At 36.2% G+C, this 72,089-nt stretch overlaps 3 protein-coding genes across 6 annotated transcripts; 1 reads left to right on the top strand and 2 right to left on the bottom strand.

Moving 5' to 3' along the window:
- Positions 1-11,698: 11,698 nt before the first annotated feature.
- On the bottom strand, positions 11,699-12,687 carry LOC130470038 (uncharacterized). Its single transcript, XM_056839596.1, has 2 exons — positions 12,578-12,687; positions 11,699-12,200 (listed from the first exon to the last, which is right to left on the bottom strand). Exons 1-2 carry the CDS (start codon positions 12,685-12,687, stop codon positions 11,699-11,701), a joined length of 612 nt encoding a protein of 203 aa, XP_056695574.1.
- A 3,393-nt stretch (positions 12,688-16,080) lies between these two features.
- On the bottom strand, positions 16,081-22,833 carry LOC110786276 (UDP-rhamnose/UDP-galactose transporter 4). Of its 4 annotated transcripts, none has more exons than XM_021990818.2 (6): positions 22,525-22,833; positions 21,345-21,592; positions 18,363-18,547; positions 18,071-18,271; positions 17,319-17,480; positions 16,081-16,741 (listed from the first exon to the last, which is right to left on the bottom strand). In XM_021990818.2, the coding sequence occupies exons 2-6, from the start codon at positions 21,466-21,468 to the stop codon at positions 16,406-16,408; spliced, it is 1,008 nt and encodes a 335-aa protein (XP_021846510.1). In that variant the 5' UTR covers positions 21,469-21,592; positions 22,525-22,833; the 3' UTR covers positions 16,081-16,405. The 4 variants fall into 4 exon arrangements, with proteins under 4 accessions (XP_021846510.1, XP_021846509.1, XP_021846508.1 ...); XM_021990817.2 differs by having other exon boundaries at positions 21,345-21,585; XM_021990816.2 differs by lacking the exon at positions 22,525-22,833 and adding an exon at positions 21,782-21,930 and having other exon boundaries at positions 21,345-21,585.
- A 13,539-nt stretch (positions 22,834-36,372) lies between these two features.
- Positions 36,373-37,518, top strand: LOC110786263 (uncharacterized). The gene has a single exon (XM_021990796.1). It carries the CDS (start codon positions 36,373-36,375, stop codon positions 37,516-37,518), a length of 1,146 nt encoding a protein of 381 aa, XP_021846488.1.
- The last annotated feature ends 34,571 nt before the right edge of the window (positions 37,519-72,089 follow it).

Genomic DNA, 72,089 nt, shown 5'->3' with positions numbered 1-72,089 from the left:
GTCGGACTTCTTGATGAATTGACTAAGTTTAGGCACTTGACATGTTCTAAATGGGACGTGTCAAGTTCCCATAACTTACATTGCAAAAATTTGAATATACAAGTATACGAAATACGAGAGAAATACAAGCTCAAAAGCAAACAAAAAAGCGACCACCTACGCATAGGTTATTTGCAATTTAAACTAATATTAACCTGTTATGGTGTAGTTTTATTTTTAAAAAAATATTAACCGGTTATGATGTAATTATACTTTTTAAGGGACATGAAAATACTCTCACGATGCACGAAAGATGGGTGGGAGTAATGGGATACCCAAATATGTTTCTCAGAGATGTATGTAAATAAGGCTTAACCATAGTACAAGTATTATGGTTTGATGTTTACCCTCACTGGTAATCCTCGCGCTCCCAAATTAACTCAATAATCTTTTACTTTTCCTTTAAGGTCTAAGCACATTTGAAATGTCATAACACTTTAATATTATCTTCTATGATTTCACATTTCACAGAATTATTGATTGAAATAGCTAACCCATACAAAATAACGAAAAATATAATAAAATGATAACCAATTTCGATAACGACACAAAAAATGTGTTTGTAAAAAACTTGGTTAGTCTTCTGGTCATATATTTGATGAAATCATAAAAGAATAACTTTTAAACTATAGAAACCGTGCGTTAATCACAAGTATAAAATTAGTTATATCTAAAAATGGGGGCATTCATGTAATTTACTACTTGCCACTTACACTGCAAAAATTTGGGTGAATAACAAAGGTCGACACTAAAACAGAAAAGAGGAAATATAATACATAAATACCCATGGTTCGGGAGAGAAAAAATATGTGTATATAACATTGTGTTTGAAACTATGTTAGTGTGGAAATGTGAGGAAAAGTAAAACTATGAAAATCTATAGAAAGGTAAATCTGAAGAATATGTGAAAATCTCTAAATTTTTAATATGTTTGGCTAATTATTATGGAAAATGGAATATTACATATTTTTCACTTGTTTAATTTTGTTTTCTGTCCCAACACTTTTGAGGAAAAAGTGCAGAAAATAAAATAAGCAAAATATAACTAGTTGATTTTCGCATATTTCCACACATTTTCATTTTCCTTTTTTCCATTTAAATTACCAAACAAGCTAAAATTAAAGATTTCTCCTATTTTCACAAGTTTACACAATTTATACAATATATTAAAATGCGTATCTACAAACGTCTACATGTCATGTGGGTCTCTCCCTCAATCAGTAAGCTCATCCTATCAATCCACTTTCATTTAAAAAATGAGAAACATGGTTTGCATAAGATTCAAACCTACAACCCCCAATTTCAACACTAGAGCATTATCCAATTGAGCTAAACCTTTTACATGTTATCTTTGCAATATTAATATTAACATAATATAATATAGAATAATTGTCTTGTGAAAAACAAATTAACATAATTTCATTAAAGAATTTAGTAATTGGTTGTTGTTCACGTAAGAACCCGATCCCAAATACTAATCTATAGCTATTACTAAAGTAATAACCGATGAGGTCATTACTGACCACATGGCGGTCTCACAAGAAAAAATTTCCCTCCAAATTCTAAAGTTGATGTCATTAATCTATGCTTTTGCATTAAATTAATTATTAAGATGGTTAGAATTTTATTTAAACGCTTTCCAAATTCCAAAATAAATCTGGCACCACCACTCTTCATCTCGCTTTCTTACTTATTGTTGGAAATTAGAATTAGCATTATTGTCCTACGATCTTCTACCTTCTATTTTTCTTGATACTTTATCAAAATATATAAGTTGCATTAATCTATTCTCTGTTAAAGATACACTTTTTTTATTATGTAACTGTGTTATTCGTAATTTTCATTGCATCAGTCTATTCTTTGCTCAAGAACGGATTATACTACCAGTACATACATAAACTGAGAAATAAGTTTCAACATATCGTGCATTGCACGGATACTAACCTAGTTTTTCTCATTAAACTAGCTAGAGTTTCCAACCCACTGTTAAATTTGAGTTGTCACGCGGAAACTTGATGAAAAATGTGGATGACAAATCCTACAAAAAGTTTCACCACCAAACAATTCTAAGTGAAAAAAAAAAGTGAAAAGGAAGAGGGTTCGGAGGAAAAGATGGGTAAGAAAAAAAAGGGAGATAGGCTCTAAAAAGTAAAATCCACACCACACGTTCACTAACATAAACAAACAATTATTAGAGAGAGATATTGGATTTACGGGAGAAGATTAAAGGGAGAAAGTGCGAACTGTGGGACTAAATAGTTTTAGATTAAAATGTTACTATTAGCACGGAAAACTAAATTTATAATCTTGATAAATCAATACTTTGTACATGAATACTCCGTATAATGTTTAAATAAATATAAAAATTGAATTAAAAAACTAAGTAACAATAATAAGGAACATTCTTAGAAAATCACGATGATTTTTGCAAATAAAATCTTCGAAAATGATTATGTGGTTGATTTTAATTTGCGGATGCCCTATTGTAATAATAAAAGTATTTTTCTTATCTCATTCAAGTTATTCTTCTCATCTAATTTAAAGGATTGTCGTGTAAAACATTTCTTCATTTTCTTCTTGTAAAACACGTAGAATAAAAGTAAATTAATTCGTATGATGCTTACGTAAATATTTTTTTGATATGCTTCATAATTTGTAGTCTTTATAAACTTGAGTTTTATAATCCTCCAAACTTATTAAATCTAAAAATTATAATTTTTACCTAAGCTCCTTATACTACGTATATTTTATTCCATATTATGGGAATGGTTTACCCTAAATTTAATTGTTAAAACTTAAAATTCAATCTATATTATGTTTCTTTAATCGTGTTATTTTGATGGACATTGTCATTTGTTGGAGATTGAACCGGAGATTTTAGAAGATAAATTTATAGTATAATTTTAAGATTCTAACTAAACCAATTTTCTCATTTAAAATCTCTATTTATTAGGATTTTAGTATGTCCAATGGAGATTGAAATTGTATTATTTAATTTCTTCCCTACTTGTACAAGCGCATGATTATCAAAAGAAGCTTCTCAAATGGGGGATCATTTGCGGGAATTCCCGTTGAATCCAAATTAGTTTTGTTTTGTTTAGTTTTCTTTTCATATGTTCAGCTGATGTCAATAAATAAAACGGATTTTTCATGAAATGCCCCTGAGGTTTGCGTTAATGCACCAAATACCCCTAAACTTTCCAGAATGCACCAAATACCCTTGAGGTTTTAAAAAATAACACAAAGTACCCTTAATGAGCATTTTCCGTCAATTCATTTAAGTCTCCGTTAACATTAAATTTTTAAAAAATTTCTGTTTTTCTTTCTCTTTTCTCTTTCATGTTCCTTTGTTCTTTCTCCTTCTCCTTCCCAAAATCTCAGGGAGTCTGCAAATCAAATTTTTTTTCCTTATTTTTTTTTTCTTTTTTTTTTCCTTTTCCTTTATTCTGCTTCCTTCCCCTTCTTTCCATGGATCCTTAAATTCGAACAAAAAATTAAAAAAAATGGGTTTTCTCTCTCCTCCTCCATGGTTGCGAATTAAGGGTTTTTTGGTTGCGAATTTTCTGCTAATTATGAGTGTTTTTTTTGTTGTGAATCATCTGCAAATTAAGGGGTGTTTCTCTTCGATTTTTGTAGATAATATTTCTCAATTTTGGGTGATTTTTTGGGTCGATATTTTGGGTTGATTTTTTGGGTTTGGAAGAAAATAAGAGGAAGAGTTCATTGTGAGCAGCCATGGTAGTCTCCCCCAATCACATTGCAGGCTCCACCACCGTCGTCGCCCGTGTAGGTTGGAGATGGGGTATGTTTTGTTGAAGATTTCGTGAATAATTTTTCCGGGTGCTTATATATAATGGCTGATTTTGTTTGGTTTTGATGGTTGGGTTTTGTGATGATGATGGTGATGGTGAAGAACAGGAGAGAGAAATTGGGCGAGAGTGAGAAAGAAAAAGGGGCGGGTTTTGCGAATTGGAGGAGAGACGGTTAATTAGGGATAGGATGGTGATGGTCATTGCTTCCATGGTGGTTTGAGATGAGAAAGAAGATGATGATGATGAAGATGTCGTATCAAAATTACAAAGGTGAAGATGAAGACAAATGAAGAAGCAAGCAAGCAGAATAGCAGATTCACATTTTGGGGTCAATTTTTTTTGTTTTTTTAATAGCTAATTAGATTATTTTAGGGGCTTATTTTTTTTAGATAATAGTTAATTAGTTTTTTAGGGGTTTAATTATTTTAATTAAGTATTAATATTAGGATTAGTAGAGAAAATGGTGAGTAAGGGCAAACAAGTAAATTCATACTAACGGGGACTTAACGGAATTGACGGAAAATGCTCATTAAGGGCATTTTGTGTTATTTTTTAAAACCTCAAGGGTATTTGGTGCATTCTGGAAAGTTTAGGGGTATTTGGTGCATTAAGGCAAACCTCAGGGGCATTTCATGAAAAATCCGTAAATAAAATTATATAAAAACGATGTACCGTACGTACTAGGAGTAATAAAGTAAAGGTAATAAGATTAAAATTGTCACTTCCTAACACTTATAAAGCTTCATACTTTGATTACTATTCACCCAATAGTGCATTTACGTGCATGCCTCTCATTTCCTTCTTTGTTTTATTTTGTCTTATTCTTAACAATAGAGCATTTACGGTTTCACCCTTCCATTGCTATACAAAATGTATTGTTTTCTTTGGGTATAATTTCCTATATATTGTACCTTCGAACTATCAATTAAAACGCATATGATTTCTATTTCCTGTTACATGTAAATCCAACATCTAACTTTAACATATCATTTCTAGCATTTACCATAAATTGAAAGTTCCTAGCTTTTAAGTAACATTTTTACAAAAATAATTTTGTACACCTTGAGGGATTGTGCGCAGCGCACGATCCAACAACTAGTTACTAACAAGTATATCAACAAATAGTTGGGTAAATAGCTTGAGTCATTTTCAAAATTGCAAATAGTTTGGTGGTTATGTTGGTGGAAAAGCATGGGTGTGGGCCGTGGGTAAAGAGGGCCCTCATTTGGTCATCTTTGTATTTAGCAAAGTCAAGTACAAGTACTATTTTTATTTTAGAGAACTAGAAAGAGATTGTCATTGGGCCGTGACCCGTGGGTTAAATAGGGTCCTCTGTCCTTTTCTATTTGTCTCGTTTGTCATTTTGATCCGTCCCTAAAAGATTACCTCCTTTGTATTTAATTAAAAGATATATTTTGGTCGGTACATAATTTTAGAAGAGTTAGTTGAATTTATTAACATGAGATAAAAGTGGGATACTGAATAAATTATTTATTGTAGTAAAAGATGATATAAGTAAGTATGGAGACCACGAAAAGGGGAGAAATCTATTACTCCCTCTATTCCTTTATGTTCTTCCCATTTGAAAATTGGTGTGGGAATTAAGAAAATGGAATCTTGTAATGATTGGGTGTAAGAATAATGATTGAATGTAAGAGAAAGTAATGAAGTAGTAAAGGAAAGTAATAAAGAAATGAAGGAGAGAGAAAATATTTTTAATAAAGTAATAAAAAATCATAAAAGTGGGGTTGGGTGGGTGAATAGGGAAATGTGAATGAATTAAATCAGGAATGGTGGGGAAATTTATGGTAAAAAGTAATGTCCAAAAATAGAAATGGGAAGAACATATAGGAACGCCCGAAATAGAAACGGGAAGAACATTTAGGAACGGATGGAGTACTATATACTAAAAGAGACACCAGGAATGACACGTGTCATTTCCTGGTGCGATTTTTTCCCGCCAAAATGTTTTTTTTTACTTAAAAATAAATAATTACATTACGTTTTTTTTAGGAAACTAAGATAAAAATATATTTTAATTACCATAGATGTGTACTACTGCCTAATATATTATTGGAGGAAAGCTAAATCAATATTATTTTTTCCTTTATGATATAATTTTATTTATGTATTATTATAAATTTTTAATCTGATAAGAAATATAAAAAATATTGATAAATGAACTTCTAATGTTAGTCTACTATTAATAATATAATACATGGTAACTGGTAAGTAAAAATGTTAATTAAAATAATAATACATGGTAAGTAGACTAACATATAAGTTTATTTATCAAGATGTTACTCAATTCAAAATATGTTGTATTTGACTAACTCGGTTATGCTCGGGTCTTTTCGAAAATTAGTCTTGAGTCATTCGGGTTTTGTTAATGTTGTTAGATCGCTCTACATATAAGTAAACGACTATAATTTTGAACTTTGTATAGTAATATGCAAATTTAGTTCATTTGAATATTTTTTTTACACAACTTTGAATTTATACTTTTTCATATATCTTTTTTACTTTCATGTTTTACTAATATCACAAGTCTTTTAGTTAATAGTAGCCGTGCGTTGCACGGGCCCTAAACTAGTATTAATATAATTGATAGTGGGGATAATGACATACCCAAAAAAAAAAAGTGTATCTTTCAATTAAATACAACCAATTATAGAAAGTGTATCTTTTAATTAAATACGGAGGGAGTACTTTATTATTAAAAATGCCCATAGGACCACAACTTTACTTTCACATAAATTATATTTGGTGTCTAGCATATTTGTCTCTTTCAATTCCACATATACAACTCTTAATAAAACATATTTAGAGGATGAGGAAAAAAACATATTTAGAGGATGAGGAAAACAATTAGGGACCAAAAATAACTAACCAAAAATTAAAACGTCAATGATGCCACACGATCACATTACACGTTTGACTTATTTGACCCTATCATTCTTTTTAATTGGGAAAATTTGATATTGATAGTCCCAATTATGGTCACTTCACTTTAAAATATCTCAATTTTTTATTATTTTAGATCGGTTTCAACTTTGAGGTGTGTTTTCCCAAAATGATCTTTCAGCTTAATTAAACTGTTAATTAAGTTGATTTAAACATATCATTCAATTCCCTTAACTTCATTTATTAAAAAAATACTCCATCCGTCCCTTAATACTCGCCCCGATTTGACCGGCACGGAATTTTAGGCAATTTAATTGACTTATTAATTTATCAGGTGTTAGTTGATATTTAAGTATTTTTTTAATATAGTTAGTGAGAAATGTGTCAAATAAAGGTGTGGAGTGGGGTTGAGTTAAATTTTTTACGAGTAATGTTATTTTAAGGAAGTATAAATAAATGTGGGTCTATGGTAATTGAGAGAAATGATATAATATTAGGAAACGTATGCCATTTATAGAAAAGCGACGAGCATTAAAGGATGACTTTATAAGGAAAGCAGGGCTAGTATTAAGGGACAGATGGGGTGTAATTATTGTATGAGAGTTATAAGTCTTAATTAAGTTATATAGCACTTAATTTTGACTAAGGGACCATTTATGGAAAGAACTCGCAATAGTTGGGACCGATTTGAGATAATCAAAAATTGGGATCTCTTAAAGTAAATCGGCCATAGTTGAGACCGATAATATCGATGTTTCTTTTGAATTATTTTACGTCTGCCTTTTAGCTTTGCACATATTTTGGGCTTTAACAGTGTTCTATTTCTTAAAATTTTATTTACCTAAACTTATTTGAATATATTTTAGTTAAAAATTCAATATTGATAGCCCTTATCAATTTGAACATATATAAATTTGTTTGCGCTAAAATAATAAGTGAAAAAAAGGTGGTGGTTGTCGGTTGATGTGGATGAATAATTATACATAGTCGAGATTGAAAGTCAATATTAGATTTCGAGTTCGAAAAGTTACACAGTGACAGAAACTTGACGAACAAAGAGGTGTCAATTTGAACAAACGGATCGGGTTCAGGTCGGGTTTATCGGTTCGGGTTGAAACGGGTTATTTGGCTATCTGATCTCAGGTTGAAAAAATAACGGTTCAGTTCGGATTCGAGTTGATTGACACGGGTTCATATCGGGTCGGGTTCATGTCGGGTCGGGTTAATATCGGATCGGGTTCATATCGGGTTGGGTTATAATCGGGTCGGGTCAGATTGGATCGAGAAGTAAACGAGTTTAGTCGGGTTGTATCGGGTCGGATTCATGTCGGATCGGATTTATAACGGGTCGGTTATATTCAGGTCGGGTCAGATCACACATCGGGTTGTAAATTGGTTTACTCGGGTTGTAACAGGTTCATATCATATCGGGCCGGGTTCATATCGGGTTAAATCAATTCGAATACAAATTATAAACAATAACGGTTTATTACTAAAATCCCAATTTTCAATACGTTTATATTAAATTATTATTGTCTTAAACGAGGAGACGGGGGCCCTAACTAAATTTTAAAAGTGTTAAAAGTTTAAGACCAGTAGAGTTTGTGAGTATATACTATATAGTATATGACTTAGTTTTATCATAGATAACGATGAACTAATGACTAATAGAATTTATCACTTCGTATTCATGAAACATTTGTTGATGAATTAATAACTAATAACGTAGTAATTAATAATCGATAACGATGAACTAATACATAATGAATTTGTAAATACAAGTTTATCATATATTCATATTGATTTAAACAACATCGAGATTAACTTTTTCAACAACGAAACGAGACAAACAAGTTCAATTTTTAATGAATTAAATCGATTCAGTTAAAACAACTTAGTTTTTCGATTAGTTCGTTGGTTATAACTTATAATAAGATTGTAACATATTGAATTAGATCCATTTGGTTTAGTAATTTTATCGATTAATCAGTTGAATATGAGTCAATAAAATAGTTTAAGACTAATAAAATAACACATATTCATAAGTTTATAACATTGTCAATAAGTGATGAATTTATGACCATTACTAGTTTAAACTAAAACCCTACAAAACTATAACTATATAAGGATATAAATTTATAACGACTTAATTGTGTAATTAGATGAGTATATAACTTTGTGAGATTGTTAGTTTTATAACTATCTAATTCTATATAACTTTATGAGATTATAGATCGGTTTACAATTGTCTAATTCTACAAGACGTACAATAACTATATAGTAATATAGCTCTACTGGAAAGGCGTCTGATAAAGAACAATATGTTAAATAAGTTTAGATGATAACATGTTTGATTACTTACTCGGATGATAATCAACTGTTCGAATACTTGGTTGAACAACGCACATTGAATTATATCTTTGGTTATAAACGGGTTAGATTAAACGGGTTGTAAACTGTTCGGGTTGAAATAGTCCGGATAATAAACATTAATTGTGATGAAACATTTCGGGTTGTAAACGGTCCGGGTTGAAGCAGTTCCGGTTGTAAACAGTTCGGGTTGTAAACGGTCCGGATTAAACGGGTTTTTCCCGGGTTGAAAATGTTCGGATTGAAACAAATAGGGTCATTAACGGTTTTCGTATCCATTCAGTTTGGGGTAAAACCGGTTCGGGTTGCCGCATGGCCGTTTGTTATTGGGTTTCGGGTCAATATTTTTGAGGCGGTTCGGGTTCAAGTTAAATATTATCGGGTCGGATCGGGTTCTGGGTTCCAGGTCACGGATTATTAACTATTTGGATTCTTAACGATCGGACTAACCCAACGAATTCAACGACTCGAATTGAGAGCTGACAACTCTGTTAATAGATAAAGAATCATGCGGGAAAAAACGTACAAAGGTAAATACACCGTTGTGCATATTGTAGAGACATTATGTGATCTTGAAGACCAGGATATTGGAGTATCCTCTTTCATATCTTGTTTTTTGTTTGGTGAATTTGTGATAAGGAATAAAAGGCCTATGCTAATATAGATGGGGTGGTTGTACACCAAGACATCCAGTTGTTCTGTTATTACTCCGTACTTATTGAATATTACTCCCTCCGTTTCTTTTTGTTTGCCCTATTTGTTGAGTATTTCAGAACATCTCTAAAAGATTACCTAATTACCATAAAAATTTATGAGACCACAATTTTACTCTCACATAAAATATATTTTGACCCACCATTTTTGTCATTTCTCAATTCTACACAACCAATTCTTAATAAAGCACTATTAAATTATGAGGCAAACAATTAAGAATAGAAGGAGTATTATCTTTGTTTAGTGGCGTATCTTCTCTAGGGTACCAAGTATCTTTCATCATAATATTATGCCACACAGACTACGAAATACTGTATATAGACACGAGAACTAACAACTTGGACAAAATGCAACGTATTTTCGATCAAGCTGTATAATACTATAATTAATCTATGAGTAGTTGAGTTTCACATATTAGATCAAATAATACAGGGTTCACTAATGTGTTTGGGATTATTCTTGCGTAGACCTGGTCCACAATAATATTAGTGTGAACCCAAAATCAATAGTTTTCTTTAGCATCCTTATTTACACTCATGTGACCTTTATTGTTCATATAGTAACTATAATAAATTAAACATCAAAATTCTTAGACATAATAACTATTTTTTGAAGCATAATAAGCTAGTAACCCTATGGTTTTAAAAGCGAATTGTGACTTAAAATCACATTATTCAAGCACGACATGTATCAACGACATTAATTTGATATTTTTTTCATAATAATCTTAATAAAATGCCAAAATAAATTAGGAACAAGTTGTTGACTTTATTTTAAAACATGGTCCACAATAAATTTAGTGTGTACCAAGTCCATATATGAATTTTCGAAGTCATAAAATCTACCGTAATCAACTTGAAAATAGTATTTTCCCCGTTCCATAATGTTCCTCATGTTTACTAATTTATGTGGTCAACGTTTAAAAATTTTGACCGTATTTGATACTGTTAATAATAGAACAAATATTCACTTGTAGGATCTCATTAGATTCATTTCAATGTAAAAAAATTTAAATATTAATTTTTATAATTTTTACTAATACGAAATAAAAATTATTAGTGGTCAAAGTAGTGCATTGAAGACCGCTTATAATGAAAAAACTAGTGTGTGGCCCGGGAAGATGCCCCGGTTGCTACTTTGAATAATTAAATTTGGAGATTCTTCTCAATTCAGCTCAATATTTGACCAAATTACGTGTAGTCCATAGAAGTGAAAAGAGTCATTAAGTCAACAACTACACATGAACATTGCGTCATTTATCATGCCAATTAATTTTTCAATTAGATCATCTTACGATTCGTTTAATTTATTTTCTAATGGAACTAAGTGTTTCAAATTAATAAAAATAAAATTAGATATATATTGGGCATTTTTATAGTTGATGCTTAATGAGACTTATGATATGATATCATGTTTAATTTATGGTATTCCTAATGCTTTAATTGCTATTTTTATTCTGATATAGTCTATAAGAAATACTCCCTCCGTCCCAGATTAGTTGTTACACTTTCCTTTTTCGTTCGTCCTAAATTAGTTTTTTTTTTTTTTTTGGACAGCTGAAATAACAACAAAGCAGATTAGTGCCCCTTTCTCTCCTAGGTTGCGAGATTGTGGGCTTTAGTTACCTGCTGACGGTTGACTTTAATACAAACAAAATAATCTAATTTAGCCACTATTCCTAGAATATCTTCTACCATGCTTTGAATATGGAGATCAGCTTTTCGAGGGATGGAAAGCGCTTCAACCACTTCCTTACAATCAGTCTTGATGATCACATTGCTTGTAACTATTGCTGCTTGTTGGATAGCCCACATAACCGCGAAACATTCTGCTTGTAGGGGGTTCTTTGCGAAGATCCGTTATGCTCCCTTGACCCTAGGCGTGTGGTTCGTTTCTTCTTCCCAACCAATTGCTGCAGTCCAGTGTTTCTGCTTGACCTTTTTCTTTGCTTTCCAAGAGGCATCCACGACAACGGATATGAACCCTCCTCCTCTACAATGCCCGTGTGTGAACACTGTAATCTTGGTGTTGGTTTTCTTGGGTAATAAGGCACCTTGGAGAAGTCTCCTTGAAGCTTGCAGCTCCTGCGCCTTTTCCCATCGCTGGACAGGTGACTGTGCTCCATGGAGAATCCCCTCCATATTAACACTCATGCCCCTGAACAAGATTTCGTTTCTATGCAGCCATAACGACCACAAAATTGAACAAAACGTAACTAATCTTCCTGCATCTCCATCATCCTGCTGAAAAAACAAACTCATAAAATTTATGACCCAATGCTCAATGTTAACGTTACCCGTACTATTGGAGACGATGCCAAGAGGGCTGCTCCTCCATATCTTCTGTGACAGCTCACAAGATCTGAAAAGATGGTCTTGTGATTCAAACTCGGTCTTGCAGAACGGGCATAGAAAGGATGAGGCAACACCACGTTTTAGGAATGACCCTACAACTATTATATTGTCTCTCTTCCTCTCTCATTCAATTAAAAAAATACACCACCAATTCCTATCACATCTACTTTTTGAATAAACTAACAATTAATAATCAAACAACCACTTATCACTTAAAACTTTGTGCAAAGGCAAGTGTAACAACTAATCTGAGACAGCGGGAATAAAAGGTAACATAAAGATTTAGATGTTTTATACTTCATGTTAACATGTATTTATAAATTAATGTGCATGGATAAACAACAATTAGTGGTACGTTGGTTAAAATCGTAATATTCTCCAAACCTGAAGTCTCTTGTGTACAAACCTTGTTGCATTGATTTTTGGTTTTCAATAACATCACATAGCCTTGGTGAGTGGATGACATGGCGTAACGGAAGAGCTCTACGTGGCATATAATTTTTTTTTGCATGCCTTTTAACATATTAGTATAGATGAGGAACATTTTTTTTGTGCGAATAAGCCACAAGGGCGGGGAGATGAGAATCGATCACAGAATCACCTGAAATCGGGATGGAAACTCTAACCAACTGAGATATCCATCACTCTCATAGATGAGGAACATTATGCCATTATGAAATGGAGGGAGTATGAGTCAACTTAGTATTGACATTAATCTATTCAACATTAACCATAAAAGCAACCAAATATGCCAAGAGACCTGAGAAATGAGAATAAGAGCATCAATAAGGAGAGACTCTTATTTTGATACCAACTCTTAGTCTCTCTCCTATGCCACATAAGCTCCAACTCCAAATAAGAGCCCCCTCCCAAAAATTGTTTTAGAGCATCAATAAGGGGAGACTCTTATTTTGGTGACTCTTAGTCTCTCTCCTATGTCCACATAAGCTTCAACTCCAAATAAGAGCCCCTCCCAAAAATTGTGGAAATGGACCAACTCTTAACACTAGCTCTTATACTCTCTTGCCCTCTTTTTTTATTTTATTTTTATACAAAAACAATGATGTGGCACTAGCTCTTATTTATAAGAGCTAGCTCTTATTTCAGAAATTTCTCTTACAATCTCCAAATAAGAGACTCCCATTACACACCTAAGAGCTAGCTCTTATTTTTTCTCTCTCCTTAAGAGTCATCTAAGAGACTCCCCTTATTCATGCTCTAAATACACTAACTCTTAACAATAGCTCTTATGAATAAGGGGAGTCTCTTAGATGACTCTTAAGGAGAGAGAAAAAATAAGAGTTAACTCTTAGGTGTGTAATGGGAGTCTCTTATTTGGAGATTGTAAGAGAAATTTCTGAATAAGAGCTAGTGCCACATCATTGTTTTTGTATAAAAGTAAAATAAAAAAGAGGGCAAGAGAGTATAAGAGCATCAATTGTGGCTTACTCTTAGCCCACTCTTAAAGAGAGAGAAAATTTAAGAGTTACCTCTTAAAAAATAAGAGCTAACTCTTAACTACCTCTTATTTAGAGGTTGATTGTGACTTCCTCTAAATAAGAGGTAGCTCTTAAAAATAAGAGTGGGGGTGAGGTGGAAGAATTTGATGTATTTTAGTTGCTTTTTATATTAAAAATAAAATTAAAAATATTAAAAAACTATATAAGAGGTAGTGTTTAAGAGATAGTCTATTTCTTGGTGTTTTTGGTAGCTAATTCTTGTTAAGAGGGGGTGATGAGGTGTATAAGGAGAGAGACTAAGAGGGGGCAAATTAAGAGTGAGCCTACAATTGATGCTCTAAGAGCTAGTGTTAAGAGTTGATCCATTTTCACAATTTTTGGGAGGGGCTCTTATTTGGAGTTGAAGCTTATGTGGACATAGGAGAGAGACTAAGAGTCACCAAAATAAGAGCCTCCCCTTATTGATGCTCTTAGAGCATGAATAAGGGGAGTCTCTTAGATGACTCTTAAGGAGGGAGAAAAAAAATAAGAGCTAGCTCTTAGAAGTGTAATGAGAGTCTCTTATTTGGAGATTGTAAGAGAAATTTTTGAAATAAGAGCTAGCTCTTATAAATAAGAGCTAGTGCCACATCATTATTTTTGTATAAAAATAAAATAAAATAAGAGGGCAAGAGAGTATAAGAGCTAGTGTTAAGAGTTTGTCCATTTCCACAATTTTTGGGAGGGGCTCTTATTTGGAGTTGAAGCTTATGTGAAAATAGGAGAGAGATTAAGAGTCACCAAAATAAGAGTCTCCCCTTATTCTCTCTTATCCTCTTTTTTTATTTTATTTTCATGCAACAAATGTTGACATGGCACTAACTCTTATTTGTTGGAGCTAGCTCTTATTTCAGAATTTTCTCTTACAAACTCTAATTAAGAGTCTCTTTTCTCACCTAAGAACTAGCTCTTAATTTTTCTCTCTCCTTAAAAGCTACCTAAGAGACTCCCCCTTATTCATGCTCTTATAACAAAAACATTCACCAAGTGAGTCAAAGGAAAATAAATTTAGATTTATAAAAACAAAGCAATAATACTACTTTCTCCGCTCTTATTCATCTTTCTATTTTTATTGTACGTAATTTAACCATCAATATTTAATTTGTACTAGTTGAAAAAAATAGATATTCTTAAATCACTCATTGAGACGAATCAAATAACACCTCACGGAGTCACATCCTCACATAGTCACATGACTTTATTTTTCTTATATATTCCTTTCGTTCCACAATGATGTTTCAATTTTTACTTTTTACGTTTGTCAATGCACATTTTGTATCAATAAGTCCCTAATTATAAATTAGCAAAAATTGTAAAATTTTGATATTATTAACGCGTTCATTAACACGAATCAAACAAGACTCCAGATGAACATATTTTTTTTCGTATATATTGAAAATAATTTAGAATATTCTCTTCGATTGTGAATAATGTCAAAATTCTAAATTAGAACATCGTTATGAAACAGAGAGAGTATCGGATATTTTGAAAATAAATTGCTTCAGATTTTCTCAAAGATTCCAAACATTGACGAACGGTGATAAATGGATGTTATGATTAATTTATTACCACAAAATGACTAAAGAGGGAGTACTCCATATCTTTGAGGAAGAATTAAATATGCACGTTGAACAGGTAAATGGACCACTATTAAATATTTAAATTTCTGTTATTGTAAACGACATTTTTTTTGATCCACATTACATACTCTCTCATTTACTGCTATGAAAATGGCCGGTCCATCTAGTACTACCAGTGTTTTCATGCCCTACCACCTTTATTATTTGACAATACCCCCATTTACATGTACATACTACTAGTTTTGTCATTAATGCCAATTCCCCCTCAAATCTCTCTCGTTCCTAAAATAATGCCTCGTAGGGTTTTCCTTTATTAATACGTTTTTTTTTTTTGATAATACTTTATTAATACGTGGTATATAGATATAAAATGTGTACATGAATTGTTAAAATAATTGTTTGAAGAAAAAAAGAGATAAAGCCGAAAAAATTACTAAATAAATTATGAGACAAACAAATAGAGAAATCCCAAAAGAAATATAGGTTGATCTTCTAGGAACGGGGTGAGTAGACCAGGCCCAACTTTTTTACACTTACACCTTATCGGCTTATCAACTTTTTTACAATGTAGATTTTCACTTCTCAGAAAATGGTCCATTCCTCGTTTTTTTTTTATTTATTTTTATTTTTATGTCAGCTAAGCAAGAAAATACGCGGCCTTTGCTCTATGAAGACATCCTGGTCCAATTGATTTAAAGCCCAACAATGTTGTGACAGTCTGCCACATAACAGTAGATTTAAATTTAACCATGACTCATGACTGGTATAAATCATGATTCACATAGAACAGAAGCCACAAGACAAGAAGTACTTTACTAGAATTCAATAGAAACACTGATTAGTTTTGATGCTAATCTGTTCTGTTCAACAAATTTAATTTCAATAGACCAAAACAATAATGGTATTACTCCGTATTAATGCTATGCGTGAATTATATCTGATCTCAACTCTATAGTACTCCGTACTCCGTAGTCTATATAATATCAACGACAAATTAAAATTATGAGCTATAACAAGAAAAAAAAAACTATCAAACAGATGGGATGTTCTTCAAGATTTGCTCCTCAAGTCATCACCCATTTTTCTGTAGTGTGCAACAATTATTTGTTGATTTCCGAGTTCCTGGTAAAGTTTTATACCTTCCCGTTAGGCTCGTTGGATTCGGACCCCAGTAATTTGTCAAGATCTTGCGACTCAACATCAGAGACCGGAGGAGACCAGCGTTCCTTTCCTCCGGGTTTGGATGAAGCATTGCCGTACCACATCATTCCCAAGATTGCAATAATCATGCCCAAAACAACGTGCCAGTTGAGACCCTCTTTCCCGAAGAAAGTGAATCCCATTACCAACACAAATATAGTCTTCATGTGACCGAGCACTTGGAAGGTCACGGCTGAGAATCTACCAATGCAGATGAACTGGCTGAGGTTTGTGCCGATTGCAATGGTGCAGGAGAGTACTATAAAGAACTGCAGAAACAAACAATCAACTTAGTTGGGAGAGGATTATAGAGAATTGTCAGTAACAGATGAACAACAGCTCCAAAAATGCACAACTTGTATGCGATTTCGAACATTTGAGAATTTGATTATCATATCTACATCCTGAAAGCTAAATCATATGTTTTCAACAAATCGTTGGAAAATTATACTACCTCCGTTCCAAATTACTTTTCTTGTTTTCCTAATCAGGCGTTACCCAATACTTTTTCTATTTCTATTTTTGGACATACATTTTTCTCACTTGTTGCACTGTATTAGTAATAACAAGGAAGAAACTTTTTATGACTAGCTAATTAACACTAAAAGTAGATAGACTGATAAAGGATACGACGTGAGACTAACAGACATATCCTATCTCATATGATTGTCCAAACTAAACAAATGTACCCACAGTTTCTACGAGAAATGAGACATAACTTAAGTTATTGAAATAACAAGTATTATGTCAACTAAATCAAAATTCTGGTATTTTAAAGAGCCATAATAGGGGTAAAATATATTGCAAAAAGGCCATGAATACGCAATGTAATACTTAGTTACTTACCACAGATACTGAACTGAAGGGATACGCATCAACTCTTTGGCCAGTCAACCAATGGTCGAGAAACGGCCCTACAACCAGTAGTGACAAAGCCTGCACTGGAGCAGTACGGCCCAATAAATTGAAAGAGCCGATTGAATACTTGCGTTGTAGATGATGAACATACTGCAGAAGATCATAAAAAAGAACATAAGAACATGCTACACAAACAACTGAAACAAGAAATAGGTGTCATAGTTCTTAGTGCAACAGCAGTTCAACAAGAGAACTCAAAGAGAAGAAATAAATTTGTAGTTAAACCAAACAAGGATTAAAGAGAAGATATGATCTCAAACGCTGAAATGGAGACTTTACTAGAAATACAGACTAGACTATACTTCTCACTCAAGTACCTCAAGACATACTTTCTATACATGTAAATACATCAAGGAATACAGAGACAACTAACAATAATAAACATAACGCAATCTTAAGGAAAAATGACGATTCAGCTCAGCATCATTGTTAGATTTAAAACTTTCGAGAAAATAGATCAAGCTTTTAAGAACAATAAACATTAAAACTAACCAGACCAGGATATGTTTAAAATCAATTATCAAAACTTTTAAATAAAACATCTGGAATCTCATAGCCGAAAACTAGCATGGTAGTGAAATCCAAAAAAAAGTCAACAAGATAAATAAATCAAACAAAAGTCGACTACAACAGAGACATGCAGCAAAAACCAGAATAAATCAGCAGTTTCTAGAACTTACATATTGCTGTAGAGCAGTACTCCAAACAGCCACCAAAGCGGCAACGAAACCCTTGGTATTGACACTAACATCTGTGACAGTGCAAACTCCAACCCCCAACAGGACTAATATAATGCTAAGCTTGGTGTCCCTAGAGTACCGCATCTTGTCCAATGCCACTTCAAGAAAACAGGACACCGGGATCATACTCAGCTTTGCAATCTGAGAGACAGAAGAGGCGAACACATTACTACAGAGTGCTAAATTTGACACATCATTTTGCTGATTCAGTTTGATGGAAGATTTGACGAACCTGATAAAATCCCACAGAATTCCACATCAGACTCACGTTCATTCCAACAATGGAAAAGTTTGCAAAAAGAACAAACTTCAGAATGTCTGAAAACGGCAGTTGTGTGGGCTGGATATAACCCAGCCAACGGAACGTAGAAGTCATGAGAGTGGTTGTCAAAAAATGTAGACCGGTCAATGTTGTAGCTGCAGTACACAGAAATGTCCACCAGATGAGCATATTAGAGAAAAGAAACACAAACGGCATTCAAATTACATTATAAAATTTGCAAGCAGATATACTAGTGTTGTGATATTTTATCTCTTTACTGAACTAGGAAAAACTGTTCTTCCACACGGATTTTCTCCACATTTCCCCTCCCATGTGAATCAATCTTCTAAGTATGACACACTGGGATATATGGGGTAGCAAACTGACATTACTATTGTTTTTGAGATCAGACAGGTCCTCTTGGACTTCCGCTCCTAGGGAAAATGTGTCAGTAGAAATCTAAGACACGGAGTGTTCAAGTGAAGTTTCATCCTTCATAACAGTCTGCAATAGTTGAAGCGGCTCACCTACGTTATAGTAGGTGTTCTCTTCTTCACTTGATTACCATGTGACAAATAAATCACAAGTGAATTCCCAGTAATAAACACATCTAAGTAGCGGGGTTTAAATTATCCGAAGTACTGAGTGGCAAGTTGAAGCTACCAAGTGAGGCAGTGATAGCATCACACAATCATATATATATGCATCAACACGGCAGCAAAGTTACATGGTGTATCTATTTTCCTAATCCATACCCTGCAGTTTTGAGGACAATACTGTTTAAGCCAAATTTATAATGTCAATTCAAAGTTGGTCACTCATAATATCTAAAAGGTCAGCTACTAGTCAAGGAGCACTAAACCATTTAAGTCCAAGAAACTATAAATACTGCTGGGAAGACCCCGAGAGATTGGGTTTCTTCCTTCTGCCCCATTCTCCCATTTCCATCTCCTTTCTTTACTCACTCTCCTCGTCCCTTCCTTATTCTGTAGCTTAATTGAATTCCCTTTCTTCCCATCGCTGCAAGTTAACCATATAACCTCCCCTCTTCTTTCCCAATTCCTATCCCCGAAATCAGGAAGAAAAATATTCGGCCAACTACTTCTTTTCTCTATCTGATAAGTCCCCGAATCCCACATTAAAAAAAATCCCATTAACCGTCAGAATGTTGCTAATGCCAACACGCAAAGCGAGCTGCTACCAATTTGATAATCTCAATTCTCCACCTCATCTCAGCCTTCTCGCAAACATGTGAAGGGTTTTCACAAAGTAAAACATCATGCTGCATTAAATCACTGGCTAACCCGCTTTGTCGACAAAACTGCAGCTTTAAACAGCTTTAGCATGGACTACCAGCATGCCAAAGCAGAGCCTTGATCAGGTTACTTCAAGTGCTGGCTACCTTATGCAGCAGCAAAGTTCAAGACTTTTCGCCTATGCCAATAGAAGACCAGGTCACATGAATCCCTAATGCCGAATTACTCAACGTCCTACAGGCACCATTCTCAATTGTTAAACCTACGGTAAGATCAGTCTACGGAGTAACTTTCTGACTCGTGATTCTTCTTTAGTAATTCAGAGTTCTCATAAAAGGTCTGGCTCACAGTAAAGGTGGCTCATCATCTTGAACAATTTTGCTGCAGTACCAGTCAAACCTCCACCACCCTCCCCAAGCAAAATTGTAAACGGAGTGCTTCTCTTCTACCCACCATGGTTCTCCATTAAACACGGTAGTCTGACTAGAGTTACTACACTGTTCGCACCAACTCATTAATGTCAAGAATCCATCCTCACACTCAGGGGTATGTAATCTGGATGGACTAGACTCAACTTTTCCAAATAATAATAATAATTCTTTAAATTCTGTAAATCTAAATCTAGTCCAAAATTTCAAGGAACTCAATCCACTCTAGTTCCAAAAAAGAAAAAAGAAAAAGTATTGAATTCTGAATCCAATCAAAAGCAACCCAAAATTTAAGTCTGCTAATTAGTTTTGGCTAAAGCAGGCCCGTGCTCAGCAATATACAACCAATAATTCGATTGAAGTTTGAAAAATCCCACAACGCATATACAATTAGGCATAATTTCATAAAGATCAAGTTTTAAGGCCAATAAAATTCAAAGTCTTACTCTTTAGGCCCTCCTAGATCAAAATTATTATGTATGTTTTTAACTTTGGGCTTTTAGTTCGGACTTTGGACTCCAAGAATTAAGTCGGTCTCCAATCTGAAAATCAAATCCAATTTTTGGTAAATTTAGTCCACATTCACAAATTTAGACTTGATTGAAATTGAACTTCAGCCTAGAAGGTCTCCTGATAACTAGCACATCTATCCTCAAGATTTTTTCCAATGTCAACCACTCACTAATCCTCTTAGGGAAAGGTTACCCCCCACCCCCTATTCTTTAAAAATTGTGAACAAAAAAGACGGGCAGGACCGCAGGATGGAGCAAAAGAAAAGTCAAAAGTCTTTTTTTCAGTATCAATTGCTAAGAAACTTCTTTCATGCTCAAATGATTATCATAGATCTCCAGACTTCTGGTCGCTAAAGCTGAACCTATGTACATTTGAAACCCTTAAACTTCATCAATGGCATCTCGTACATTTCTTTAGAAAAAAACAAAAAACAAAAAAACAAATGCAAAACATACTATTGTAAATGTTTAATGAGAAAGCAACAAAAGAATTTCTTGGACACAGTCATTTAGAATCATGTGTAAAGCATTAAACTGGAGATTTTCCTTCCTATAAATATCAAAAGTTAACTGTAGGTGGTATGCCAATTGCCAATGATCACTTTAAAAGAAATTCAAACTCAACTAACAACTGAATTACGAATCATATTCGGCTGAAAGCTATAGATCAACTGTTTATGAATCATTAACAAAGATGAACACATTATGAAATCAAGCAAGACATAAAAAGGATGAATTAAAACTGTGAAGCCTCACCAAAAGTAAAACCATAATTTGCCATTAAGGCCTTGTTAACAATGATGATCCCCACGGAAGTGACGACATTGAAAAACCAAGCCCCTGCATCAAGTGAAGCTTTCCTATCACCCTTATTCGACATCTTTGAAAGTCACAGAAAAGGAAACCTTATTGCCACTCAAGAGCCGTCTATCTTGACCGAAAAACCGTCAGATAAACAGCCCTGAGAACTAATCCAGATGCTTGCTGTAACTCCTTCCTGTAAACTATTCCAGCATTAGACAGAATATCTTACAAGATTTGAATAAGCTCGAAATCGACAATGAAAAAATTACAATGACAAGTTTTGCAAGACACACTCACAACTCACAGATGTGAATTACATTTATACAAAGCAATTCAACTTATATATTGATACAACATTGACGGAAGGTTGACTAGTCAAAAGCAAACACCTTTGAATTAGTACCAGAAATCTACAGTTGATGATGATGAATTCTTCATCCAAAAAAAAAACAATCAAGCAAGAACAAATAAATAAATAAGAAAAGTCTCCTCTTTATAACGTCTGAATGAGAAGAAGGACCCTCCCTCCCACCATGTTGATCTAGACCAATTATGGTAATGTACACAATTAAAAAAATCAGCAAACTGGATCTTACATTAATCCCTCAATTAATTATTATTATAACCTCCATAGTTAATTAATTAATTAATATTGAAACTATATAATATAAATATATAATCAACCTAGTGATTCATTACCATATAGAAGAATATTTTCACAAGTAACAGCCCTTTTTCTTTCCATGTATGTCAGATTATATTTATTTATTTATTTCCCCCATAACATGGCACAACCCATAAACACAGCTTATTGTAGATCATCATGCTGGTAACACTAACATACAATCTCAACTTTGTCCTTTTTTAATAATTCTATTATATTTGAAATTAAATAAATGTGAACTTCTACCACTGTCAAAAGACTCAAAACTCAACCGAACATCATATATTACCCAGAAAACTTCCATATTCAATATTTTAGTTCAATATAAAAATCGATAATTTTTTTCAGGGCAATAAACGAACAAAATAACCACTATGACAAACAACAAAACACAGAAATTCAAAACTCAAATAAAACAAAACCCAGAAATTGAAACTTGAAAAATGCGTGAATAAAATCGAAGCATACCTGAAATTGCAGGAAAATATGAAGCAAAAACTGCAAGAGAAGGCTAAAAAAAGTAGAAGAACGGAACAAAAAGAGCAAGGTTGAGTGAAGAAGTGAGGAAGGAAGAAAGAAAAGGAGTGACAGAAAACAGAGAGAAAGGAGATTACAATGGAGATTCTATGATTAATATTTATGAGAATTAAGGATTTTGTAATCGCCATTAAAGTGGGTTAGAAAGAGACGTAGATTGGAAGAGAGAGAGTGTGAGGAGGTGCACAAGTTTTGTGTTTTCATGGTTTTGGGTTTTTTTTTTTTTTTTTTTTTTTTACACCTTTTCTGTTCTTGGGAGATTTGAAGGGGGTTTGCAAATTGTAATTAGGATTCTAATTAATGGGACTTTTTTTTGAAGGATTCTAAATTTCTAATTAATGGGATTAAAACCAAATAAAGTCTAGTTTATGCAAGAGTAGAATTATACTCCAGTAATAAATAGTACTCCCTCCGTATTTTTTTAAGAGATACACTTGGTTGGGTACGGGTCTTAAGAAGAATAAAAGAAGTGGGGTTGGGGTAGATATTTTAATAAATAAGTACATTGGGGACCATGTCCTTTTGAATAAGTGGAGGTGGGGGTGGGGTGGGTGTAGTTGTAAAATTATTTTTTAATTGGATGGTGGGTCATAAAATGTAGTAGATATATTATTTAATTAGGTGGTGGGGTTGATAAGTTACCAAAAATGGCAAGTGTATCTCTTAAAAAAATACGGCCGGAAAAGGCAAGTGTATCTCTTAAAAAAATACGGAGGGAGTACTTGTAATATACTAATGCAGTAATGGGTTTTAAATTTTGGAGTAATGAATTATGGACTTTTTTTGTGCTTAATTTTTTTTAATTAATTAATAGAGCAATGAATTACGGATTTTTTGTGCTTATTTTTAAAAAGAAAAAAATATGGAGTAATATTATGGACATTTTTTTGTTTAATTTTTAAAATTAATTTATGAAGCCAAAAGTTGAGGCAAGTTTTAAGGTGGGGTTTTATAAAAAGTTATTCCTTTGCTTTCATAATTAGTTACTATATTTAAGTCAAATTACCATGTGAGATAAGAGCATAAAGAAGGAGCTTAAAATGCAAGTTTATGTGATTTAACTCTTAATTAAGGTCCTTTTCATAGTTGATCTTATTATTATCAAATGTGATCAGAAATATATTAGGGAGTGTGGGTTTGTGGAATTGCCACTATATAAACAAATGTGCCTAATTTTAGGTGAGGCAACATCTAAGCCTCCTTTAGTTCCCTTATGTGTGTTTGTTTTTTGGCATAGAAATTGAGAAACTTCATAATGGTTTTATGAGTGAACATTGGCATCTTTTTTGGATGGTCAATGGCATAATTCCAAATTTAGATGTCTATTAGTTTTGTGAATGGGTGAGAATATTCATACTTGTCAAAATTGGAACAAATTTGAGAAACTTTTATAAAACAAACTAAACTAGTCAGTTCACTTAGCAATTGAATGGGTTATCATTAGAGATGTCCACTAGAGATGCCTGAGAACGTACCATGACCCGCTCAGACCATTTGGGTCAATGGTTCAACCAAGTTTGACCTAGGTCAACTCATGACAACTGGGGTTCGAATGAGTTTTGTGTTTGGGTTGAAAATTTTGGTCCAGAATCCCATCAAATACTTAACGAAATTAAAGGAAAAACGTCAATAAAAATTCAATCGTCAACTCGTGATTCACTCCATCTAACTTGACATGTACACACAAGTCACAACCCACGATCCAACATTCCAACCTAAATCGAGTCATCCACAATCAACCCAGGCACACACTTAATTATGGTCCTTCCAAAATCATAAATTAACTCGGGCTAGATCTGGTTATTGGATCGCTAGGGACATGGTCGGTGCGAGTGAAAAGCGGGTCAGGTCACAAAAGGGTCACCTTAATTCATGCAATTATCGAGCAGATCAAAACATATCACAAGTCAACAACGGGTCAATAATAGACTATCTAATAAACATGGAAGGAAAAAGGAGAAAGGAGATAGGCAAAAGTTGCAAAGTGAATAAAAAGCTATACATTTTTTTAAATCATCATTTATTTTAAAATCCAAAATTATTAGGCAATAATTTTAACCTTACATTGACCTTGCCTAATATAAACCTTGTCCAGTAAAAATTCTATCTAATAAAAATCCGTAACTTGACCTTAACCTCATACGACCATGCCTCATTACGACCCGAGCAAATTTGGAATGGCATGTGGCCACCTCTAGGTAAGGTATAAAACTCTGTCAATAATACTTCTCTCTTATATATTTTGATGTTTGACATTTTTAACATGCATAGCATATTGAAGGAAAGTAAATAACTAAAAATATATGGGTAAGATGATTGAGGTTAGTTCTCACAATTGTAAATAAATTGATTCCAATAATTAATTAGTGTTGTCCCTCTAAGTTGCATGTTTATGCACACAATATTAATAACAATATTCGGTCATTCCTCTCCACCCACTAACCTTCCTCACATGCAATTGCAAGCATATGTATGTGCATTGTGCAACCTCACCTCACAACTCCTTACTTCTATTGCACAACAGTTCATGTCGATATGGTGCCCTCAATCTCTTCCCTTCAAATAATTTCCCATACAATAAATATGCGTCAACAATAATATACAAGGGTTAACTCATTCAAGGTTTATTGCCTAAAGAATATTCTATATATCCTCATACAATATTATTAATTCATCCACTTTTTTTTTAAATGCATGATTTGGGGTTTTATTAAAACAAATGACTTTTTTTAGAAGGTAAAATGAAGGATCTTATTGCACTGGTACCTCGTACATGTATTTTCAGCCAGCTTTACTGATCAAACTCATCGAAAGTTAGAGGATAATAGGGGGAAATCCTCACCTCCAAAGAGCTGCTAGTGGGGTTTGACCCCATAACCTCAAGGTTATGAGGCCAAACCTTTACCACTAGGCCAAGCCTTGTTTGGTACCTCAAATGATTTGGGGAAGTGATTTTGGTACACTAAAAAGAATTTTGACACATCCACTACGAATATACAGGAAACGATTTTCTACTTACATAAAAATGTGCCAAAATCAACAGAGTGGTGTGTTAAAACAGTTTCCGAAGTACTTAGTAATTCTTTACAAGATGTTGTATAATCCTTCCGTCCCATAATTATAGTCTCATTTGACTAAAAATACGAATTTTAAGAAAAATGGAATATAGTACATGAAAAAGTAGAATAAAATACAAATAATGATTGAGTTGGATGAAAAAGTGTAATAAAGTTCATGGAAAAGAGAATATAGTACATAGAATATAGTACTTGGTGAGGTTTTTAATGATTTTTTAATTAATATAGTAAATGAGAAAGTGAGGACCTTAATAACCAAAATTAAAAAGATGACTATAATTTTAGTACGCCCGATTTGAAAAACAGGACTATAATTTTAGGACGGAGAGAGTATTTGAATAGGCTTGTTTGGATTTGAGTGGAAAATTCATGAGCGACGAAGCAAGGAGGAAGTCATTTCGGCATGCTGTGATGTGTTTCAAAACACATCACAGAGGCATTTCTGTAAATAAATTGAATTTCAATGGTACATGTTTTTATCGTAATGGTACATGTTTTTATCGTAATGGTACTCCGTTTAACGAAATGGTACTTTCTTTTTAATGAATGGTACACAAAATGCCCTGTGATCTACATCACAGCATGCCGAAATTCCGCTCCCACGAAGCAAGAGAACCTTTGATTGTTTTTGTAGACTACTACAAATTGTAGTATTGTTAGGATCACGACACAACAACTGCACAAGGCTAGCATATCATGTCATTTAGTGCCTCAATTATAAGCTCTTTTTAACTTATGTACCCATTTTCAACTTGTCAACATCCACCGATTATCACAAGCCTTTTAACCGAGATATAACCGATTGTACGGAAATTCCGTGTAAAAGAAACTCAACTACGCGGTAAGTGCAACAATCTATCTATAATATATATTAAACCTCAAGTCTTATATGAGACCAGCCACACCATCAACTTGATGGTGTGACATGTTCACACTTATAAATAAACCCAACGCGTTTAAAGGCTTAAAATAAAGTAATATCGGCATAGAAAATAAAGTAACATCAGTATAGAAAATAAAGTAACATCAACATAGAAAATAAAGTAACATCAGTATATACAAAGAAACTCTAACATATAGAAAATAAAGTAACATCAGTATAGAAAGTAAAGTAACATCAATATAGAAAATAAAGTAACATCAGTATAGAAAGTAAAGTAACATCAACATAGAAAATAAAGTAACATCAGTATATACAAAGAAACTCTAACATGAAATTGAAGGAAACACAGTAAAACAAAAAAAGTAACCGTGAATACAAGGTATAAGTAACATCATCATAGAAATTCAAGTAATACCAATTGATACAAGGAACCTCTAACATGAAATTGAAGAAAATGCAATAACTAAAAGTAACATCAGCATAAAAGGTCAAGTAACACCAGTCTATTCAAGGAACCTCGAACATGAAATTCAAGAAAATGTAGTAAACACAAGAAAATAACAGCGAATACAACGTACAAGTAACATCATCATAGAAAGTCAAGTAACACTAGTCTATACAAGGAATCTCTTACATGAAACTGCAATAAAACAAAAAAAGTAACCGCGAATACAAGGTATAAGTAACATCAGCATAGTAATTCAAATAACACTAGTTTATACAAGGAACCTCTAACATGAAATTGAAGAAAATGCAATAACTAAAAGTAACATCAGCATAAAAAGATCAAGTAACACCAGTCTATAGTCTATACAAGGAACCTCGAACATGAAATTCAAGAAAATGTAGTAAACACAAGAAAATAAAAGCGAATACAACGTACAAATAACATCATCACAGAAAGTCAAGTAACACTAGTCTATACAAGGAACCTTTTACATGAAACTGCAATAAAATAAGAAAAATAACGACGAATACAATGTATAAGTAACACCAGCATAGAGTATCAAGTAACACTCGTCTATACAAGCAACCTTAGGTCTAACATGAAATTCAAGAAACTGTAGTAAAAAAAAAAAAAAAAAAGTAACGGCGAATACAATGTATAAGTAACACCAGCATAGAAGTCAAGTAACACTATTCTATAACTTTCTCCATATTAGTTGCGCGCGTCACACCATCAAGTTGATGGTGTGACTGGTCACACATGAGACGCACTGTATATTAAAATGTGTTTATAAGAAAATTTACGTGAAATGTGGCGCTATATCTATGAGTCGTTCGCTTTATTTAATTTTTATATACATAAAAAAATTGTTCTGTAACAAATATGGTTTGTGTAACGTTTGAACCTTCGCCTTGAGTTTAAATAATAAAGCTTTTACCACTAAAGCCCTGTTCTGTTCGATTTATTTTGACTTATTTCAGACAAAATAAGTTCAGATAAGTTAAGTTAAGTTCAGATAAGTTCAGTTAAGTTCAAATAAGTTCAGATAATATAAGTTCAGCAAAAATAAGTTTTTTCAGACATTTTCACACACAAATAAGTCTATTTCAGACAAAATAAGTTCAGATAAGTTCAGATAATTTCAAAAAATTAACTAATATTATCTGAACTTATTTTTGTTAAGCAAAAACTTGTACTATGTGTATAGGGATGGAAATGGGTAGTATTTCAAATCGGGTGGAGCATCACCAACATCCATCACCGGGTCCATTCGTCACCCGCTTTACTCATCACCCACATTTCGTCAATCCATCAACCGGGGGTGAAGCTGATGGATCGGGTGGTATTCAAGTGAAAACTGTTAACCATTTAAAATTCACCACCAAATAATATGCATAATAATTAACCAAAAAGCTCATATACCTACATTTACTTCCAAAACATATAATTACTTCTCATCACACATAACTGATAACAAAAAAATTTAAACAAACACTAACTTTAATAAGTGATGAATTTACCAACACCTTTTATATTTAAACGGGTGATACTTTGGAAAACCATCACCCGCATCCATCACCTCCTTCACCCACCACCCGCTTTTCATCCATTTAATTTAGTTTTTTATTCGTTTAATTATACCGGGTAATTGGATCATCCATCAATATTTTCATCCCTATGTGGATGTGAATTGTCTAAAAAACTTACTTTTATTCAACTGGAATTATATAAATTTATTTGAAAATTACTAAAGTAAGTCAAAATAAACAAATTAAAATAAGTTAAAACAAACATATCATTAGTCGATGTCATTAACCCAACTTAATTATTTGATTGATTTGTAGGGAAACTCGAAAATTTAGGGAACATGAAAAAACGATGGCCAAAAGATAATTAGTCGTGTTCATGCGTTTGTAAATCTCATTTTATTGTTGTTCCTCATGCATGTTCAATTCATAGTGACGTGAAACCTTTTTTTGTTTCTCAACTAATTTGGCAATATCGATTTATTCATATGCCCTGATCCCAATAAGCTATTGGATTTGGAGATGTGTGTAAATAAGCTATTTTTTCGAAATTACGCCATGCCTGTAATAAATACTAACTTCGTTTCAAAATAATCTTTACACTTTTTGTTTTAATCCGTTTTATAATATTCTTTACACTTTGCTTTATTTTATTTTTGGACATGAAAATTTATTACCATACCCTTCTTACCCCACAATATTTATAATTTTCCACTCACGTTCTCTTATTTTATTCATTTTTTCTTACACACACCCACCTTTTTATACATTTTTCTTACTTTATCAATTTTTAAATTATCCAACCTACTTTTTTTTGTCTTAGTATTTGTGCAAATAGTAATTGTAAAGATCTTTACAAAACGGATGTCGTATATGGAATCAAGATAACTACTCCATTTCAATTTTTTGTTTTTGATGGTAAGTGATGTGGCCAAAAATAATAGACTGCCACATGGCTTTACTAGGATGACCAAAAAGGAAGACAAAGATTCTCCAGCATGGACACAGAGAATCCATACTGAGCCCATGTCCGCATCCAGACCTAGGGCCCATCTCTTAGGCCTATGATCTCATTTGATTGGAAGAGCCCCTGGTCAAATCATGACTAGAAGCCCAAAGCTTGCAGGAAAGCCCAACATGTAAAGGGCCCCACAGGTCTAATCAGACCTCCTTATCGGACACATGTCCTAATCTGGGAAAGCACCCAATCATCAGGCCAGGGTTTGAGGATCAAATCCCAAGAAACCCTAGTACTATAAATAGTACAGATCCCTAGGTAAAAGGGAGCATTCAATTCATTCCCACCTACCTTAAACTATATTTGCTCTGCCTTCTCTCTAAAAGTTACTTCTCTCTCTAGCCTATACTTACTTAGGCATCGGAGGGAATATTTCGACGGGAATATTCTTGTTTTGCAGGTTGCAGGAAGATCGTGCCATCGCATACTTGATACCTCCGAGGAACGCGTGACACGTCATCACCACAAAAGATCCCACAACATTTGGCGCCGTCTGTGGGGAGGTATAGTATCATGGCCGAGCCGCAATCTGAAGGAGAGTATAATGGTGAAGTAGAGGAGAGGCGGCCCCGGGAAAGGAGTTAACGCCATATAGAGGAAGAAAACTGAGTTGCAAACGCCGGAAGCACGCCGCGCCAAGTTCAGGAGGCCGAGGTAATTGTGGAGGAGGAACCAGACCTAGAAGCACCTCCACTAGGCGGCCATCTAAGTCCCAGTGTCCGTGACGCCGTGCTGGATGAGAATTTGGACTTGCCTGTCTCGGTGGGATCACTGCGTGAAATCCGGGCCGGATTCCAACAACAAATGAATCAAACTTTCCGACAGCAGATGAGTACCACGTTGCAGGATGAAATACGAAGGAACATGTTGATATACAACACTGAAAGGGCGGCTTCGCAGAGGCCTCTCACTCTTGGCGTCAATCGGACTAGTCTTATATGGGATTATACACAAACTAAAATGATAGATGGATATATTGTCACAAACTAGACCAAATTACATAATTCATGGCAATTTTCTTTAAAATAAGAAATGAACACAATTTACTCAAAATCAGTACTAAAAAGTAAAAACAACTAAAACAATTCAAAATTTGCATCATATTACTTAATTTCTTCTCTCGTAGATGCTTTTTCCCGGATTGTTGATTATGCTCCTTGATGCGTCTCCACTTTTGATCGAACTCGAAAAAATCAGAAAAATTCAAAAATCAGAATTTATCGATGAACTCATAAATTCAGAAAATAATCCCCAAAAATTCAGAAAAATTAAATCAACAACTAAATAAACCTCATAATACATAACACCAAACTTCTTGATCAAATTAAACCCGGAAAATATATTCACTCCCAATTTCAATCAACCAACTCAAGTATAAATTCAAATAAGCATATGTACTATTTATTTTAACAACAATGCCATTACCTTTCTTATTTTACCAAATTAATAAAACAAATTTCTCTTTTAAAAAAAATTCTATTCATGAATATAATCTTTTGATATGAAGACATAATATATCATCCAACACTTGATATCTCCGGTTATAAATATAATTGACATAATCTATAATTGATATATATATACAGTTTTGACTATCGAAGTACTATCTCCGCTTCATTCTACGCGTAATAGTTACACTTACACATTTGAAGTATTATTAGAGGAAATGATATACCCTCTTAAGGAACCATACCCCGTGCTCTAAATTTGAGATCCTCCACAACACACTCGCCCTCTATGCAGTTCTTGAAAAAAGAATTCATAGTTGTAAAAACAAAAGTAATCTGAACAATTAATATCGTGCTTAAATGCTTTTGACCGTGATTTTAATCTGGTTTGATGCTTAATTACAAACCAAGAATCAAAACCACTTAATATCAACCGAGTCATCAACTATATGGTCATAGCAAAATATGAGCAGTCAAAGACTCAAAGGCATTTAGCTTTTATGATAAATATCCAGCATTTTTTTTAGTACAACTAATCAATCCACAACTTATAACCATTGCAAGACACTGAAAAAAAAGTACAAAGTTAGCCTATGAGGAAGAGTGAGAGATTAAAAGATGTCAAACCTGTATTGGGGACGCAACTATTAAAATACCGGCAACACCACCTCCTAAGACTCGCCCATCCTGCCTAGCTTAAGAAACACTTATACTGCCGTCCCTGCTACGTGGACCACCACCATCTGAAAGTGTGAATGAACCTGAGAGTGACAAAATTTCGAAACACCCCTGCAGAAAACATGAGGAATTAAACAAAACAGAGAGCCAAGAAGAATCAACCAAATTTCCATCAATCTGACATCACAGCAGTATGAAACTAATAGGGAATTTTCCGGGAACAGAAATGCTTGTTAACTAAAGCCTTCAGACTTTATGAACAGTTCATCGGCTTGCCAGGTGTGAATGATAATTGGATACCTTCTTCTGTATATGCTATTCATTTTTAATTTTATGAGGAAGGGAAAGAAAGAATAATTAGCAAGAAAACAGAAGTATTATCTGGACTGAAATGGCTGCTAGACACCTTATAAGTGTGAAGATTTGGCTTATCCTTAGAAGAAAGTTGAAGAAACTAAACCCAATTCAAAGAAAATTTCTTTCTAAACGTATCGATTCCACTTGATATTATTGTTATGTCTCTGTTGATCAGCTTATGTTCCACCCTTCCTGACTTTGGTATTTCAGTCTCGAAGGAACTCATGAGGGAAGTCCTGGAAAAGAGAACGTGATAAAGTATTTCTAAACATACGAAATATAAGTATATGTTTATAGTCAAAATTCTCCACATTAAACCAACCATTAGTTCCTGTTTCATTTCAACACCCTCTTTTGTTCTGTACCGTCTTGTTAGTTACCAAAAATGGTACACAATTTGGGCAGTTTTGTGGTAAAAGCATGTGTTACTTCCTATATATGATACCTAGTCAAAATTGGCACATAAAATCCAAGTATAAGATATGATTTAGTGGAAACAACTTGCTTGGAAAGGCATGCATGAAATACTCCCCACATTTAACATTTAACATTTAACATAACCATATAAGATCTGATTTTGCATAGATAAAGCCTCATAAAACCCTAACTTGAATACATTTGAATGAAGCTGCATCACTTCACAAAGGGCAGCACACAATTTAAGGGCCAAAGAACAAAAAGAATGAGTCAAATGGGGAGTCTCGTACCGAGTTGACTCGGTTTCACGGATCAAAACACCGACGCTAGAGATCTGCTCGTTAGCATGAGAGGAAGACCGTACAACCGGTAAACATAATTGATTTTTGAAATAGACGGTGTAGATTAAAAGGGTATGACACTTGGAGATCATAGATTAACGACGATGAAAATGACCGCTGGAGAGAGATAAATGGCGGGAAATATTACACGCCAAAGAATCTGTTGGTTGCTTTCTGCCTCTGGTATTGACTATTGAGAAGGTATAAATCTAAAACTGGGTTTTTGGAGTATCAAATCTGTCGATTTTGAATATTTTAAGATATCTTAAATTCTAAAGTTTGTAAATGCAGGTAGTGCAAAGATTCCATAACAGTTAAAAACGTCATTTTATAAGCATTAAATCGAAGGAACTGCCCGTAAAATGAAAACACACCAGCAAATGATAACTCACCAGCAAACGACCTTTTATTTCCTGATGTATAAGTGCCGCCACTGGGAAGCTACTGTAGCAGCTGAAGACCGACAAAAAAAAGAAAAAGGTGTTAATAGTCAATCATAGCCAGTAGCAATCTAACATCAAAAGAAATCAAAGCAGAAAAAAAACAACATAATATCAGATTTGAACTAAATAACGATAACATTTCTTTAATTCTATGAATAATAGCAGAAACATATCGAGCAAAGCAATGTGATATTGTGTTTAGAGCAAAGAAGTTTCTAGGCCGGCTTTAGCCATGTGGTATTATGTTTAGAACAAAGCAGCAAGCATCCTTACTTTCAGCAATTTATTTAAGAAAAGTTACCTTCACCAACTCCAATTGTTGGTTATACTAATCCATGAGAATTTAACATAAAATTGTAGTGAATGTAATTGAACTGTTGACCGATCATACCTCTGAAAATATGCTTAAAGCGCCACACATAACCATGAAGATCTTCAACAGCTAACTCTTAACTTGGGGTTTGTTGGGTCATGTCCTAAGGAACCAAACAGACAAAAACAATCTGATGATCATTCAATTATTACCAGAAACCCTAGCTACTTCTGAACTCAACAAAAAGTCAAGAAAACAGTATATACCAATGGAGGAAGGCATTCATTCGTGTGTTTTCGAAGAACCGAGAATCCACCATGAGTGCTAGTGTCGGATCTAGTCAAGACCTTTGAGAAAGACCGGATCGCCGGCCTTGGTGGCTCAGGTTGGCAGGGATCAGGCTGGTTTACGCGGTTCAGTTTGCTACACACCCAAATGACAAAAGTCACAAAAGTAGACATAAATTACAATTATGAGGATAAAATCAAATAAATCTAAAAAAACTGACCTTTTTCAGCCACATAAGATGACAACACTTCCTCAAATTGAAAACCTGAATTCTTACTGCTGCTCATCTGAATCTAAAAACCAACAACAAAATTCCACCAAAATTCAAATACTATCAAGAAAAAATCATCTTTCCTGTGTTTGTTGAATTATCAAAATAAAATCCAGCTAAATTGATGCTGTAAAAACTGAAGGTATTCGTCGAAATGATCAATAGAGCAAGATCCCTAATTTGAAAAAAAAAAAATCATTAAGCCAAGATTGCTGACTTCCATTTACAAAAGTTTAGCACTTGCATTTCAACTAATCGGTTCTAACACAATTTCTTAATCCAAATTCAACCTAATTCAACCCAAAATGTCATATTTTTCCAGCCATCAGACACCGAAACAGAAATTTAAATTTCAACCAGGTAATCGCAAATCGAATCAAATGAAAATTCACCAAGTCAACAACACCGATATAAAATAATCAACATTCAAAAGATTCAAATGTGCAATATTTTTAACCTTTTTCTTCAAATGTCAGAATTCAGAAATTACAAAATGCAAAAAAACTAACCTTTTTTCAGCCTCAGAAGATGACACACTTAAATCCGTAAACCTAATTCATTAAAAAGAAGTCAAAATTAACTCCAATACTTGTTCAATCTCTATAAAATCGAATAAAATCGATTTGCTCAATTCCAAAACAAAACTCAAATCCAATAAAATCGATTATATTTCGATAAAATAAAATATCAAATCATAAAATGAAACAGAAAGTTCAAGACCTAATTAAAAGAACAAAAACTGGGAAAAAAGAGAAAAAAAAAGAAAAAATCAACGTACCTACTCGAATTTAGCACAAATTTGCAAAGATGAATCGATCGAAGGAGAGGATGAAGAAGATCGAAGGTTTTTGTAGAGGAAGAAGATCGAAGAGGATTTGAGGAAGAAGATCGAAGATTCGTAGATGAAGAAGATTGAAGAGAATACGGGAGGAAGGTGAGAGAAAACGGGAGGGAGGGAGGTAGGAGAGAGAAAACGGTGGAGCAGGAAGCCAAGAAGGGTTAGGGCAGTTTAGTGTAAGGTTATTTTCGTCTTTTGGCAAGTGGACACGAAAAGTTAAGTTACTAAAATACCCTCAGGAGCTGGCTTATATAATAGAGATAAACAGAATGCCACTCAGATCCAACGTATGGAGAGCGGGAGAAAGTTCCCGTCCTCAAGCTAGCCGAGGAGCCAGTCCTTTGGCAGAACGCTCGGAGATCGACCACGGCCATCAAGCCTTTCTGCCTCGGCGAGAGCAGGACACGCGACCACCTTCCAGGGCAAACCCACCACAATCGGTAGACGATCAATTTAGGAATTTCGACCGCAAAATGATCCCCGAAACATCAAGTGGCACAACATCCGTAACCGGCCTTCTTATTTATGTACGTACACTTTTGTTTCACAGGGTGGGGCCGCCAGGGAAATGCTACGCAGCGCCCTAACTCGACGAGCAACCTAGCAAATGAAACTCTAGCCTGAGTAGTAGTGCACTCATCTGCATACAACGGCACACCCAACAAAAAATTCGACTGCCAAGCAAGACCGCCCTTGTCCCTTTCATTTCTCCATTCTGCCCCGGCCATCTTGCGGCCATCCTCGAGACGTCAGGAACACTATGAAGCTGAATCTGAACTATCAGACACTGGATCTACTCCAGTTATGGAAGATCCCCCATTTACCCCTCTACTCGAGGGCAAACCCAGATGACGCCCAACAGAGTGAGCATGCATCCTCGTATGATCTCCAGCTGCCGTGAACCAACTTATCATATCCAACAGGGGTTGAATAACCTGACGTTGAGGCACATGAGCACTCCCTTCTGTGAGGACATAATGAACGCCCCGAAAGAACCTAAAGTCAAAACTCCTACCATTGAAGCTTATGACGGCACCACCGACCCAAACATGCACTTAGTTGCATACCGTCACCACATGTATGTCCAAGGAACCAATGAGGCCACGTGGTGCAAATAATTTCCTGCCACCCTTAAAGGAGTGGCGTCCAAATGGTTTGAACGACTGCCCCCGGGATCAATTACCTCTTTCAACGAGCTACAAACCTTGTTCTCCACCAGGTTCATGGCATACAAGGAAGAAAGGAAAACAAGCATGCACTTGGGACGCATTCAATAAGGAAAAGATGAGTCTTTGAGAAGCTATGTTAAGCGCTTCAATCTAGAGGCCGGACAGATCCCAGATCTGCCCGATGGCATCTCCTTCGATAATTTTATCAGAGGATTGAAGAAAGGGTCATTCAAATTTGACTTGGTTAAGAAGAGTGTCCGGACTATGGCTGAAGTCTTGGACGAGGCCGAAGCATTTATCCATGCAACAGAAATATGCAGTGCGTCTAAGGATGGAAAGACTGGTGAGGCGACAGATTCCTCAGGGAAGAAAGAGAAGATAGACAGGAAAGCCCCACGGGTAAATGGTACTTGGGCTCTTTCTAAAGAGCATAATACCAATTCTCCTGGACAGAAGAGAGGACGTCCACAAGAAAGAGAATATTTCGAATACAATACGGACCTTCTCACGATCTTAGTGGACGTTGGGACCAGGTTCGATCTTGAGCGGCCCTTCCCCATGAAATCTCCTGCTGGGAGTCGAGATCCTAAGCTGTATTGTCAGTTCCACGAAGATATAGGACATGACATCAAGGATTGCAGAAGCTTGAAGAGAGCCCTGGACGGCCTAGCCTCCAAGGGGTACCTAAAGAACTACCTGCAAAGGAGTACTCACGGCACAGGGAAGAATCAGTACAAGAAAAACAAGTCACCCGTCTCAACTACAGAAGGGAATCACAGCGAAGGGGGATTTGTAGCTGTCATATCAGGAGGACCATCCGCTGGGGGACCCACCATGAGGGGACAGAAAGATTACGCCCGCCGTCTAGGTCAGGTAATGTTGTCAGGGAAGTCACCGGTGGACCCATTCCCTCGGATAGAGATATGTGAATCGGATGGTGGACGTGTAGCCACCCTGCATGACGACCCTCTTGTGGTCGAAATCAAAATCTCCAACATAAGGGTAAAGCGCATCTTAATAGACACAGGAAGTTCATCTGATATAATGAGCATGGAGTGCCTCAGCCGCCTAGCTCCTGATCCTAAAACCATAGAGAGCATCCACTACCCTATCATTAGCTTTGGGGGAAGCATCATACACCCTGTAGGCGTCATCAACTTGCTGGTACGGATTGGAGAGCGTAAGGATGGACAAAAGTTGGGGGTGGACTTCCTAATCGTCAAAGACTTAACGACATACAATGTCATTTTGGGAAGTCTCACCTTAAACAAGATTAAGACAGTGGTTGTCACTCATCTCATGCTCCTGAAGTATGTATGTGACGATGGGGCAATAGGGACTATACATGGAGATCAACAGCAAGCGAGAGACTGCTACCTCACAACTCTTAACCCGTTAGTAGGGGTGTAAATGAGCCGAGCCGAGCCGAGCTTTACCCTGTTCATGTTCATGTTCATTTAACTTATGCGAGCTCGAGCCCGAGCCCGAGCTTTTAACCGAGCTCAAAAATTTGTTCAAGCTCGGTTCGTTTAAAATATTTTGTGTTCGCGAACTGTTCGTGAACGGCTCATTTATTAATCGAGCCGAGTTTATAAACGAGCTTTCTTAAACGAGCTTTAGAGTATAACCACATGAAAATCTAACAAATTATAATTATATCTAATAATAAAGATTAAAGTATACATTACTTTATTTGATAAACAAACTAATAATTTAGAAAGAGTCAAAGAGCAATAATTTAGCAATTAAAATTTTATTTCAAAATATTTTTATTCTATTATAGATTCCAAAAGTCAAAAACATGATTTTTATTTATATTTGAAAAATGTATATATGGTAAAATATGATACATAACATAACTAGACGAACTTGTTCACGAACATAAATGAACGAGTTGTTCATGAACATAAATGAACAAGTTGTTCATGAACTTAAATGAACGAGCATACATATGTTCATGTTCAAGCTCGTTTATTAAGCGAGCTTCAAAAGTTGTTCAAGCTCGGCTCGTTTAGTAAATGAACGAACATGAACGAGTTTTAAACGAGCCCGAGCCCGAATAGTTTATTGACCGGCTCGGCTCATTTACACCCCTACCCGTTAGCATGGAAGAAAGACCCGGCCGGGACCAAAGGCAAAAGGAAATTTAAGGAGGAGACACCCACTGCCAGCGAAAGTATCCCAGCCAAGATAGAGAAAAGTGGCTGAAGAGTAGAATGTCATTAGACTAGTCAGAATACTTTATGTAATATGAGCCTTGTAGACACCTAATTTGTGTCTCCCCTTTGGGATGATGACGATACCATTATCTTTGTTAGGCGATTGGAGTAACTCCAGGCGGAAATCGTAATTGCTAAGAATACCTCCGAAATCCAAGGTCCAAAATCCAATCCCCGAGACCGTTCCCCTCCCGGAACTCGGTACAAAATACAACTTCCAAAATCCAATTTCAAGATCCAAGTACAATCTCAACTAGTGGACCATCCCATTGGTCTTACTAGGCCTTTTCCACTCAAAATCATATAAGGCAAGTCAAATTCGGGCGCCGACCCACAAAACCGAGCATGCCGGGCCCCGCCCCGTAAAACCGGAATTCAAAATCCCGAGAAAGGTTTGTTTTTAGACGCAAATTCAAGCCTTAACCTCCAAGCAAACACTACGTGCCAAACATCGTACTATTCGTACGAAGGTACACCCATACAAGACAAATCAAGGACGGCATCTTTCCGTCCTTTTTGGCGGCATTCAGCCCACGTCAGCAGCGCCCAGCGCTGGCCTGGCGCCAGGCGCTGACGTGTGCTGGCGTTTTGCACCATTTCCCTTCTATAAATTCCCCTCATTTCCATCGAAAAAAGGGAGCACAACACATACAACATCGTAATTTCGACATTACTCCTCACTTCAAAACTCTTCAAAACACATACACAAATTCCAAAATTCAAGAGCAATTGGGAGCTCGTGCCTAAGCCTAACTAGGTAAATCCGAATCCCATTTCAATCAATTATGCTATTATGATTTCAAATGATTAGCAAGTTGGTGTTTTTTTGTCATAAAAAACACCACTTGCAACAATCATACACGCTTTTTCAAAAATACAAACTTTTTCAAAATACAAAATACAAATTTTTAAGATTCAAGGATGTTCAAAGTTGTTTGCATTCATCTCTTTGGACTAGAATCACCTTCAAGTGTGGAATAATCAAAGATGACACCTTTTAGCATTTAAAGGTTTAATCTTTTGAGATTCAAAACTCCATTTTTCAATATACAAGTTCAAGTCTTCAAATTTCAATATACAAGTTCAAGTTTTCGAATTTCAATCATTTCAAGTTCAAACCTTTCAATATTCAAGATTTCATTTTCAAGTTCAATATGCAAAATCTAGGACATTTGGGTTTAGCAACCTCTCCCAAGTTGAGATTTTTGGCTTTGAATTCGTGTCGGGCGCACTTATTTTTAAGGAGCCGCTTGGCGTTCGAATCTCATGTGCCCAAGTACAAATTTCAATTATGCACCTTTCAATATCGCAATTTCAATATCGCACTTTCAATATCGCACTTTCAATACCGCAATTTCAATACCGCAATTTCAATACCGCAATTTCAATATCGCAATTTCAATTTCGCACTTTCAATTCTGCACCTTTACTTGCCTATTCCATTTCTAGGCAATGTGGACCTACTCCCTAGTCCTTTTCTAGGGGGTCTTGTATTTACTAATTCCGCACTTTATTTAGTATTGTGATGTTGCTTTATGTGCTTCATTGCTTTCATCACCAACATGCTAAATACAACAAAATACAAAGGTTACATCACGCTTAACGAAGATATTTTTGGACAAACCGGCCTTAGGTTCCTTAAATCAATCTTTAAAGCAAAGTGACCACCGTACAATTAGAAATTCTCACTAGTAGAAAAACATTCATTTGAGGCGTCACTTTTATATTCATTAGCGGCGTTTTAGGCGTAGCAGCAAATAGAGTGGCAGCAAATGAATGGTATTGATTTGCGGCGTTAAAAAACGCCTCAAATTAATCATTCATTTGCGGCGTAATGCAGAAAAAACGCCTCAAATGAATAGTATTGTATTGCGGCGCTTCTACCTAAACGCCTCAAACTTTGGTAAAATTGCGGGAGTTTAAACGCCGCAAATAATGTGTAACTTTTTTTGATAAATAATATATTATTTTTATATTCAACAATCCCAAAAATATACAACCTGTACTCACGCCACATTTATACAACGTCCAAAAGTGTCATCAACCACCAATAACTTCCAAGAAACTTTGATTTTTACATATAAGTTAAACATCATATGTTTACAAAAATAAACCACCTAATAGTTTCAAGTCTATAATAACTATATCTTTTACACTTCATACGTTACAAAATTGCACCAAAAATATAATAAGGCAATTATATATGATTTTAATAGCATGAAACATCCACAAAAAGAAATCGATGAAGCGTTAATTACACACAATGTTCGGTGAAGTATGATGCCCATTTGTCTCGTATTTCATCAAATTTCTCATCGGTGAAAGGATCTCCACTCAGTGATGTGCAAACCTAACAAAATAATATATATATCATAAAATTAGTTATCTTCGGTTAGATGATCTAAAAAGTTGTTGTCTCCTAGGTCCTCGAACCATGGCTAAGCATGGAAGGGCGAAAACCCTTAGAATCAAGAACCTTGACAACATGACAACAACATTATTCATGACAATAAAGCAACCAAAAATCGTGTGTCTTTCCATCAATAAAACTTAGTCCACTTAAACAATAAAGGTCATATTTTGACTGTTATAGTCATATTCATGACAATAAATGTCATACCCGCGAACTTAGATTGGTACTCTAAACCCTTTAAATGTTTAATATACTTAGTATTAGGTTACTTAGACTCATTCTCATCTACTTTGGTTAAGTTATGTGCGTTTAAGGCTTTATTGATCATTATAGGTCATATTTTGACTATTATAGTCGTTTTTGCTCCCAACTCTAACCCGTGAACTTAGATTGGTATTCTAAACCCTTTAAATGTTTAATATACTTAGTATTAGGTTACTTAGACTCATTCTCGTCTACTTTGGTCAAGTTATGCGCGTTTAAGGCTTTATTGATCATTATAGGTCATATTTTGACTGTTATAGTCGTTTTTGCTCCCAACTCAAACCTGTGAAGTTAGATTGGTATTATAAACCCTTTAAATGTTTAATACACTTAGTATTAGGTTACTTAGACTCATTCTCATCTACTTTGGTCAAGTTATGCGCGTTTAAGGCTTTATTGATCATTATAGGTCATATTTGATTGTTATAGTCGTTTTTGCTCCCAACTCTAACCCGTGAACTTAGATTGGTATTCTAAACCCTTTAAATGTTTAATATACTTAGTATTAGGTTACTTAGACTCATTATCATCTACTTTGGTCAAGTTATGCGTGTTTAAGGCTTTAATGATCATTATAGGTCATATTTTGACTGTTATAGTCGTTTTTGCTCCCAACTCTAACCCGCGAACTTAGATTGGTATTCTAAACCCTTTAAATGTTTAATATACTTAGTATTAGGTTACTTAGACTCATTCTCATCTACTTTGGTCAAGTTATGCGCGTTTAAGGCTTTATTGATCATTATAGGTCATATTTTGACTGTTATAGTCGTTTTTGCTCCCAACTCTAACCCGTGAAGTTAGATTGGTATTCTAAACCCTTTAAATGTTTAATATACTTAGTATTAGGTTACTTAGACTCATTCTCATCTACTTTGGTCAAGTTATGCGCGTTTAAGGCTTTATTGATCATTATAGGTCATATTTTGAGTGTTATAGTCGTTTTTGCTCCCAACTCTAACCCGTGAACTTAGATTGGTATTCTAAACCCTTTCAATTTTTAATATACTTAGTATTAGCTTACCTCCACACTGCAACGCTGGTCAACTTTGACCAAAATCTCAAAAAAGTCAATCATGGTCAACTTTGAACAAAGCTTGAACTGATCAGAACTGAAAGTCTGAAACTGGTCAGAATTGAAAGTCTGATCAGAACAAAGCTTGTGTTTTGTTTCTTTCAACTGCGCCGATATGAATATTCTCCCAGGAAACTGTCATTCCTTCTTATCTTTAACATTTGAGATTTAAATTTTCTGTTTCATGCTTAAACAGACAACTATTTTTAATTTTATGCAAGACCTGTTCTCTTAGGTTCATTGGAAATCAAAGAATTATTGATGCATATAATGTGAACTCCAGTATATGACAATACTAACCATAACCATGTACTTCTGTGTGGTGTTAAGAAATTAGTAAACAGATACAAACTGTAAACCATGTACTTCTGTGTGGTGCTTGTTAAATCAAAATATCAAATTCAAAGAGCTCGATCAGTTCGCATGGTTAAGCAATATAATAAGGCACTCGAGTATTATTAACAGTCTATGGTCAATTCTTGGATAAGAATATGAAATATCTCCTTGAAGTCCAGAAGTAATACTAACATACTATAATTGTAGTTGTAGCATTAGCTTCAGCCCATTACCAGAACTGAGCATACGTTATATCCCAATGATTACTAGTTTACTACACTACATAATTATGAAATAGAATCTCCAGAAAGTTACCTCTCCCGTAAAATATACAGGACGCCCTTCTTTTGCTGCTTTGATTGCGTCAAACTTGCTTCCGTTGGCCTCCCTTATTCTTTGAGCAGCCCACTGAGATGGAACACCCTGCAGAATCGAAAACATTAATCATGATTATCATGAAATCTTTGCTAGACATGCAGAAGCAAGCATTTATGCTCCAATGTATAAAAACTGCATCAGGTAACTCCAATAGGAAGCCAAGAACCATAACCTAATCCTAATAACAGTATTTGCAAATGAAGCTTCCTAAAAGTGAGCATACTTCAAGAAAAAAGCAGCATTGCAATTTTGCAATTAACACCCTTAAAATCTCAACTAACACAATTTCTATTTAATTAACCAACAGTAAAAAAAAATAAACCTAGTTGTATCATAATAGATGATCATAACACAAAATAGTTTCCATTTCAGAAACTAATGGGTCTAAATGAAGCAAAATGTTCACGAAGCAAAACTAATAGGTATAACTGTGATAAAATGGTGAAGAAAAATGTTCATGTGAAGTAACTCTTAAACATGTCAAGTTTAACATTTCATGGGGTTTATCCGCTAATCAGAATGATCCATGTATCACATTCTATCATAATTTGCCAAAATGAAAGCTTAGTGTGATTATACATAATGATAATATAAACAAGTGAACAAGTCGGAATAATAGCCAGAAATAACTATCTTACTTGAAGTGTTTGATGCACCAACTTCATCAACTGACAAGCAGCAAGGGACACTATACACCTCTTTGACGAAAAAAGCAAATTGACAGCACAATCATTGTATGTGTTATTTATGAACTTAGGTCCTTTGCTGCTAAACTCCTGAGAGCTAATTGTTAGTACGTAATTCCAGCAGATGAGCACAAAGATATAAGACAGGTTGAATGAGACTTACTTCTGGAACAGTAAAGTCACATCGTAGAATCAACTGTCTAGCATTTGCCAGCATTTCTCTCTTTTTCCTCACAGCAAAGTGCACCTCCACGTTATCAGCAAAGTTGTTTAATATTTCATCATTCTTATCAGATTCAGAAATGAACATAACCTCCTTTAAAACAGTCTCAAATTCAGAAGAAAAGTTCATGATCTTCTGAAAATCAACTAACTTTGAAGCATCATCATCTGGATTCATAGAAACTGTATTATTTTCTGAGGCACTTCTTTTGATCCATTGCAGATAATTGAAACAAGTCAAGTGTTTTTGAAAGAAGCAATTGAAGCAGATAGAATGCGCAACATGACTTTCAAAAGGAAGAATACACATTCAGAAACAGATTGGTCTAGCACTAATGAAAACAGGCTGATTCTAAAAGGTTTATCTGATGATAATGCAGATGTACTTATTGTTGATGGGGCATGGAAACACTTAAAGAAGAAAGGGAGTATGATTGCTGCAGTAGGATGGGGTATAGAAGTAAATGGAAGAATTGTGTGTGCAGATGGTCAGAGAGTACAAGCAGTAAATGCTGGACAATCTAAAATGAAGGCAATTTTGGCTGGTATGCAGAAAGCTGTATCTCTTCAAGTTCGATGTTTAACAATTCTCACTGATTGGTACAACAGTATTAAAGCATTAAGGGAGTTTCCTGAATGTAGATTAGAACTGGTTTCAATTTGCAGTGAGATTAGAATGATAGCTGATAGTTTTGAACACTGCTCCATTGTCAAATGTAGTAGAAATAGAGTTAAGTTTGCCCATGATCTGTCTCAAAAAGCTAGAAAATATGGGTGATTCTTCCTTTGTGTGTTTGTATCTTCTGCCAAAAAAAAACAGAGCAGCCTTCTCCTGGCAAAGACCAGTTAATAGACAACACCTGAATCAGTTTAAAGCCAATAAAACCTAGGGTCATATTAGCTCTCCTCAGAGCTAGTCTCATATATCAGGCCATTATCCAGCTGATATAAACCAGTTTAAAGCTAATAAAACCCTGTAAACAGTAGTCAAAGTGTACTGGCGTTATATACAACACCCATGAATAACCTAGGAGCATAAAGGCAAAGGGGGCATGTTGTCACAAATCACAAATAATAAAGCTCTAAATTATTCTGGGACTTGTCCGCAGTAAAGCTTAGCCTACATTAGAACTAATGAGAGGAGGTAGGTGAAGCTTTTGGATGCTATTAAAGGGGAAATCCATAGTTTGGGAGTCATCTAAGTAGGACATGGAAAGTAATAAGTTAGAGACAGAAGTACAACACAGCACCATGCAACCAATTGGTAATTGTATCTTGCCAAAGACCACCCAAGAAAGACGTTCCTAGCTGAAACATAGTAGATAAATAATACGAAAAGAAGTGTAAAAGTTATCTAAATCTATACCAGCAATAACTTGTGCATAACAGCAGATGCTACAACTTAGAACAACAACAACATCAACAACAGATTGTGCATAGCAGCAATAACATCTCATAATAACAGCATAGTATAACAACAACAACAACAACAGATAGCAACAACACAGTATAGTAGAAGCAACAATACATCAGACATCAACATCACAATACATCAGAAGCAACAAATGCCAATCTATTTCAGGAGTTGTTTAATTTCTTCAAATCTCTACAATATGCTGCTCAAAACTAAACCAGAAAAGCTGGTAATTGAGTTCTTTTGTCCTACAGTGAGCTAGTATGATACTCCTACATATGCAATCAAAATTTAGCAACCTCCAACAATAAATAAAGATAGGTTCTAATAAACTTCTTCCACAATAAGACTTCTAGCTAAAGAGCAGACTCAACTATCTGAACTGCGACCTACTTTACACAGAGAGATGAGGGACACACCCTTTGTCGCCTTCTGAAAATTGATTAGTCAGGTGTGTTTCTGGGCTAAGATTCAACGAAGTAGCAAGACTTATCACCTACCACAAGACACTTTTTCCCCTTCCTGGTAAAGATACTAAAAATTTAAGCACCGCCAAGATACATTTATAAAACAAGGGGATTGAAACCTCAGATTTAAGCTAAGTGTATTACTCTATACTCTTGTATTGCCGACGTCTAGTTCCAAAGAGCAACAATGAACAATATAACCGTGTAATATAACTCATATGTTCCTCAACAATAACAATCAAACAACAGTGTCCAACACTACCACTACAATATCAAAACTTAATATACTACAGTATGTACATACATTCTTTAGACTTTATATCACCATAATCAGTAGTCGTACAAGAAAAAGTTGTATAAGTCCAAATTTTCTCAATCATTTGATTGTTTAATTTTAATCACCTAAAGTAGAACTAAGTACTTGCTAAATCACCATAATTTAGTGTATTGAAAAGATCCAACAGCAAGAGATAATGAAAGTTGAAACAAAATAACGATACCATAACAACTCACTCAAGTTAATTATCAGAACAACAAAAATTAATAACTTCAATTTAAAAATTCACCTTCTGAATTATATTATAGCACTTGATGTTGCAACAACCTCCCTGATTTCTGCACTCATTTCAAACCAGACCCAGAAAATATAAATAGACAATTAAAGTAAAACTCATGTTTTAGCAAGTAAAAGTATGTCTTACTGGAATAAAACTCGTGTTTCTCTCAAATTTGAGGTCCTCTTTCTTCCAAGCACCTGACCTAAAAATCAAATTTTCATAATAAATTAGACACACGAAATTACCTGACCTCAAATTCGAAGGATTTTTAAGGTTTTTAAGTGAAAATTTGAAATTGATAATTAGGGTTTTACAGTTTCAGCGGGAGATAGGAGAGGGGAGAGCAAGAGAGAAATAATTCGATAATTCAAACATATTCATGTAAAATTGAGAGACTGAAACAAGGGGAATATAGTAATTGAACGGATAAAATGGCAAGGAGGAGGAGAGACGAGTGGAAGCATAATTTACCTTTAGTAAGAACAGCGACGGTGGATATGAGTTCGAAGGCCAGACAATGACGGTGGAGATGAATCTCAAGCTTCATTTTTCCGGCAAGACTCACTGGTGAAGAAAGAGTTCAGAGTCAGACCCAGTTTAGGGAGGAGGTTTTATGAAATGACGAGAACCTAAACAAAGAATTATGCGCGGGGTGAAATTTTGTTCCTGCATTGGGAGCTAGAACACTGCAGCGTTATACATGAAGACGCCGCTAACTAAAAATTAACACCGATTCGAGGCGTTATAATTAAAACTAACGCCGCCAATGAATGCTCCTTCACCTGATTCCTCCATTTTATCATTTAGTTAGAGGCGTTTTTGAATTAACGCCACTAACGCATAGCAGCAAATAAATATTTTTCTACTAGTGTCTATTTTGTTCTAATTTGCAAACCCACATAGTCTAATCTTAGGGTTTATTTTCGATACAATGTTGTGCCAACGTACTTGAATATTTCTAAAGCTCGCCGAATAAGCATTTTCGTTCCCGATCCCGGATCTCACCCATCCGTTTCAAGGATTCAAGGCCTTATCCAAAAATAGAGTCATTTTGCGGTCTTCCCAAACGAGACCTAAAGTAAGTTTGGTGGCGACTCCTTTGAGGTGCAAAAACAATTCAACGGTTCTCTAAACGAACCGCCGCGTGCCAACCCCCCCATTGTAGGAAACGGGAAAAAACCCCCCTACAGTAATTGGCGACTCCGCTGAGGAATTTTCTAATTTCAATTTCGAAAATGAGAGCAGATTTCGAGCAACCAGCCATTGATCTGCCGAAGTACTGGATGCCAGCATTGACGCCAGGCGCAGCCCCTGCGCCCAACGCCGCTTCCTGCATCCAGGACAGTGGCTCACAGTGGCTTGTCGCCCACTTTTGCTCAACTTTTCGTGTTGGGAGTTAGTCTGTTTTTGCATCTGGAAGGACGCTCCTAAGCCTCGTGAGCGAGTGCCGAAAAACGGGCTTTATAAATACAAATTTAAGTATGATTTCAATTTCAATTTCTAGGCATTTCATGCATTTTTCGAAAACCATATTGTGCAAAATGAATTTCTACCCTTGCCCAAACGGATGTGTTCTACATTCGGGCTAGCCCCGCGGGCAACGAAATGGTGACTCTCCATACGGTTCCCGACCAAAGTGTGTGACCATTTCCGCGCCTACCGAAACTTGGCATTTGCTTGACATTCCCGATGTCAAGTATGGAGGCCGTCTACCGACACACACTTCCCTTAGGCGGAACGTGAAAGCTTGTCGCCGGATCCGTCTCTTAGCCGAGTACCTTTTTGACACCCAAAGCCGACCACTTGCATCATACAAAACTTAGACCGACCTTAGGTTGAGAACTTTTCATGTCGCATTCATATTCATGATTAGTGTGACAACGTGCTACTTGTGCATTGTGTGGGCGTCTTTGCACGCGTGAATGGCTAACCTCGAGTTCTAGCTTGCCAAAACCAATTAGCCTCCAACTAGGAAACCAAACCCCTAGGAGCATCATTCAAACCTCATGCATCTAAATCGCCGATTTTAGGGTCTTTAGGAGTGTCACTCCATTTGATTCAGAACCCTTAAACACGCCTCATGCACAAATGCCAAATTCAAGTTCAATCCAACGGCGTCATAATGCCGGATTTTCGAGTCCAAATTCCAAGCTACAAATTCAAAATTAATCCAACGGCGTCATAATGCCGGATTTTCCATTTCAAAATTCCAACTTACAAATTCAAAATTCAATCCAACGGCGTCATAATGCCGGATTTTCCATTTCGAATTCCAATTTTCAAGTTCAAAATTTAATCCAACGGCGTCATAATGCCGGATTTTCGATTCAAAAATCCAAGTTCCAAGTTCAAAATGCAATCCAACGGCGTCGTAATGCCGGACTTTCTATTTTCAAAACCTCAAGTTTCCAAGTCAAAATGCAATCCAACGGCGTCATAATGCCAGATTTTCTAGTCCAAATTCCGAGTTTCAAAGTCCAAACCAAATTTTTTAGTCCAAAACCTCAATTTTCAAGTCCAAATCCAACGGCGTCATAATGCCGGATTTCCTAGTCTTCAAGCTTCAAGTTCAAATTCAAACTTTCTAGTCCAAAACTTCAAATACAACCCAACGGCGCCATAATGCCGGGTTTTCTAGTCCAAATTTCGAGTTTCAAGTTCCAAGTCAAGACTCAATCCAACGGCGCCTTAATGCCGGATTTTCTAGTCCAAACTTCAAGCTTAAAACTTCAAAGTCAAAAACCACAAATCCAACGGCGTCATGCCGAATTTCCTATTCAAACATTCAAGTCTTCAATCATCGAAGTCAAGTTGCCAATTCCAAACCTCAAAGTTCAAATGCCAAAGTTCATGACCGGCGTAATGCCAACTTTTCAACCCCAACTTTCAAACCTCAAATTCCATGTCAATCTTTCGAATTTTAAATCCTATGCTCAAAATTTCAAAATTCCAAATACATGCCGTCGTAATGCCGATTTTCCATTCCGCATTTCAAACCTCAAGCTCGAAGTTCAAAAATTCCAAACCTTCAAATTTCAAAGCCTACACTCCAAGTCCACGGCGGCATAATGCCGAACTTTCAAGTTCCCAAATTCAATGTCTCAAATCCACGACGACATAATGCCGGATTTTCCAAATACGAAGCTTCATGTTCTACATACAAAATGCATCCCTTTCCATTTCAAAATTCAAACTTCGAGTCAAACTCCAATTTCAATCGGGTTGAAAATCCCCTGAAATAATACAAGTTCAAATTCGACGGGTTGAAACTCCCCAGAAATAATACAAGTTCAAGATTCCATCTACGGGTTGAAAATCCCCTGAAATAATACAAATTTCAATTGGGTTGAAATTCCCTTCAAATACTCCAATTCCAATGGGTTGAAATTCCCCTAAAATATTGACGGGCTAAAAATCCCCTAAAATAATACAAACCCCATTCCAAACATTTCCAACGGGTTGAAAATCCCCAGAAATAATACAAGTCCAATTGTTCAATCGGGTTGAAATTCCCTTCAAATATTCCAATGGGTTGAAACTCCCCTAAAATATTGACGGGTTGAAATTCCCTTTAAATAATACAAAACCAGTTCTCTTTCAATCGGGTTGAAATTCCCTTCAAATATTCCAAGTCCAATGGGTCGAAACTCCCTTGAAGATTTAATTTCCTAGTACAAGTCCAATTTCCAAATCCTAGAGCGGGTTGAAATCCCCTTCAAATAAGTCCAATTTCCAATAGGTCGAAATATTCCTTTTCGATCTCCCAAATTATAGTACAAAGAGCCAACTTTCACAAAAGAATGAACGCTCCTCTCAAACATTTCCAACGGGTTGCAAATCCCGAATACAAGTACAAAATCCAAAATCCCGAATCTTCGGAGTGACACTTAGAGTCAAGTCTAGGTCTTATTTATTGCATGCATATCATATCATGTATCGGGAAGTTCAAGTTCCAAAGTTCAAAATCATGTCCAAACTAGGTGCTCAGATTCCTCTTCTCAAGATCCTACTCAAGATGTTCCTCTACCCACCGAGGAGAACCCTCTAATAAAGCAATTGAAGCGCACTAAGGCAGAGGTTAATATTTGGCAACTCATGGCTTCCTCTGTAAAGCACCGCACTGCTCTTATCAATGCTCTGGTCAAACTAGATGTCACCCCAGAAGTCACTCCTGACGAATTGATCGGGTTGCTTACAAATCTGGAAGAAGGAATCACCTTTACTAATGAAGACCTCCCACCCGAGGGGGCGGGCCATCACAAGGCTCTCTATCTGACTGTTGAATACAAAGACAAGATCATCCCCATGACTCTAGTGGACAATGGATCGGCCATCAATGTGTGTCCTCTCCGCACTGCCGAAAATCTGGGTTTCACCCCTAGTGACTTTTCTAGTTCCACCCAAGGTGTTCGTGCCTATGACAACACTCGCGGGGAAGCAATGGGAACTCTCACTCTACTACTCCGCACAGGGCCAATCGAGCGGAAAGTGAGCTTTCAAGTGCTCAACATCAAAGCAAGTTTCAATCTCCTATTGGGAAGACCTTGGATCCATGACCTTAAAGCAGTGCCATCTTCACTTCACCAGAGAGTCCGAATGGAAGTCCAAGGAAATGTCATTACCCTGCACGCGTCTCATCCAAGGACCAAGATAGCCGACAAGGCTCTGATATTAATCGAACATGATGACAGGGACGAAGACCTCTGGGGATTCAGTGCTGAAGTTGGGGCCATCGAATCCCGAATGAATCCCATGACAAAACGCATGATGATCAAGCGTGGGCGTTTCCTGGGCACTACTCTGCCACCACCCACCGAATCTCCTTTCAAAGCCCAAGGACAGACCAACTGTTGCGGTCTGGGATACAAGCCTACTAAGTTCGATGACAAGCAGCAAAAGGCTAAGCTAAAGGCCCGTCGAGCTGGCAAAGATCAATTCAAAATACCTCCTCATCAACTCACACTCAATGGGCAATTCGTGAAAGAAGGAGAGGATGACTTATACTTCGACTTCCCAGAACCATTCTATGACTCTTCAGAGGGGGTTCTCTACCCCGGATTCGAGATCTTTCAAGACTGTCACTTTCTAGAGGATGCTCCTCCAATACAAGACAAGGCCTCCCCTGAATGCCTTGATTCATCAGCTTTCGGTCTATTGTTTGGCCAGGAGATGACCCCTACCATCTCCGAAGACACCATGGTTCAAATGATCACTCAAATCGAAGACTTCGACCCGTCTAAGCTGATTACTCCAAGTGAGAAGATGGTCAATGGCTGGAGAAAATCTCTCAAGACAACAGCTCCGAATGGCAAAATGTTCAAGATTACTGTGGGCGAAGGATCTATGATGAGCGAGTCCGAGTCAGAGGATGAGTCTGGATCTGAGTCTATCAATGAGTCTAAGTGTCTAGAACTAGAGTCTTGCATCAATCAAGTGCCTCTAAAGGTCGAGCTTCAAGTCAAAACAATCGATGTAATGATTGCTGATTTCTATAACACTTCAATTTCTACTTACTCTTCGAGTCCTAATCCTAATCCAAACAACTTTGCTTTACAAGAAACTCACTTTGAATTTCTAAAAGCTATCAAAAATCATGAAAACAGGACGCCCATAATTGAGAAAACAGAAAAAATCAACCTTTCTAACAACGGTGACTCAAAACTAGTTCAGATTGGTTTAACTCTCTCTCAAGCAGAGCGGGACGATCTTATCAAGCTACTTTCAGAGTATGTAGACGTCTTTGATAGGTTATGATACATATGACAAAACATAAATCATGCTGAAAAACCTTAACGCCAGGAAACATATTATTTACACATAATCATTTAGCATAATTTAGGAGCATACACTTTGTAGCGTGCCCTCCCTAGCTGCGCCCGAACCGAACAAGAACAAGTCTTTAGGACTCCAAATGTCGTCCCTCCGTAGATAGTCCACAGTACGTCCGGATCCGCCTCAAGTTAGACCAACTAGAATCGCCCTTAAGTTTAGTAGGAAATTCGGTTAAGTGTTTGCAAGTGTTTGGCTTATTTTTCTTTCAAAACTTACCCTTAGAATACTTCAATCCCATGTGTATAAATTATGACCCTAGGCCCTTATTTATAGAGGTTTGGAAAGGGAATTGGAATCCTAGTAGGATACGATTTAATTAAACTTAGAATCCTACAAGGACTCTAATTAATTAAATAATCCTTTTAGGAATAGGAATTTAATCATACACCAAATCCTAATAGATTTAGGAATTGTGCATGGACACAAACACACACACGCACGGAGCCACGAGGGCGCCCGCACGCGTGCGCTCGGCCCACGCAGCCCACGCTAGGCAGCCTCGCCTTGGCGCGTTGGGCCTGCCTTGCGGTGGGCCTGGCGCTGCCTTGGGCTAGGCGTTGGCGCGCGTCTTTGCTTGCTGGGCGATGGCCTGGCTTCGTGCTGGGCCTTCGTCCGGCAGGCCTCGTCCGATGCTTATTCGTACGATACGCTTCCGATTAATTTCCCGGTTCCGGAATTCATTTCCGATACGAACAATATTTAATATTTCCGATTCCGGAATTAATTTCCGTTTCGAACAAATATTTAATATTTCCGTTTCCGGAACTATTTTCCGATTTCGATAATATTTCCGATTCTGACAATATTTCCGTTTCCGACAATATTTCTGATTCCGGCAGTATTTCCATTTCCAATAATATTTTCCGATACGTACCATGTTTCCGTTTCCGGCAACATCTACGACTTGGATAATATTTATATTTCCGATACGATCCATATTTCGGTTTCCGGCAATATCATCGTTTCCGGAGTATTCACTTTCTTGTGACGATCTCAGCTCCCACTGAAACCAAGATCCGTCGATTCCGAATATCCATAGATAGAGTATTTAATGCCATTAAATACTTGATCCATTTATGTACTATTTGTGTGACCCTACAGGTTCAGTCAAGAGTAAGCTGTGGATTAATATCATTAATTCCACTTGAACTGAAGCGGCCTCTAGCTAGGCATTCAGCTCACTTGATCTCACTGAATTATTAACTTGTTAATTAATACTGAACCGCATTTATTAGACTTATCATTGAATGCATACTTGAACCAAGGGCATTATTTCCTTCAGTCTCCCACTTGTCCTTAGGGACAAGTGTGAATTTCCTAATTCCTTTGTCGCTCGATGCTTGCTCTTGAACATAAGGTAAGAGTTGTCATCCTTATTATGTCCAGAGGTGTTTCTCGGTTTCAGAGTTCAACTGATCAAATAAACAGATAATCATAGCATATGATTCATCCGAGCACGACCATGCATTTCACAGTTTCTAGCTCTCCGAGTGGCCTTGTACAACTTTTAAGCATCTCATCCCGATTTATGGGAGGACAATCCCAATCTTGCGATCTTGAGATTAGACTTCGTTTGATAGGTGATTACCTGAGCGTTGCCTTTATAGCTTCCTTTTACAGTGCGACGGTTGGTCAACGTCAAAGTAACCAGTTCTCAAACAAGTAATCTCAAATCACTCAGGTATTGAGGATTTAGTGTCTAATAATTTTAATAAAATTTACTTATGACAAATTTTCATCTCTTACAGTAAAGTTTCATAGGTCTGTCCGATACTAGTCTTCCCAAAGTAAGTATCTATGCAAATGATTATGACATTGCCATGTCCACATAGTTCAAGAAACAGAACTACTAGTCATCTTGCAATCTAGTCGTCTAACGTTTTCTATGCGTCCAATTTTATAGAAAACTCCGACCAAGGACCATTTTCAACCTTTGACATTCAAGTTCACTTGATAGACATTTCTTAGTCATAGGACTGGTCCTGACAGTCTATCTTGAATATATCGTCAAATTGAAGGGACTCATCATTTAATAAACCACAAATTAAATGGAAAAATGAATTCTATTCATTTATTGTGAATGATTAACCAATAATGTTTTACAAAGATTTAAACTCTAAAACTTTAAAACATTAAATAAGGACATCAAAGCCATTCTCCAATATGCTTGATTCTCATAGCTGCAGTGTGCGAGTTGTGCTTCGCCTGCGGCAGAGGTTTAGTCAATGGATCTGATATGTTGTCATCAGTTCCAATCTTGCTTATCTCGACTTCTTTTCTTTCAACGAACTCTCGTAGAAGGTGAAATCTACGAAGTACATGCTTGACTCTTTGGTGGTGTCTAGGCTCCTTTGCCTGTGCAATAGCTCCGTCATTATTGCAATACAGGGCTATTGGTCCTTTAATGGAGGGGACTACACCAAGTTCACCTATGAACTTCCTTAGCCATATAGCTTCCTTTGCTGCTTCATGTGCAGCAATGTACTCCGCTTCAGTTGTAGAATCCGCAATGGTGCTTTGCTTAGCACTTTTCCAGCTTACTGCACCTCCGTTGAGGCAGAAGACAAACCCAGACTATGATCTGAAATCATCTTTGTCGGTTTGGAAACTTGCGTCCGTATAGCCTTTAGCAATTAATTCATCATCTCCACCATAGACCAGGTAGTCATCTTTGTGCATTTTCAGGTACTTCAGAATATTCTTGGCAGCAATCCAATGTGCCTCTCCTGGGTCTGACTGGTATCTGCTCGTAGCACTGAGTGCGTACGCAACATCCGGGCGTGTGCATATCATAGCATACATAATTGAACCAATCATTGATGCATATAGAATCCCATTCATTCGTCTACGCTCATCAAGTGTTTTTGGGCACTGAGTCTTGCTTAGAGTTATTCCATGAGACATGGGTAGGTAGCCTCGCTTGGAGTCTGCCATCTTGAACCTATCAAGCACCTTATGGATATAAGTGCTTTGACTAAGTCCAATCATCTTTTTAGATCTATCTCTGTAAATCTTGATGCCGAATATGTACTGTGCTTCTCCTAGATCCTTCATCGAAAAACATTTCCCAAGCCAAATCTTGACAGAGTTCAACATAGGAATGTCATTTCCGATAAGTAATATGTCGTCGACTTATAATACTAGGAAAGCAATTTTGCTCCCACTGACCTTCTTGTATACACAAGATTCGTCTGCGTTCTTGATGAAACCAAAGTCACTGACTGCTTCATCAAAACGTATATTCCAGCTCCTTGATGCCAGCTTCAATCCGTAGATTGATTTCTTTAGCTTGCATACCTTTTTAGCATTCTTTGGATCCTCAAAACCTTCAGGCTGTGTCATAAACACAGTTTCTGTTAAAACGCCGTTTAAGAAAGCGGTTTTGACATCCATCTGCCATATTTCGTAATCGTAATATGCAGCGATTGCTAACATTATCCGAATAGACTTTAGCATTGCAACTGGTGAAAAGGTTTCATCGTAATCCACACCGTAGACTTGCCTGTAACCTTTTGCAACCAATCTAGCTTTGAAAACTTCAAGTTTCCCATCCTTGTCCTTTTTCAGTTTGAAAACCCATTTGCTTCCAATGGCTTGGTAGCCATCTGGAAAATCGACCAAATCCCATACTTGGTTTTCTGACATGGAGTCTAATTCAGATTTCATGGCTTCTTGCCATTGCTTGGAGCTAGGGCTCGTCATAGCTTGTTTGTAAGTCGCAGGTTCATCACTTTCAAGTAATAGAACGTCATAGCTCTCGTTCGTCAAAATACCTAAGTACCTTTCCGGTTGAGATCTATATCTCTGCGATCTACGCGGGGTTACATCTCTAGGTTGACCATGATTCTCACCAGATTCTTCTAAAGATCTCTGAGTTTCATCCTGAATGTCATCTTGACCATTCTCTAGAGTTTGTTGTTCGACTCGAATTTCTTCGAGGTCTACTTTTCTCCCACTTGTCATTTTGGAAATGTGAATCTTCTCCAAAAAGACACCATCTCGAGCAACAAACACCTTGTTCTCAGATGTATTGTAGAAGTAATACCCCTTTGTTTCCTTTGGGTAGCCCACAAGGATACATTTGTCAGATTTTGGATGAAGTTTGTCTGAAATTAATCGTTTGACGTATACTTCTCATCCCCAAATCTTAAGAAAAGACACTTTTGGAGGCTTTCCAAACCATAACTCATATGGAGTCTTTTCGACAGCTTTAGACGGAGCTCTATTTATAGTGAGTGCGGCTGTATTTAGTGCATGTCCCCAAAATTCTAATGGAAGTTCGACCTAACCCATCATTGACCTAACCATGTCTAGCAAGGTTCTGTTCCTCCGTTCCGACACACCGTTCCATTGTGGTGTTCCAGGAGGAGTCAAAAATTCTGATAGAATTCCACATTCTTTCAGATGATCATCAAATTCATAGCTCAGATATTCACCGCCTCTATCAGACCGCAGTGCCTTAATCTTCTTGCCTAATTGATTCTCTACTTCACTCTAAAATTCCTTGAATTTGTCAAAGGATTCAGACTTATGCTTTATTAGGTAGACATAACCATATCTACTGAAGTCATCAGTGAAAGTGATAAAGTAGCTGAAACCACCCCTAGCATTTGTACTCATTGGTCCACATACATCTGTATGGATTAAACCCAATAATTCAGTTGCTCTTTCTCCAACTTTAGAGAAAGGTTACTTTGTCATTTTGCCAAGTAAACATGATTCGCACTTACCATAATCCTCTAAGTCAAGTGGTTCTAGAATTCCTTCCTTTTGAAGTCTTTCCATGCGTTTCAAGTTAATGTGGCCTAATCGACAATGCCACAGATAGGTGAGATCTGAATCATCCTTTTTGGCCTTTTTGGTATTTATGTTATAAACTTGTTTGTCGTGATCTAATAAATAAAGTCCATTGACTAATCTAGCAGATCCATAAAACATCTCTTTAAAATAAAACGAACAACTATTGTCTTTTATTAAAAAGGAAAATCCCTTAGCATCTAAGCAAGAAACTGAAATGATGTTTTTAGTAAGGCTTGGAACATGGAAACACTCTTCCAGTTCCAAAACTAGCCCAGAGGGCAACGACAAATAATAAGTTCCTACAGCTAATGCAGCAATCCGTGCTCCATTTCCTACTCGTAGGTCGACTTCACCCTTGCTTAACTTTCTACTTCTTCTTAGTCCCTGTGAATTGGAACATAAGTGTGAGCCACAACCTGTATCTAATACCCAAGAAGTTAAATTAGCAAGTATACAGTCTATAACGAAAATACCTGAAGATGGAACGACTGTTCCGTTCTTCTGATCTTCCTTTAGCTTTGGACATTCTCTTTTGTAATGGCCTATTCCATCACAATAACGACAACTTGATGTGGACTTGTCCTGCTTTGATTTAGCATTGCCCTTGGACTTTCCACTTTTCTTGAACGGTCTCCCTTTAGCCTTGAGTAAATCTTTGGCTTCACAGTCCAGTATTATCTCAGCCTTTTTGACAAGGTGAACAAATTCTGCAACTGTTTCTTCTCTTGGTTCACTTAGGTATAGTTGCTTGAAGCGACCAAACCCACTGTGCAGTGAATTGAGCAATATAGAGACTGCCATCCTTTCGCTTATTGGTATTCCTAGCAGACTTAGGCGATCAAAATATGAAAGCATAAGATCCACATGGAACCTTAGTGGGATGCCTACCCTTTGTTTAGTGCGAAGGAGCTGAACATGTGTTTCTTGGACTTCCATCCTATAACACCTGTTGGGAGAACTAACCTTTAGAACAGACATTGATTCAATCAACTCATGGACGTTTAGGTCCTTGTCCTCCGTGCTACCACGACAGATATCCCTCAGATTCTTGATGAGCGTAAAAGGTTCATAAGCTACAAACCTTCTAGCCCATTCATCAGGGATATTGTTCAGCATGAGACTCATAACCTTTTTGAGATCCGCATCCCAGGCGAAAAATCTTTCAGGGGTCATGTCTCTGGCATAGTAGCTTGGCATGGGATGTAACAGTACATACTCAAGTCCATTGAGTCTGACTATTTCAACTAGCTTAGCTTCCCATTCAAGAAAATTTGTTAGGTTCAGCTTGACCATAAGCTCAGTACCCATGATGATGTTTTGATTGTTGTTTTCCATAGTTAAAACTACAATTGAAAAGAATAAACAAATAAATAACCATTCACAGTTTCTCTTAATAAACTTAAATTCTAGCATACATGCATAATTCAATGTTCATTAAGCATTTTATTCAAATTATGTGTTCCGGCAGGTGTGAATAAAATGATTCCAAGATCCTAAAACCATTGAAGAATTAAGCACAGTTTGTCGACTCAATCCTAAAACATTTTAGGTAAGCAAAAACCTTTTGCTAATAGTCTAGAAACTATTCTTGGTTGATAGGTACGTCTAAGAACTTATTAGGTAAACCTATCGATTTTTCCACGACATAAAAGGACTCCTTACTTATATCGTTGAGTTTCACCAAAACTAACATGTACTCACAATTATTTTTGTACCTTACCCCTTTAGTATCGACAAGTAACACATCGCTATGGCGGAAAACTATTACTAAGATCGATGTAAAGGATATCCAAGTAAGTGTTATTTTGGCATGGCACCTTTTAACTCAATTTTTAAGTTTGGAACTTAAGGCTCTTACTATGTTGGTTAGATTTTAAGTGAAATAAAATCCTCAATCATGCAACATAATCAAGCTTTGATCTCATGCATATTTAAGACATATTTAAAGCAATAAATAACTTAAAGCATGCATAAGATAAATGTGATCTAGTATGGCTCGACTTCATCTTGAAGCTTCAACTTCAAAGTCCGTCTTGAAAATCTCCGTGGGAGGCGCCATTTTCTTCAAATAGGATAAGCTATAATTAAACTAATTACAACTATTTGATGGTACGCAGACCATATTTGAATTGAAAAACAACTTTGGTACTTTAGACCAATTACATTCAAATTAATGGTACGTAGACCATATTTTCTATCCTATTTGGGCCATACTAGTCACTTCATAACCTGCAAAACAGTACATATACAATATATACCATTCACCCATTCATTATCATGAATGGCCCACATAGCTGGTTAGTAAAACACGTTATGCATCACATAAATATTTGCAGCAATTAATCAAGGGCACCAATAATCTACAAATTATTCAGTCCTTATTAATTCTAATCAAGTTGTTTTAACCTTAAGGATTTGTAGACCTAATCAAGAGTTTATGACTAAAAGGGCTCCCACTTAAACCAATAAATTCATATTCTTTACTAATTTTAAACATAAAAATGTATTTCTAGTCTAACCGGAAACATACAAGTTTAATTAAAATTTAAAGCTCATATAAATTTATAATTGAATCCACATATTTAATTTTATTTTCAGTCGTATTTAAATTAATTCATGATTTTAATTTTAGTAAAATAATTAGAATAAATAAAATTTATTATAATTATAATATTCAAAATTAAAATCCAAGAAAACAATTTAAATTATTAATTTTAAAATTAATTAAAATTACATAAACTGAAAATTTCAAATTAAAATTTTAAAACGATCTAATCGTAACACAAGGTACGCAACATCACCATGCAACGCAGAGCCATAGGCCACACGCACGCAGCCATCGCTGGCCATGTGCGCGCAGCCTACGTGCTACGTCGCATCCATCGCTGCACATCATCGCAAGGTACCATCGAAGCACACGAGGCCACTGCTCGCTGCGCGCACCTGCCCTCGACGCGCGCGAGCTTGCGCTCGCTGCACGAGGCAGTGCTCGTAGTATGCGAGCAAGCGCTCGCTGCGCGCGAGCGTTCGATGCTGGGCGTAGCGCTCGTCGCTCGTGAGCTTGCGCTCGCTGCGCGCGAGGCTTCGCACGTTGCGCGCGGCAGTTGCGTCGTGGCGCAGCTCGCCTGCTGCCCACACGCGTCTGTCGCTGCCTTGCTCTCGCCCTTGCCCACTCGCCCATTGCACATAGCACACGACACAAGGCAGGGCTGCTGCCTTGTGCTCGTGCACCATAGCCTTGCTCGCTGCATTCATACCGCATGGGCGACGAGCTCCCTTGCTCGTCGTCGCATGCCCGCACTATACAACACCCCTTAAGGGTAACACGTAGCGTCCATTGCTTTGTGCGTGCAAGTTATATGAGTGAATCGCATAAAAATTAAAAATTTTAATTTGAAAATTTATGACAAATTAATAAATCATATTAATTTCATAATTTTAGGGCGAAAATTCGAAAATTTATTAATTAATTAATTTCCGATTAACATGGATTCAAGTCTAGGTCATAAAAATTTAAAATTTAACACAAATTTACAATTTTTATGGTGGTTTTTAATCATAGGTATCTAATTAAATTATTAATTAATTATGAAACTGAAATTAATTCTAAATTATTCCAATTTTCAACAAATTAATCATAATTACAAATTAGATTGCATAATTAACAAGGCTAGGCATTCAAACTTGTTAAATATATACAGTAGGTCAATAAAAAATTCAAGATTTATCAACAAGAATCGCAAATATTTAATTTAACATCTTAAATTTACAAAATTTTGCGTTCGAAAAAACTAAAACCTCCGAAAAGTCATAGTTAGGCTTCGAATTTGAGAATTCTGGGTTCGGCCGAAAAAAATATTTTTGTCAAAATTTTAGAATGCCTTTTACATGCGGAATTGACACAAAAATCACTCGATTTGGATGAGTAACGAAGAAACTGCCGAAAAACTGCGTACATATAATTAAATAAACGCAATTTGCAATTAATTAACAATTACGAAAATTAATCACCCCTTTTAATTCTTGCAAATTTGTAATATTTAACCATGTTTATGCAATTTAGATTATGAAAATAATAAGAGGCTCGTGATACCACTGATAGGTTATGATACATATGACAAAACATAAATCATGCGGAAAAACCTTAACGCCAGGAAACATATTATTTACACAAAATCATTTAGCATAATTTAGGAGCATACACTTTGTAGCGTGCCCTCCCTAGCTGCGCCCGAACCGAACAAGAACAAGTCTTTAGGACTCCAAATGTCGTCCCTCCGTAGATAGTCCACAGTACGTCCGGATCCGCCTCAAGTTAGACCAACTAGAATCGCCCTTAAGGTTACTAGGAAATTCGGTTAAGTGTTTGCAAGTGTTTGGCTTATTTTTCTTTCAAAACTTACCCTTAGAATACTTCAATCCCATGTGTATAAATTATGACCCTAGGCCCTTATTTATATAGGTTTGGAAAGGGAATTGGAATCCTAGTAGGATACGATTTAATTAAACTTAGAATCCTACAAGGACTCTAATTAATTAAATAATCCTTTTAGGAATAGGAATTTAATCATACACCAAATCCTAATAGATTTAGGAATTGTGCATGGACACAAACACACACACGCACGGAGCCACGAGGGCGCCCGCACGCGTGCGCTCGGCCCACGCAGCCCACGCTAGGCAGCCTCGCCTTGGCGCGTTGGGCCTGCCTTGAGGTGGGCCTGGCGCTGCCTTGGGCTGGGCGTTGGCGCGCGTCTTTGCTTGCTGGGCGATGGCCTGGCTTCGTGCTGGGCCTTCGTCCGGCAGGCCTCGTCCGATGCTTATTCGTACGATACGCTTCCGATTAATTACCCGGTTCCGGAATTCATTTCCGATACGAACAATATTTAATATTTCCGATTCCGGAATTAATTTCCGTTTCGAACAAATATTTAATATTTCCGTTTCTGGAACTATTTTCCGATTCCGATAATATTTCCGATTCTGACAATATTTCCGTTTCCAGCAATATTTCCGATTCCGGCAATATTTCCATTTCCAATAATATTTTCCGATACGTACCATGTTTCCGTTTCCGGCAACATCTACGACTTGGATAATATTTATATTTCCGATACGATCCATATTTCCGTTTCCGGCATGCAATATCATCGTTTCCGGAGTATTCACTTGCTTGTGACGATCTCAGCTCCCACTGAAACCAAGATCCGTCAATTCCGAATATCCATAGATAGAGTATTTAATGCCATTAAATACTTGATCCGTTTACGTACTATTTGTGTGACCCTACGGGTTCAGTCAAGAGTAAGCTGTGGATTAATATCATTAATTCCACTTGAACTGAAGCGGCCTCTAGCTAGGCATTCAGCTCACTTGATCTCACTGAATTATTAACTTGTTAATTAATACTGAACCGCATTTATTAGACTTATCATTGAATGCATAATTGGACCAAGGGCATTATTTCCTTCAGTCTCCCACTTGTCCTTAGGGACAAGTGTGCATTTCCTAATTCCTTTGTCGCTCGATGCTTGCTCTTGAACATAAGGTAAGAGTTGCCATCCTTTATAGCCTCCTTTTACGGTGCGACGGTTGGTCAACGTCAAAGTAACCAGTTCTCAAACAAGTAATCTCAAATCACTCAGGTATTGAGGATTTAGTGTCTAATAATTTTAATGAAATTTACTTATGACAGATTTTCATCTCTTACAGTAAAGTTTCATAGGTCTTGTCCGATACTAGTCTTCCCAAAGTAAGTATCTATGCAAATGATTATGACATTGCCATGTCCACATAGTTCAAGAAACAGAACTACTAGTCATCTTGCATTCTAGTCGTCTAACGTTTTCTATGCGTCCAATTTTATAGAAAACTCCGACTAGGGACCATTTTCAACTTTTGACATTCAAGTTCACTTGATAGACATTTCTTAGTCACAGGACTGGTCCTGACAGTCTATCTTGAATATATTGTCAAATTGAAGGGACTCATCATTTAATACTAAACCAAGATTAAATGGAATATGAAAATATATTTCATATATGATAAATGTTCAACCCCATTGTTTAAGAACCATGGGCCTCAAAACCCATCTTTAAAACAGTTCATGGAATTCAAAGCTATGCTTTGATTTCCAGTGCTACAATGTGAGTGTTGCTTCTCACTTGTTGCATAGGTTTAGTTATCATGCTTTGCCAATCTTAATATCCCTTTCATCGAATGTTTTTCGAGATAAGATGATAAGATGTTTTGAGTATGTTTATTTTGTGATCTAGTCTTTCTTGCTACATTAGTGGTTCTACGCATTTTGCAATGAAGAACCATTAAGTCAACAGACATGTGATCTTCCTAAGTTCAATGAAGAACTCACTCTATTTTATTGCTTCTTAGGCAATAATTACTTTTACTTCAACTGTATAGGTTGCTAGTGATGCTTTGTTTGGATCTACTTATCCAAGCAGTTCACAGATATGTGGAAGACTCTCCAACTATATCTTAGAACATAGAAATTATTATTTTAATTTCCCACGCAACAACTCATGGTCTTCAATCCATGTTGCCATTTCAAAACACGATGCTCTTTAGCTCGTCCTTGTCAATGGTTAACTCCAAAGGGTCTTGCTTGATCCTTTGCCAGTGTTTATGCGTGTAGCATCAATATTTAGCATATCTTTATTTCCTTGAATCAAGAACTATTCCTATGTACCTTTTCAAGTACCATAAGTGTTCTTGATCTCAATCTAGTTGATCTTCACTTAGATCAATAGAGATTGGTATATGTTCGTCATGCCTAAATTCATACGATACGTTTTTGGCGATCCTCATATTATATTATATACATGATAAATTCTTTTGCAGAATAATTCCCAATTGAATTCTATTCATGTAACTTTAGCTCATTCAGTTACAGTAGATACTGAATCCAACTAAATTCTTTGACATATAATATAGGTGAAGAATCTCATTAGATTCTTTGATGTTTAACTTAGTAAATGCTTATACATAGTTCAAACATTCATTACTTAGATTTATTCATATGGATCGAATATCTCCAATGGAGTCTTTCGTGTTTGATTTAGTAAATGCCATTACTAAACAATATCATAAGATCTTTGTAAATAGATCTTAATACCCAGTATGTACTAAGTTTCGCCTTGGTCCATCATTGATGAATAATTTCAAACCTAAGTCATTAGCATTTGAATGTTATTTCACAATAGAGAGATATGTGTGATACACATAGGACCAAATAAGTTTTACGTACTCCCACTAAACTTCTTATATATCTATAAGAATCATGTATATTTTATGAAACTAAAATGCTTATTAGTTTCACTAAAATACAATTCCAATTCCCAATTGCTTGCTTAAATCTGTACTTAGATTTCATAAGTTAGCATTCCTTTTCAAGCATTTATTTGGATCCACAAATCCTATGACATGCCAAGTACATAGTTTTCTTCCAACATTTGATTGAGGAATACGTTTTGTCATCCAATTGTCATATGTACCAATATGCAATCATTGCTTGAGTTATAGACTTGAGCATTACGATTATGCATGAGGTTTCAACACAATCCATGCCATGAATTTGCTTGTAACCTTTAGCAACTAATCTAGCTTTGTGTGTGAACACAATTCCATGTTTGATGGTTTTTATCCTTAAAACAAACTTGCAACCAATAGGTGTGAAACTATTCTTGAAAATCAACAAAATTTCAATTTTGTCATCAAAACATTGGTTATGTTTTATGGCCTTTAACCATCTAAAACATTTGAGTCTATATATGGCCTCTAACCATTTTAGGGAATCTGGGTTTCGTCATAGCTTTCTTACAGGTCACAAACTCATTAATAGTTTGACTGCAAGTTGTAGGTTTCTTCACTATTAATAGAAGAATCTCATAGTTTCATTGACCTGAACTCTATGCCTACTTGGGTATCAAACAATAGAATATCAACAGGCACTTTGAGAGTCCTTTGAATATTCTGTTCTCCTTGAAGCACTTGTAAAGTCTTCTAAGAGATGTCTATTCTTTAAAGCCACTTCTAAAGTCCTTAAAGAATACGTGTTCGGATTTTCTAAAGAACTTCGAAAATCCTCCGGAATGTCCGTCTATGTTTGTTGTTCGCCTCGAAGACTTTCGAGGTCTATTTTCTCCCACTTGTCATTTTGGAAACGAATCTCCAAAAGGACATTATTTCGAGCAAACAAACATTATGTTCTCAAAAATTCGTGGTAGAAACAATACCCTTGTGTCTCATTTGAATAAATCACAATGAAACATATATCTATACATGGGCCTTAGTTTGTCGAATGACAAACACTAAGCTCCCACTGAGTTTTGCAACTCTCTAGATATATTTTATGAAAAGTTATTCTGAAATTACTTTTCAATAGCTTTGACGAATTTGGTTTAGTTTGGTGGTAGTTGAGCATTTTGTTTTAGAAATTATAGGAAAAGTCTTTACGATTCATCATTAATCGAATCAAGTACTAATTGACTTCGATTATTCCAACTAAGATATGCCATATCTTATGGACCTAGATTGTGAAATTACAACACACAATCATTGATGATCATATTTGGTCTCAAGTAATCATCAACATGATCTAACCTAGATCTTTATGATTTCTTGCCAAGTGGAATTTATACTTCTGAATCTTTGAACTAGCCAAACAGATTCAAACTTATATCACATTGAGTAAATAAACCTATATTCACTCAAATCTGTGTGAAATAATAAAGTCATAAAACCTTTCTTTAGCTTTGAACTCTATCGTCTAGGCGTTCTAACAATAGTTCATATCTTTTGTTACTTTCAACAAGTAAGACTAGTTGTCTTAAATTGATCTAGAAATCAATCAACTTTCAAAAGTCCATCAAAATAGAGCTTTTGAATGTTAACTTGTTGATATGGTCTAAGCAACAATGCCAAAGATTAGTGGAACTCAAATCAAGGGGTTGATTTGAACCTAGTAAAGTTTTATTGTTAAAGAGTTGTTTGTTTTAATCAAGCATATTGACTCAACCCGTAATTGACCATTTCATTCAAATAAACAAACAAACATTGTTTTTGTTTTCTTGAATGTGAGTCTTTCTGTTTTTGAAAACAGAAATTTAGGTATGCTAATTATGGAACAAAATAGCCATTTAGTTCCAGCCTTGAAAGTACTTAAAACAACCTAGATGACCCTACAGCTAATGTAGCATTGCCATGCTTCATTTCCCACTTGTAGGCCATTAGTGTATCCTAGCTTCCATTGTTTGAGTTATTACCGAAGTAAGAACCTCAAGCGGTATATGATACCAAGGAAGTTTGATTCCTAGGTCACTTCTCTTTAAACATAAACTTATAGGTAGAAACGGAATTGTAAATTCCTGTCATCTGTTCCTTTGTTTTCCTATTTCTTGTACCCTTTCTTATAGTCTTAAGAATTGAATTCTTTAGTGTTGACTTTTATACTTTGTTAGACATGTCCAATGTCACCAACAAGGTTCTTTACCATTTTAATTTATGTTGAATATTTTGTTTCAACTAGATGATCTTACTAGAAGCTTCTAAAGTTCTCTAAGCATCGATCTACTCGAATGTCTAGGGACTAGACTCATTCGAGAATTAAATGGAAAAAATATTTTAGGTTGTTAACCATTGGTAAAGCTGAGCGTTTAAACTCAATGCTTTATGATCTCAAAACTACATTGTATTTTGAATTCACAAGCACCAATTGGTTTGCTATTCGACTTTGATACTCGAAAACAACCATAAAAGTCGATATAAGAAACGTACATTTTAAATTGCTCACTTTCTCTCATTTCCGTGAATCGTTCTTGGATTCACTACCAATCGAGGAAATTTACTGTTACCTTTCTAAAAGGATTTATTGCAGTGCAAGATATTCAATTATAAACAATAATTAAAACATACATTGAAGCATGCAAAGTTTAAACATTTATCATGAGTAATAACTTGAAAATTAAAGCAATCATGCAATTTCAACAAGTTATTAGCATTTTATTCGAATTTATTGTTCCGGCAGGTGTGAATAAAATGATTCCAAGATCCTAAAATCATTGAAGAATTAAGCACAGTTTGTCGACTTAATCCTAAAACATCTTAGGTAAGCAAAAGCCTTTTACTAATAGTCTAGAAACTATTCTTGGTTGATAGGTACGTCTAAGAACTTATTAGGTAAACCTATCGATTTTGCCACGACATAAAAGGACGCCTTACTTATATCGTTGAGTTTCACCAAAACTAACATGTACTCACAATTATTTGTGTACCTTGCCCCTTTAGGACCAATAAGTAACACCTCGCTGAGCGAAAACTATTACTAGATTGATGTAAAGGATATCCAAGCAAGTGTATATTTTGGCATGGCACCTTTTAACTCAATTTTTAAGTTTGGAACTTAAGGCTCTTACTGTGTTGGTTAGATTTTAAGTGAACTAAAATCCTTAATCATGCAACATAATCAAGCTTTGATCTCATGCATATTTAAGATAGATTAAAAGCAATAAATAACTTAAAGCATGCATAAGATAAATGTGATCTAGTATGGCCCGACTTCATCTTGAAGTTTTAACTTCAAAGTCCGTCTTGAAAATCTCCGTGGGAGGCACCATTTTCTTCAAATAGGATAAGCTATAATTAAAACTAATTACAACTATTTGATGGTACGCAGACCATATTTGAATTGAAAAACAACTTTGGTACTTTAGACCAATTACATTCAAATTAATGGTACGCAGACCATATTTTCTATCCTATTTGGGCCATACCAGTCACTTCATAACCTGCAAAACAGTACATATACAATATATACCATTCACCCATTCATTATCATGAATGGCCCACATAGCTGGTTAGTAAAACACATTATGCATCACATAAACATTTGCAGCAATTAATCAAGGGCACCAATAATCTACAAATTATTCAGTCCTTATTAATTCTAATCAAGTTGTTTTAACCTTAAGGATTTGTAGACCTAATCAAGAGTTTATGACTAAAAGGGCTCCCACTTAAACCAATAAATTCATATGCTTTACTAATTTTAAACATAAAAATGTATTTCTAGTCTAACCGGAAACATACAAATTTAATTAAAATTTAAAGCTCATATAAATTTATAATTGAATCCAAAAGTTTAATTTAATTTCAGTCGTATTTAAATTAATTCATGATTTTAATTTTAGTAAAATAATTAGAATAAATAAAATTTATTATAATTACAATATTCAAAATTAAAATCCAAGAAAATAATTTAAATTATTAATTTTAAAATTAATTAAAATTACGTAAGCTGAAAATTTCAAATTAAAATTTCAAAACGATCTAATCGCAACGCAACAACCCCACGCAACGCACGCCCATGGGCCACACGCACACAGCCATCCCTGGCCATGTGCGCGCAGCCCATGCGCTGCGTCGCATTGCTGCTGCATTCCATCGCAAGGCATCCGAGGCATGCTTGGCCTCTGGCTCGCTGCGCGCCTGCCCTCGTCGCACGCGAGCTTGCGCACATCGCACGAGGCAGTGGCATGCGAGCTGGCGCTCGCTGCGCGCCAGCGATCGATGCTGGGCGTAGCACTCGTGGCACGCGAGCTTGCGTTCGCTGCGCGCGAGGCTCCGCACGCTTGCGCGAGGCAGTGCGCGCTGTGGCGCAGCTCGCTTGCTGCCCACACTTGACTGCTCGTGTCTTGCTCTCGCCCTTGCCCATGCGCCCATTGCTCACAGCCCACGACACAAGGCAGGGCTGCTGCCTTGTGCTCGTGCACCATGCCCTTGCTCGCTGCATTCTTACCGCATAGGCGACGAGCTCCCTTGCTCGTCGTCGCATGCCCGCACTATACAACACCCCTTAAGGGTAACACGTAGCGTCATTGCTTTGTGCGTGCAAGTTATATGAGCGAATCGCATAAAATTAAAAATTTATATTCAAAATTAATGACAAATTAATAAAAAATATTAATTTCATAATTTTAGGGCGAAAAATCGAAATTTATTATTTAATTGATTTCCGATTAACATGGATTCAAGTCTAGGTCATAAAAATTTAAAATTTAACATAAATTTACAATTTTTATGGTGGTTTTTAATCATAGGTATCTAATTAAATTATAACTAATTATGAAAATCAAATTAATTCTAAATTATTCCAATTTTCAACAAATTAATCATAATTACAAATTAGATTGCATAATTAACAAGGCTAGGCATTCAAACTTGTTAAACATATACAGTAGGTCAATCAAAAATTCAAGATTTATCAACAAGAATCGCAAATATTTAATTTAACATCTTAAATTTACGAAATTTTGCATTCGAAAAACTAAAACCTCCGAAAAGTCATAGTTAGGCTTCGAATTTGAAAATTCTGGATTAGGCCGAAAAATACTAGTTTTGTCAAAATTTTAGAATGCCTTTTACATGAGGAATTGACACAAAAATCACTCGATTTGGATGAGTAACGAAGAAACTGCCGAAAAACTGCGTACGTATAATTAAATAAACGCAATTTGCAATTAATTAACAATTACGAAAATTAATCACCCCTTTTTAATTCTTGCAAATTTGTAATATTTAACCATGTTTATGCAATTTAGATTATGAAAATAATAAGAGGCTCGTGATACCACTGTTAGGTTATGATACATATGACAATTCATAAATCATGCGGAAAAGCCATAAAGCCAGGAAAGCATATTATATTCACATAATCATTTAGCATAGAATTGATGCATACATGTTGTAGCGTGCCTTCCCTAGCTGCGCCCGAACCGAACAAGAACAAGTCTTTAGGACTCCAAATGTCGTCCCTCCGTAGATAGTCCACAGTACGTCCGGATCCGCCTCAAGTTAGACCAACTAGAATCGCCCTTAAGGTTACTAGGAATTTCGGCTAGTGTTTGCAAGTGTATGGTTAATTTTATTTCAAAAACTTACCCTTTGAATACTTCAATCGTCCCTGCAAATAATGACCCTAGGCCCTTATTTATAGAGGTATGGAAAAGGAACTGGAATCTTATTAGGATACTAATTAGTTAAACTAGAATCCTAGTAGGACTCTAATTAATTAATTTTATCCTTTTAGGATTAGGAATTTAATCATCAAACAAATCCTATACAATTTAGGTTTCGTATGTGAACACAAACTCTACACGAGCATGACCCACGAGCGTGAAGGCCATGCCCGCGCACAGCCCACACGGCCGCTCGGCCCACGCGAGCCGCAAGCCCACGCGAGCAGCAACACAACTCGCAGCCCATTGCTGCGCGCGCTGCCATGGCCTGACCTTGCGCTGGGCCTAGCGTGGCCTTGGCTGTTCGTGTGGCGCGCTTGGCTTGCTGGGCGATGGCCTGGCTTCGTGCTGGGCCCTCGTCCGGCAGGCCTCGTCCGATGCTTATTCGTACGATACGATTCCGATTAAATTCCCGGTTCCGGAATTCATTTCCGATACGAACAATATTTAATATTTCCGATTCCGGAATTAATTTCCGTTTCGAACAAATATTTAATATATCCGTTTCCGGAATTATTTTCCGATTCCGATAATATTTCCGATTCTGACAATATTTCCGTTTCCGGCAATATTTCCGATTCCGGCAATATTTCCATTTCCGATAATATTTTCCGATACGTACCATGTTTCCGTTTCCGGCAACATCTACGATTTGGATAATATTTATAGTTCCGATACGATCCATATTTCCGTTTCCGGCAATATCATCGTTTCCGGAGTATTCATTTCTTGCTTGTGACGATCTCAGCTCCCACTGAAACCAAGATCCGTCGATTCCGAATATCCATAGATAGAGTATTTAATGCCATTAAATACTTGATCCGTTTACGTACTATTTGTGTGACCCTACGGGTTCAGTCAAGAGTAAGCTGTGGATTAATATCATTAATTCCACTTGAACTGAAGCGGCCTCTAGCTAGGCATTCAGCTCACTTGATCTCACTGAATTTATTAACTTGTTAATTAATACTGAACCGCATTTATTAGACTTAACATAGAATGCATACTTGGACCAAGGGCATTATTTCCTTCACCCAAGGGGAAAATTCAAACCCAACTGGGCAGGCCCATACATTGTCAAGAAGATCCTCTCCGGGGGAGCAGTTGAACTAACAGACATCGACGGAACAGAATTCAGATCTCTTACCAACCTCGATCAACTCAAGGAGTTCTATATCTAAGTTCCTTGTTCAAGTTCAAGAATCCAAATTCAGGTCTTGTAAGGTAGTCAGAACTACGTCCTGCCTGATTCCCTAATGGGACACGTAAGCAACCTCATTTCGAGGCCCGGCCACTTTAATACAAAAAAAAAAAAAATTCAAAATTTCCTCGATTAAGGGCGTCCTAAAAATCAAATCAAATCAAATTTCAAAAATCGTTGTTGTCTTTATTCCAAATGTGCCAATTCAAAGCAAAGTATGTTCAAGCGGAATTTAACACAATAACTTATTTGGCCCTAAGGCCTTCAAAGCTAATTCAAATACAAAGTCAGGATCAAGTGAAGCAAAGTTCAAAAGCCTTTTCACTTCCTAAACACATTTCAAACACATTTTCAAACACATCTTCCAAACACATTCTAAACACAATTCCTTCCAATACAATTTCAAACACATTTAGCCTACAAAGATCTAGGGTCGGGCGACTATGCTCTCGAGTCTCGGCACCTTGAGTACTATCCCCTGGCTCCTCCCGCAATCAATCATCAATCTTCCCCTTGCCCAAGCGGCGGGAGAAGGAACTTGCAAGCCTTCCAAGACGGGAGGACGACGAACCTCCTTTGGATTCCGAACGGTCAAGCACCGGACGGGCCACACTCCCGTCACCTTCCTCATAGTCAGTTGATGCAGGACGTCTAGCTCTAGAACCTCGGACTCTAGCTGGTCCGGAGAGAGAAATCTCCCTCTGGCTTTGGCCTCTCATCCATACAATATGCCCCGCAGACAGAGCAACTGGCTCAGGTGGGAACTGGATACTCAAGAATGGTTTCGCGATCCAATACCGCCTCCAAACTTCAAGTCGATTTGCATTTAGCGCAACAGGTCTCGGGTTCTCTTCCTTGCAATCCGGGATCTCCTGTTTCAAGCCATATTGTCTCATCACTCGAGCAGGCGAGTAGAAGACCAGCATTGTGAGGCTTGGCACCCTCAAAGCAGTAGAACCAGGGGCATGTTTCATAGCAGCAATTCCCCACCAAGGAACTACCCACCGTATACAAGATTCGATCCTAGAGAGTGCGCATCTCCACTCATCCAATGAAAGCCGGCCATACACCATGGGCCGCACGGTG

Source organism: Spinacia oleracea, chromosome 3 (genome assembly GCF_020520425.1).
Source record: "Spinacia oleracea cultivar Varoflay chromosome 3, BTI_SOV_V1, whole genome shotgun sequence".
Lineage (NCBI taxonomy): Eukaryota > Viridiplantae > Streptophyta > Magnoliopsida > Caryophyllales > Amaranthaceae > Spinacia > Spinacia oleracea.
The sequence above is the reverse complement of the archived record's forward strand: the minus strand, read 5'-3'. Positions and strand labels throughout refer to the sequence as shown.

Bases quoted from the DNA above. Each gene is read 5' to 3' on its own strand.
- LOC110786276 (XM_021990818.2), bottom strand. From the start codon at position 21,468: ATGTCGAATAAGGGTGATAGGAAAGCTTCACTTGATGCAGGGGCTTGG. The intron at 18,272-18,362 runs GTTCGTCAAATC...TCTGTCTCTCAG, and splicing joins ATTCTGTGGGATTTTATCAG to ATTGCAAAGCTGAGTATGAT. The intron at 16,742-17,318 runs GTAAGTAACTAA...TTGTTTCTGCAG, and splicing joins CCTTCAGTTCAGTATCTGTG to TTCTTTATAGTACTCTCCTG.
- LOC130470038 (XM_056839596.1), bottom strand. From the start codon at position 12,687: ATGCCACGTAGAGCTCTTCCGTTACGCCATGTCATCCACTCACCAAGG. The intron at 12,201-12,577 runs GTTTGGAGAATA...CCATCTTTTCAG, and splicing joins TTGTACACAAGAGACTTCAG to ATCTTGTGAGCTGTCACAGA.
- LOC110786263 (XM_021990796.1), top strand. From the start codon at position 36,373: ATGGCTGAAGTCTTGGACGAGGCCGAAGCATTTATCCATGCAACAGAA.